The sequence below is a fragment of the Arachis hypogaea genome, chromosome 7 (assembly GCF_003086295.3).
Source record: "Arachis hypogaea cultivar Tifrunner chromosome 7, arahy.Tifrunner.gnm2.J5K5, whole genome shotgun sequence".
NCBI classification, from domain to species: Eukaryota; Viridiplantae; Streptophyta; class Magnoliopsida; order Fabales; family Fabaceae; genus Arachis; species Arachis hypogaea.
The window spans coordinates 24,970,073-25,042,161 of record NC_092042.1 but is presented as its reverse complement, the minus strand read 5'-3'; the positions used below and the strand labels follow the sequence as shown (position 1 = coordinate 25,042,161).

General features: G+C 35.7%; 3 protein-coding genes across 4 annotated transcripts; 1 reads left to right on the top strand and 2 right to left on the bottom strand.

Moving 5' to 3' along the window:
• Nucleotides 1–27,641: 27,641 nt before the first annotated feature.
• Nucleotides 27,642–31,771, bottom strand: LOC112702835 (probable ribonuclease P/MRP protein subunit POP5). The gene is made up of 4 exons (XM_025754026.3): nucleotides 31,343–31,771; nucleotides 28,811–29,001; nucleotides 28,559–28,696; nucleotides 27,642–28,032 (listed from the first exon to the last, which is right to left on the bottom strand). Exons 2-4 carry the CDS (start codon nucleotides 28,986–28,988, stop codon nucleotides 27,884–27,886), a joined length of 465 nt encoding a protein of 154 aa, XP_025609811.1. The 5' UTR covers nucleotides 28,989–29,001; nucleotides 31,343–31,771; the 3' UTR covers nucleotides 27,642–27,883.
• Nucleotides 31,772–43,218: 11,447 nt separating this feature from the next.
• LOC112702834 (pentatricopeptide repeat-containing protein At1g02150) lies at nucleotides 43,219–46,121 on the bottom strand. The gene is made up of 2 exons (XM_025754025.3): nucleotides 45,638–46,121; nucleotides 43,219–44,983 (listed from the first exon to the last, which is right to left on the bottom strand). The coding sequence occupies exons 1-2, from the start codon at nucleotides 46,016–46,018 to the stop codon at nucleotides 43,715–43,717; spliced, it is 1,650 nt and encodes a 549-aa protein (XP_025609810.1). The 5' UTR covers nucleotides 46,019–46,121; the 3' UTR covers nucleotides 43,219–43,714.
• Nucleotides 46,122–52,120: 5,999 nt separating this feature from the next.
• LOC112702833 (probable phosphopantothenoylcysteine decarboxylase) lies at nucleotides 52,121–54,228 on the top strand. 2 transcript variants are annotated; one of them, XM_025754023.3, is made up of 3 exons: nucleotides 52,121–52,276; nucleotides 52,759–53,202; nucleotides 53,692–54,228. In XM_025754023.3, exons 2-3 carry the CDS (start codon nucleotides 52,855–52,857, stop codon nucleotides 53,980–53,982), a joined length of 639 nt encoding a protein of 212 aa, XP_025609808.1. In that variant the 5' UTR covers nucleotides 52,121–52,276; nucleotides 52,759–52,854; the 3' UTR covers nucleotides 53,983–54,228. The 2 variants fall into 2 exon arrangements, with proteins under 2 accessions (XP_025609808.1, XP_025609809.1); XM_025754024.3 differs by having other exon boundaries at nucleotides 52,132–52,276; nucleotides 52,835–53,202.
• Nucleotides 54,229–72,089: the final 17,861 nt, after the last annotated feature.

Below are 72,089 nucleotides of genomic sequence, written 5' to 3'. Positions count from 1 at the left end.
CGGACTTTTTGGGCACTACTTGGACCGGGCTTACCCATTCGCTATCCGAGATAGGATAGATAATGTTCGCTTCAAGTAGCTTAGTGACTTCTTTCTTTACTACCTCAAGAATGGTTGGATTAAGTCTCCTTTGAGGTTGTCGGACCGGTCTTGCTCCTTCTTCAAGGAATATGCGGTGCTCGCATACTTTGGGGCTTATTCCCACTAGATCCGCCAAACTCCACCCGATTGCCCTTTTGTTTTTTCTCAATACATTTAGCAATTTCTCTTCTTGTTGAGGGGTTAGCTCTTGTGCAATTATCACGGGTAGCTCTTGGGCTTCATCAAGGTATGAATACCTTAAGTGAGGTGGTAGTGGCTTCAATTCCATCTTTTTGTCATTCTTTGAAGTTTGAGTTTCTGGATGATTTGTATGATGTGTGGTCTTTAGTTCGCTTGACTTTTCATTTGCTTCTTCAACCCTATACTTCTCATCTAACCTTGCTAGATGCACTTCGGCCACTATGTTATCGAGTGGGTCACACCGAAATAAAGAGTGGTTCTCCGGTGGATGCTTCATTGCTTCCTCTAGGCTAAAGCTTACAATTCTCCCATCTATTTCAAATGAGTAGTTCCCCGAGTAGGCATCAAGTTTAAATCTAGAAGTTCTCAAGAATGGCCTTCCAAGTAGGATAGACGATGCTCTCTCGGTTTCGCTTGATGGCATTTCAAGGACATAGAAGTCAATCGGGAATACCAACCCTTTTATATTCACCAATACATCTTCCGCAACACCCGCTACGGTTATTATGCTTTTATCCGCTAGGACAAATCTTGTCGTCGACCTTTTTAGTGGTGGCAACTTCAATACCCGGTAGACGGAGAGTGGCATGATGCTAACACATGCTCCGAGGTCACACATACAATCTCTAAATTGAACTCCATTGACTGTGCAAGTGACCATACAAGGGCCCGGATCATCATACTTCTCGGGCAGTGTTCCCATTAACGCAGAAATAGAGCTTCTCAATGGATGGTTTCCAATTCAAGAATTCTATCCTTATGTATGCATAAGTCTTTGAGGAATTTGGCATATCTAGGAACTTGATGGATAGCATCAAAGAGGGGGACGGTTACCTCAACTTTCTTGAACATTTCTACCATTTTGGGGTCGAGTTCTATGTGCTTTTTAGCTTTCTTCGCAAGTGTTGGAAATGGAAGTGGTTGAGCAACTTCTTCTTCCAAGGTTCTTTTGGCCTTGGTTGTCTCCCTTGTTGGTTGGGTTTCATCCTCAACTATGGCTTGTGGCGTCTCCTCTTCCACTACCTCTTCTATATCTATTCTCTCCTCTTCTTGGGCGGTTGTGATAGGACTTGAGTCTTTTGCTTCTTTCTCTTTTAGTTGCGTACCGGATCTAAGGGTGATGGCATTGATGCCCCCCTTTGGATTTGGTTGAGGTTGAGAGGGAATGACACTTTGGATTGGGGGTTGAGGAGTGGGAGTTGATGGTGTATCCATGCGTGCAAGAAGAGCTTGTAGTGTAGAGGTGACGCCGGTGAGACCGGAAGCAAGTGTGTTTTGTAGTTCCTTTTGGCCTTGGATAATGGTTCGGAGTGTTTCGTCTTGGTTGGAGGGGGTGGTTGCATATGTGAGTTGAGGAGCTTGTGATTGGTTGGGTGGTGGTCTTTGATGTGGTGGTTGATATGTTTGGTAGTTTCTTTGTGGGTTTTGTTGGTTGTATGATTGATTTTGTGAGTTGTATGGTCGGTTTTGTGAGAAGTTTTGTGAGTTGTTACCCCATCTTTGACCTCCTCCATTGTTGTTGTTGTCCCTATTCCCTTGTTGATGGTTGTCTCTCCAATTTTGATTATTGTGTCCACTTCCTTGGTTATGGCCTCCTCCTCATTGATAAGAGTACCCTTGGTTAGGATTACCGCCTTGGTAGTACCCTTGATTGGGGCGATCATAGAAATTATGGGTAGCCGCCAAGGTATTATCTTCTTGAAGGCTTGGGCACTCATCCGTGTAGTGAGAGTAGCAAGAGCAAATGCCACATACTCTTTGAGGGACCAATTGTTGGTTGTGTTGTTGAGGTGGTGGAGGGTGTTGTTGTTGGTATGATTGAGGTTGTGGTTGTTGTTGGTTCAATTGGAGTTGCCTCAAGATGGATGTCATCTCATTCAAGGATTGAGTTAGAGCGGTGGTTTCACTACTAGTTGATACCTCATTCACGGTCCTTGGACGGTTGACTCTTCACCTCATATGTTGATTGGATTCGGCTAAGTCAATAATAAGTTGCCATGCCTCCTCCGCGGTTTTATATTTGGACAAAGAACCATTGCTAGAAGTGTCCAAGAGGGTTCTATCTTGCTCTCGCATCCCTTGACATATGTATCCAAGCAATACTTGAGTGTCGATCATGTGATTAGGGCATGCATCTAGTAGTTTGCGAAACCGTTCCCAATACTCATAGAGTGGTTCCGTCTCACCTTGCTTGGGTGCTAAAATGGGGCCCAGAAATCACCCCCAACGTTTTCTGCGTTTTCTGCACGTGGCGCATTTCACGCGTACGCGTCAGTCACGTGCACACGTCGCTGGTCTTCTTCGCAAGTCACGCGGACGCGTCGGTCACACGCACGCGTCGCTGTGAAATTCTTCAAATCACGCGTACGCGTCAGTCACGCGCACGCGTCACCATGGAAAGCCCAAATCACGCGTACGCGTCAGTCACGTGCACGCGTCACTCTTCGCTGCCATCTTCCTTGATTCTTGTGCTGCAGAAACTCCATCAAATCCAGCCAAATGCTACCTAAAATAAATAAAATTGCAAAAGACTCAAAGTAGCATCCATATTGGCTAAAAGATAATAAATTTGTTATTAAATTCAATAAATTAGATGCAAATTCACTAGAAAAAGATAGGAAAGATGCTCACGCATCAAGAACCACCTCCAATGAATGTCTGTAAAGTGAACTGTGATGCAAGTATTTTTTAAAATGAGCAATTAGCTGGTTTTGGATGTATTATTAGAGCAGCATGGGAATTTGGATAAAAGGTTGTGCTGCCAATATACCTCTTTCTAGTGTTCTCTGTTGTGAGCTTCGTGCTATTTGGAGAGGGCTTGTTATGGCTTGGGATTGCGAGTGCAAAGAGGTCATATGTGAAACTGATAATCTTGATGTGTTTCTTCTTGTTTCGCGAGGCTCACCCAGCATTATTAGGAATGACTCTGATCTGCTTGACAAAATCAAAGAGATGCTCCAGCGCAATTGGACAGCTACTTTAGTGCTCATCCAGGGCACAACAAACAGAACGGCTGATTTAATGGCTAAGACTTTAAACAAGCAGGAGTACCTAGAGTGGTTACTGCCCCCTAATAGTTTAGACATTATTATTAGAGATGAGTACTACTCTTTCTTTTAGGTCCTTTTTCTTTGTGTTATGTTCAGTCACAAAAAAAAACTAATTTTAAAAGTACAAAGATTTGAGTGTATGATATTAAATTGGTTAATCAAAATAATATTTTTTTCATAAGCACATATTTAATATATAGGTATAATTCTTTAAAATCACTAATCATTCCCTTTGCATATATCTCTGGTCTAAATTATTAGTTTTTTAATCCGCTTGAATAATTGTAAGAAATTTAAGTCCTCTCTTATACATGCAGCAATTTACTGATTAGCAAAAATATCTTAAATGAAGTTCTGATCCATAATGTCATCGGCCTACCAAGTGCCCTTGCTAGTAAGAATTATGATGCATATCTTCTGTTTGATAATTTGTTGTATTTTTTATTATGATTTTATTGAGTGCATACATTTTTGCTCCCTTTCAATGAATTACGCTTTGGATCAATTCATCTTAACGGTTTTTGTTCCTGTTAGTTACCTCAATCTGATATGTAGGTAGCATTGAGAATAAGAAGAAAGCAATTGATACTACGTGTTTGGGGTATTTAAAAATTTTCTTGACATAAATTGAATATAATATAATGATTAATGAATGAGTCTAATTTAGAGATGTTTTAGACACCTCCATTCAATAAACGGCTCAATTTTATCGTTATGGAAGTCTTGAATGTGATATGTCTGGATATGGAATCAAGGCGTGCTAGACCAAATTGTGGAACAACTTTTTGTGAGTGGCAGGGGTTAGAATTCAGATCCTGCGAATTTTGTATTCCAAAAAGTTGCTCAACAAATCGGACCTTTTTTATATGAGTGCGAAAATGAATTTGCACGATCCGAGTTGTATTTTAATTTTATTTGAATCAGCGTACCTAATCGGGGGATCCGATTTATGGATAAATATATATATAAAAGTGTGTAACTCGTAGAAGAGATCAAATCCCGTCTTCTTATTCATCTTGTTTGGGTTTTTCTTCTAATTTTTTCTATTTGTGTTTCTCTCTTTCTTGGTATGTAGCCCAAAAATCTGGTAGTAAAGTTTCTATTCTTGTTTAGGTGAGTGAGAGAAATGGATGATAAAGTTCTTTTAAAAGTATTTTATTTTGGTCAGATTTTGTTACAAACATCTGAAGGAGTAAAATTTATTTGTGAAAATCTGTTAGATGTTATTATTCCCTTCACAATCTCATTTGAAGAGCTTAAATGTGTGATCTGTGAGAAGATAGATTCTGAGATGTCAAGAAAAATATCATGTATTTTATACAGATATCCCATACCATCATTACGAGATTCTTCATCCTTGTCGGACTCCTCTATTTCATCCTCCTCGTCCTCGTCTTCGTCGTCTGGTTCATCTACTAGATACCCATCAGTCTCTTGTTCAAGTGACTTAGCATTTTCTTCAATGAGACCCATTCAAACACGGTTAGGGTTTTGATTATTAAGAATCCCGCGACCACCGTCACTCCTACTAGAGTTAATAGATATGAACCCTCCAAAAGCACCCGACGAAGTGCGGCACGAATGCCTCACATCCAAGGAATACCTACCCGCCATGAACTCAGGCTGTTGGCCATATTGTGATTGTTCTGCATCTGCAATCATGAAACCAAGTAACTGGCTAAAAGAAGCTCCTTCTCCTGAGTCAAACTGTCGCATACCCCAATACTACTGATGTATTGGGTATGACGGGGTAAACTGTGTTTGAAGTACATATTGGCTTGAGGACAAAGAATGTTCTTGTGGAAGTGGATTTGGAAGTGGAGGTGGAGGTGGAGGTGACTGTGGCTCCTGCTCTTGATTGTCATCAGCCATATCCTGATTACCCTCATCATTCTCTTGAACCACAAGATTGGACAAGTTCAAACGGTCTCTAAATTTTGTCTGGTACCAATACTTGTAAGTATCCAAGGGATGCTGTGAAGGCATGGAAAGCTCAGTAAGAACGTGATTATACCTGTTTGTCTACTGCATCACCCAAAATGAATAAGTCGTGGCCGTGGCCTAGTTAAGATTCTTAGGACCAGCTAGGACTTCTCCGTGTGCTTTGTCTAGATTCCGTTCCTGATAAGGAACTCCCTGAACAAAACTGAACTGTCGCCTATACCTATCGGTTGCATGCCACTCAATGCATTCAAAACTCATCAATGGTACCGTAGCGCTCCACACAACCAAGTGCATGTAGATGTCTACAGAAATTATGTCCGGATCCACACGATCGATAGCATAAGCAACCCACACAAATTGGAAAAAATAAAGTAAACTCTTGATTACAATCCACTTCACAATCACAATAACAAGAACAATAACAATAACAATAAGATTAGCACTAACACTAAACCTGAAACAAATACTTCTTTAATGAAAGCACACCTGGCCTTTCTGAAGATCATACAAGGCCTTCCTAAAGTGAGCAAGCGTAAGATATCTATCGCGTCAGTCTCCACACTCCCAGTTATGCCACCTAATATGACTTATTTCATTAACACAATTGGATTCTAAATATGAAGATACGGGATAAATGTAAGGTAATATTACATGTTTGCAAGTGGAAAACTGCGGGGTTCTATAGGAAGCGGTGCTAGATATGGCAGGCGGATCCAAGCCCAACCGAGCAGAAGTGTTAGTGGACCATCAATTTCCTTATAGTCATAACAAGATGCCCTACATAACGCCCTGTATAGGTGTGCTAGGTATGTCGATCCCCAACTGTACTGACCAATACTGCCAAAATCACGAACCAGAGGTAGGAATTTCTAATGCACAGATGTGCCAGACTTGTCCCCAAACAAGATCGTTTCGATCAATAACATAATTTGACACTTCACGTACCTCTGTATACTATTTTCATCAGTCAACTGTAAATTTTCTTTTAGATCCCGCAACCAGGTCAGTTTTATGCAGCTTCCTCTACAATTCGACTTACTGGGTGCAACTCCAAATTGGTGTAAACACTCCGCCTTCAATGCTTCAAAACTACTCATTGTCATCCCTATGGCTAGAAGACCGTCCGTCAAAAGACCAAGAATTATTGCCACATCTTCAAGCGTCACAGCACATTCACCAATCAAAAGGTGAAAGGTATGTGTGTCTGGGTGCCACCTTTCGATTAGAGCATTCACCAGTACTTTCTGACATTGGACTACTGATGAGCGGATAATTTATATGCTTTTTGGCATTGTTTTTAGTATGTTTTAGTTAGTTTTTAGTATATTTTTATTAGTTTTTAGTTAAAATTTACTTTTTTGGATTTTACTATGAGTTTGTGTGTTTTTCTGTGATTTCAGGTATTTTCCGGCTGAAATTAAGGGACTTGAGCAACAATCTGATTCAGAAATTAAAAAGGACTGCAGATGCTGTTGGATTCTGACCTCCCTGCACTCGAAGTAGATTTTCTAGAGCTATAGAAGCCCAATTGGCGCGCTCTTAACGGCGTTGGAAAGTAGACATCCTGGGCTTTCCAGCAATATATAATAGTCCATACTTTGCCTGATATTTGAATGCCCAAACCGGCGTTCCAAATCAGCTCAAAACTGCCCGGCGTTAAACGCCGGAACTGGCACAAGAATGGGAGTTAAACGCCCAAACTGGCACAAAAGCTGGCGTTTAACTCCAAGAGAAGTCTCTACACGAAAATGCTTCAATGCTCAGCCCAAGCACACACCAAGTGGGCCCGGAAGTGGATTTTTATGTCATTTACTCATCTCTGTAAACCCTAGGCTACTAGTTCTCTATAAATAAGACCTTTTGCTATTGTATTTTCATCTTGGTAGCTATCTTTATTCTTATGCTATCTTAGATCATTGGGAGGCTGGCCATTCGGCCATGCCTAGACCTTGTTCTTATGTATTTTCAACGGTGGAGTTTCTACACACCATAGATTAAGGTGTGGAGCTCTGCTGTACCTCGAGTATCAATGCAATTACTATTGTTCTTCTATTCAATTCAGCTTGTTCTTGTTCTAAGATATCACTTGTTCTTCAACTTGATGAATGTGATGATCCGTGACACTCATCATCATTCTCACCTATGAACGTGTGCCTGACAACCACCTCCGTTCTACCTTAGATTGAGTGGATATCTCTTGGATCCCTTAACTGGAATCTTCGTGGTATAAGCTAGAATTGATGGCGGCATTCAAGAGAATCCGGAAGGTCTAAACCTTGTCTGTGGTATTCTGAGTAGGATTCAATGATTGAATGACTGTGACGAGCTTCAAAGTCGCGATTGTGGGGCGTTAGTGACAGACGCAGAAGAATCACTGGATTCTATTCCGACATGATCGAGAACTGACAGCTGAATAGCCGTGCCGTGACAGGGTGCGTTGAACATTTTCACTGAGAGGATGGGAGGGAGCCACTGACAACGGTGAAACCCTACATACAGCTTGCCATGGAAAGGAGTAAGAAGGATTGGATGAAGACAGTAGGAAAGCAGAGAGACGGAAGGGACAAAGCATCTTCATACGCTTATCTGAAATTCCCACCAATGAATTACATAAGTATCTCTATCTTTATCTTTATGTTTTATTCATCATTCATAACCATTTGAGTTTGCCTGACTAAGATTTACAAGGTGACCATAGCTTGCTTCATACCAACAATCTCCGTGGAATCGACCCTTACTCGCGTAAGGTTTATTACTTGGACGACCCAGTGCACTTGCTGGTTAGTTGTGCGAAGTTGTGATAAAGAGTTGAGATTACAATTGTGCGTACCATGTTGATGGCGCCATTGATGATCACAATTTCGTGCACCAACTACCCCAATCTGAGATACATAATAAAAACCAGTTAATCGTAAATGCTCCTCCACCCTATCATTGTACCGATCCGGAGGGATTGGATGATCAGATGTCAACATCCTTAAACACTACAAAAAAATAACAAATTATTAGTCAACTCATTAACAATTACTATTTTACTACTAAAAGATAATAATTTTCTAATTAGAGCAACTAAAATATTAAACTCGTGCTAAACTTTTTCTTAATTACAAAATTTAGTAATTACCATGTGATGCGTGAGCATCTTTCCTATCTTTTTCTAGTGAATTTGCATCTAATTTGTTGAGTTTAATAAAGAATTAATTATCTTTTAGCCAATATGGATGCTACTTTGATTCTTTTGCAATTTTGTTTATTTTAGGTAGCATTCAGCTGGATTTGATGGAGTTTCTACAGCACAAGAATCAAAGGAGCTGGCAGCGAGGAGCGACGAGTACGCGTGACTGACGCGTACGCGTGACATGCGCCACGTGGAGAGAACGCATAAAATGTTGGGGGTAATTTCTGGGCCACATTTTACCACCCAAGTTAGGCGCGGATCCAGTGAAGCCAAGTGGTCCCCACGTTATAAGACGCGAAGTTGTTAATTAATTCGAATTTAAATTCAAATCTTATTTTTAGGAAAAGATATTATTTTTAATTTTAGATAATTAGATTTTAAATTTATTAGGATTAGTTATAAATAGAAATTTAGATGCCATCAGATTGGAAGGCGGTACATTTTACCAGAATCCTTATTTTCTTCTCTGAACCATGAGTGACTAAACTTCCATTGTTAAGGTTAGGAGCTCTGTCTACTTGTATGGATTAATTTGTTTGATCTTTCTAATTTAATCCATGTTTTGATTTATATTTCAATAATTGTTTTCGTTCTTTATTTTATGAATTTGGGTGGAACGGAAGTATGACCCATGTTCTAATTGAGTTCTTGTAAAACTTGAAAAAGCTCTTTACTTGAACAATATCTTGAAAACATATTATCCTAAATTTCTAATTGTTTGTATTTAACGGGATACGTGACATATAATCCCCTTATTTTTGGATAATTAGGATTTTTGTGGCATATAAACTGGAATTTGAACTTCACCTTCTAATTGGAATTAATTGACCAAGAAATTGGCAGTTGATGAATTTTAGAAGAGACTAGGAAGGTCTAACGAATTAGGGTCTATTCACATATAGTTTGCCATGAAATAAAGCTTGCATGATTAAATTAGTTAGCAAGAAAAGTTAATCCAAAAAATTGATAACTCTGAAACCTTAATTGTTTTCTCCATATTTTATTCCCAACTCATTGCTGTTTGTTTTCTGAAATTCTTAATTTACTGTTTAATGCTCTTTGAATACCAAAATACTCTTTTCTGTTTGTCTAACTAAGCCAGCCACTTAAGCATTGTTGCTTAGTCCATCAATCCTTGTGGAATCGACCCTAACTCACGTAAGGTATTACTTGGTACGACCCGGTGCACTTGCCGGATAATTTGTGGGTTGTAAAATACCGCACCAAGTTTTTGGCGCCGTTGCCGGAGATTAACTGTGATTAATAACTATTAGTTGTTTGATTGCTTAGATTAGGTGTTTTATTTTTAATTTTATTAAAATCTATTTTTTTTAATTCGAAAAAATATATATTTTTTATTTTGATTTATTTTATTTAAAATTTTTTTCTCTTAATTTTTGAAATTAAGTTTGGTGTCCCCGTAGTAATTTTTCTCTAAAAAAAATTATGTTCTGTCTTCTTTGCTTTCCTGTTTACCATATGGTGCATTTAATTCTTTTTGGTATTTTGTGCTAAGAAAAAATAATGGAGAAAGATCACATGGGTTACTACTCACACCCGAGTAGTGATTCATATCATGGTGGATGGAGAAACTATCCAAATTTTGGTTGGCAAAGTCAAAACCAAAGAAACTTCAATGCTCTATATTTCAACTATCAAGAGCCACCACCTCCATATTCATATCAAGAACCATCACCTCTATATTCATACCAAGAACCACCACCTCTCTATCCATATCAAGAACCATCATCTTTCTACCCATATCAAGAGCCACAATCTCCTTATTCATCTCAACCACCATCAGATATTGAGCTTCTCATGAAAGAATTCCTACATGATATAAAGACGAGTGTCAAAAATGTAGAGAAATATGTGCAGTCAATGATCAAGAACCAGGAAGAGGAACAAGCAACTTCCTTCCCAAGAGATACAATACAAGATCCTATGGAAGAAAGTGAGGAAACCAATCAAAGGAGTTTATACTTCAGTGAATTAGAGAACTTTCAACACTCACATATGGAAGAAGAGGAAGATGCACAACCTCCCATGCCCGTGGTAAACAATGAAGAAGAGATTGAATTAGAAGAAAGCTACCAAGAGGAAGAGGTTGAAATTGAGGAAGCTTGCAAAGAGGTAGAAGAATTCAACGAAAAACACAAGGGAGTGGAGCTTGCAAGACCTCTTCCAAAGCCATCACCATCCAATACAACATTCAAGTGGGTAAATTTTTTATCCTTAACCTTTATTTTCCCACTTGAATATGGGCTACTTGAGACAGATGGTTAACTTAGAGCTCTTTGTGGCATTAAGAGTAAGAAGAAGATGGTTAATGGCAAGAGTTGTCAAGCAAGGTTCAATATGGTTGCATTCTCCAAATTAAAGTCCAAGGATTGGTGTAGAGCTCAATTGAATGGATCTAGAAGGTTGTTTGGATGTCGCTGTGAGAATTCATATTACTTGCCACCCAATGAAAACAATGTTGATCCACAAGAAGACGGGTGTAAAAGCAAGGTTTGGGACCCTGGAATTCATTCCTACAATCAACACTCTTTGGGTCTTGTCACTTGCTTCAACTTGTTCGAAGGCGTTATGCGCCTAGCTTGGAATCTCATTGGCCATTGGAATTACAAACATTGGTGGAGATTCCTAGATCAGTACAAGCACAAGCCACCATGACAAGGAACTCACCACATGTCCAGCTTAAGGACTTTAACTAAAAGTGCTTGGTGGGAGACAACCCACCGTGGTATGATCATTCCTTTTCATTCTTAGTTTTTTTGTAGTAGTAGTAGCTTTCTTACTTATTTGATTTTTATTGAGTTCTTACTAATTTTCTGATCACGCAGCTATTTTAGAACAGGAACCGGATATAAAAAAAAAAGAGAAGAACATGACGCGCAAGCGTCGCTGATGCGTATGCGTCATATGCATGTGCGTGAAAAATAAAATTTAACAGAGAGTTGCGCAGGAGTGGCGCCAGAATGATGCCTTTCGCACAAACAAGCCCACGCATACGCGTACCCCACGCGTGCGCGTCATTGGTGATTTTGGCACTCCACGTGTGCGCGTCATCGACATGTACGCGTGACCTTAAAAATTGACGTAAATAAGTGTTTTGACAGAGACTTGTGCTGGTTTGGGACTGGAAGTGTGCAAGACGCACAAAATTGACCACGCGTACGTGTCCCTGACGCGCGCACAAATGGCCATCCACGCATGCGCGTGCATGACGCGAATGCGTCGTATGCTAATCTGGGTTCCCAAGCCACGCGAACATAGAGTTGTGCGTGCGCGCGGCTGGCTTCGCGCGAATCGCACAAAACCTAGGGCACGCGGACGCGTTCCTAACGTTTACGCGTCATTAAGGAAATTTTGCGTACCACACGTACGCGTGCTGCACGCGTACGCATCGCCTGCGCCGCACAGCTACACCAGTTCACCGCCCAGTTTTAATTTTCTTTCCCCCCTCTCCCAATCCTAATTCTCTCTTATTCTTTTATCCTTTCCTTTTTTTTCATCATAATATTTGTTTCTTTCTATTTCAGTTCTTCTTTGCTTGAGGACAAGCAAACCTTTAAGTTTGGTGTTGACGCTTCGCTTAAGGGTTTTCTGTTTATTCCTATGGCACCAAAAGGGAGGCAAATCATCTTCACGAAGGAGCACAACCTGAAGAATAAAGCGACCGCTAGGATAACTAAGGTGGTTGAGTTCCTTTCATATTTTTTATTCCTCCCCTCTTTTTCTATGTTATGTTCTGGTTTTCTGCTATTTTGCTTTGTCTGTTGCATGATCCTTCATTAGTAAGAATCCTAGGTCTGGTTTAGTTTTCTCTTAAATGCTTTAATTTTGAAAAGATGTCTCATGTATTACCCACTGAGCTTGAATTCAAATAAAAAAAATACATGAGTGATATATTGCATGAGAAAGTGGGTCTATATTGAAGAATAATCTTATTTACTTAAATGTGGTGGTATTTTCTGTAATGCTGAACGCATGACATGAACAGTGCATATTTTTTATAGTGAAGTTTATGAATGTTAAAATTGTTGGCTCTTGAAAGAATCATGAAAAAAGAGAAATGTTATTGATAATCTAAAAAATCATAAAATTGATTTTTGAAGTAAGAAAAAGCAGTGAAAAACACAAAGTTTGCGAAAAAAAAGAAGAAAAAAAAAAGAAAAAGCAAGCAGAAAAAGCCAATAACCCTTTAAACTAAAAGGCAAAGGGTAAAAAAGATCCAAGACTTTGAGCATTAATGGATAGGAGGGCCCAAAAGAAATAAAACCCTGGCCTAAGCAACTAAATCAAGCTGTCCTTAACCATGTACTTGTGGCATAAAGGTGTCAAGTGAAAAGCTAGAGACTGAGCGGTTAAAGTCATGATCCAAAGCAAAAAGAGTGTGCTTAAGAACTCTGGGCACCTCTAACTGGGGACTCTAGCAAAGCCGAGTCACAATCTGAAAAGGTTCACCCAGTTATGTGTCTGTGGTATTTATGTATCCGGTGGTAATACTGGAAAACAAAATGCTTAGGGTCACGACCAAGACTCATAAAGTAGCTGTGTTCAAAAATCAACATACTAAACTAGAAGAATCAATAACACTATCTGAATTCTGAGTTCCTATGGATTCCAATCATTCTGAACATCAAAGGATAAAGTCAAATGCCAAAACTATTCAAGATTGCAGTTGTAAACCCCACTATAAGAAGAGACATGAGCTTAATCGAATTCTCATTCTCATGCAAATTCACATCCTAAGCTTATATTAGTTTTGGTTGCTTGAGGACAAGCAACAATTCAAGTTTAGTGTTGTGATGCGTGAACATCTTTCCTATCTTTTTCTAGTGAATTTGCATCTAATTTGTTGAGTTTAATAAAGAATTAATTATCTTTTAGTCAATATGGATGCTACTTTGAGTCTTTTGCAATTTTGTTTATTTTAGGTAGCATTCAGCTGGATTTGATGGAGTTTCTGCAGCACAAGAATCAAAGGAGATGGCAGCGAGGAGCGACGCATACGCATGACTGACGCGTATGCGTGATTTTGAGCTTTCCATGGTGACGCGTGCGTGTGACTGACGCGTACGCATGATTTGGAGGTATTCACAGCGACGCGTGCGCATGACCGACGCGTCCGCGTGACTTACGAAGAAGACCAGCAACGTATACGCTGACATCCGCCACGTGGAGAGAACGCAGAAAACGCTGGGGGTGATTTCTGGGCCCCATTTTAGCACCCAAGTTAGGCGTGGATCCAGTGAAGCCAAGTGGTCCCCACGTTACAAGACGCGGAATTATTAATTAATTCAAATTTAAATTCAAATCTTATTTTTAGGAAAAGATATTATTTTTAATTTTAGATAATTAGATTTTAAATTTATTAGTATTAGTTATAAATAGAAATTTAGATGCCATCAGATTGGAAGGCGATACATTTTACCAGAATCCTTATTTTCTTCTCTGAACCATGAGTGATTAATCCTCCATTGTTAAGGTTAGGAGCTCTGTCTACTTGTATGGATTAATTCATTTGATCTTTCTAATTTTAATCCATGTTTTGATTTATATTTCAATAATTATTTTCGTTCTTTATTTTATGAATTTGGGTGGAACGGAAGTATGACCCATGTTCTAATTGAGTTCTTGTAAAACTTGGAAAAGCTCTTTACTTGAACAATATCTTGAAAACATATTATCCTAAATTTCTAATTATTTGTATTTGACGGGATACGTGACATATAATTCCCTTATTTTTAGATAATTAGGATTTGTGTGGCATATAAACTGGAATTTGAACTTCACCTTCTAATTGAAATTAATTGACCAATGAATTGGCAGTTGATGAATTTTAGAAGAGACTAGGAAGGTCTAAGGAATTAGGGTCTAGTCACATATAGTTTGCCATGAAATAAATCTTGCATGATTAAATTAGTTAGCATGAAAAGTTAATCCGGAAAATAGATAACTCTAAAACCTTAACTGTTTTCTCCATATTTTATTCCCAACTCATTGCTGCTTGTTTTCTGAAATTCTTAATTTACTGTTTAATGCTCTTTGAATATCAAAACACTCTTTTCTGTTTGTCTAACTAAGCCAATCACTTAACCATTGTTGCTTAGTCCATCAATTCTCGTGGGATCAACCCTTACTCACGTAAGATATTACTTGGTACGACCCGATACACTTGCCGAATAGTTTGTGGGTTGTAAAATACCGCACCACCATGTACTAACCCACCAATTTATTAAGTCTCATTATTAAAAAATATGCACAACTATGTCAACAACACATATTAATTGAAACCACACAACTATCATAAATTATCTTACTAAATCTAACTAAAACAAATAATTCTAACTTCTAAATTTAATCAATAATCCTAAAAATTATTCATAACTAACTATTAACAATAACAACTAATACATAATTCCAATTCTTATTAAACTAATAATGTGCTTCTTTAATATCTAGATTAGTTGTTTATTTATTCACGGTTACAAAAAAATGTTATAATATCTAAAATTATAATTTCTAAAATTAATTATAAAAGTTAATTAAATAATTATAATTTTTAAAATTGTTACAAAAAATTTTAACCATACATTATTTTTTACTTAGCTATTATATTAGTCTAACTCAATTATTATCATTCACTCAAATATTTTTTAAATGTCATTATTATCATTCACTCAAATATTTTCTAACTACATTTAAACAGATATTCTAACTATTATTTTTACATATATTCTTAAATTCAATTTCTAACAACAATAATTATAATTAACTTCCTAACAATAATAATTATAATTATAAAATATTAAAAAATTAAAAAAAACTTACATAATCAGATAAAAATAATAATAATCATTCTATTTACATTCCTAAATTCAATTTCTAACCACAATACTAATAATTAACTTTCTAACAATAACAATTATAATTATAAAATATTAAAAAAATTACATAATCAGGTAAAAATAATAAACATTCCTAAATTCAATTTCTAACAATAATAATAATTAACTTCCTAACAATAACAATTATAATTATAAAATATTAAAAAAATTTCAAAAAAAACTTACATAATCAGGTAAAAATAATAATAATTCCTAAATTCAATTTCTAACAACAACAATAATAATTAACTTCCTAACAATAATAATTATAATTATAAAATATTAAAAAATTTCAAAAAAAACTTACATAATTTAGATGACTGAGATAATGTATAATATAAAGTTTAGGACGATTAACATCTCTAGATTTTTTTTTCTTTGGCATTTTGATTTTTTCTTCCACCATGCAAAGCAAGAACCAGTGGAAAAAGGAAGAAGAAGAAGGAGTGGCTGCTCTTTGGTGTCAAGGTGAAAGTGATATCAGATGGTGGGTGTGGGTTTAGCATGGGGTTATGTTGGGAATAAGGGCACCGTTGCTGGAAGAGATCTGCGCACGACACGTGGCTGAAGAGCCACAACACGGACCGTCCATTTTCGCGCCTACAACTCGGACCGTCCGACAAGTATTGAGGAACTCGCATGGTCCGATTTGTGGTCATCTGACACCAAACACAAGTCAAGCACCTCTGTTTTCCATAACCACGTTCAACCCCAACGTTGTCTCCATAACCACGTTCAATAAACTATCAAATATTTTGTCTACTTTTTAAATTTTATCTTTTCTTATCTTTGTTCTAAAAAATTCTTATTCACAGATAAAAAATGAATATTTATAAATATTTAAAATATTTGACAATTTCATCCAAAAAAAAAAAGCAAAACAGGCAAAATTAAATTGTACTCATAAAAGACTAATCGATTGACAAAACTACACGAATCTTAAAAAATTATCTAAATTTTTTTAAATTATCCTTCTAACTAAACTGAACCTAATCTAACTCCATTCTGAACTTCCACACCTCTAATTTTCAACCGTCCACCAATGCTATCCAAATCCACCTACAACCACCATTTACTTATACAGACACAAGTATTTCATTTCTGGCTGCAAGCACAAATCAAGAGGGAAAGGTATAGTTAGGTTTATAACTGTAATATCATCTCCTCAACTGTTTCACTTGATTGTGAAATCGGTGTCATCTAATCAATTTTGTATATATACAGCTCATAGAGAGCATCATTCCAGTTCTCGACAAGCCTAAACCAAAACCAATACACTGCAAATTCAATTCACTCCTATGAAATCTGATTCATATCCATTGGAGTTGAACAACTGGTTCAATTGTGACAACGACGTCGTATTTGCAGCGCTATCCATGTGGAACAAAGTAAAGTAAAATCGGGTGGAGTTAGGTGGTGGTCTGGTGGTAATGAGTTGAAAATTGAGAATTGAATAGGACTAAAAATTGGGATTAAGATTAGAAGGATAATTTAAAAAATTTAATTTTATCAATCGAAATTCATTTTTATGAATATATAAATTTTTTTTAATTTATCAATATTTTGAATATTTATGAATACATATAATAATTTATTCAAAAGAAATAAAGAAAAAGAAAAAATTTAGCACATGCTGGTTTCCATTTCCTTCAAACAAAACAGATATCAAGTGAGTTGGTATTAAAAGTTTGTCTATAAATAGTAAATACTAAATAGATTGACTAATAATTTTATTCTTTTATAAAAGTTTGGCAATGTGTTTTTTTTTTAATTAAAAGAATTCAGTATTTCTAAAAGAATTAAAAGAACATTATTTATGTAAGATATGATTTTTTGTTGGTACATTATATGCAGTTCGCAGCTGTACTAGTTCTCCCATCTAGTATGTTGTGTTAGTCGCCCAACGTATTAGAGAAACTGCTCTTCAACCATGCAGTTCGTTCAGACAATGGTATGTTCTACAATCCAATTTGATATAATTTAATACAATTTAAATTATATTAGTATATTTTTATTTTTTAATTAATTTAAATTTAAAAAATTAAAAATTTTAAAATGATAAAATTTAAAAAAAATTAAATAAATATAAATTAAATTAATAAATTTTTTTGGTGACTAAATTAATAATTTAATTTGGTAAAAGCAAATGTACTTGTATCCTTATTCTCGTGCGATTAATTATATTTATTCAACGGGCCTGCTACACATACAAGCTTACAAGTTTATAAGTTGGCCCAGCCCAAATACAACTCACGCGCATGAAGAGGGATTGAATGGAGCGTCACATTCACGCGCTCGCCACTCAAACGGTTACGTACGCTACGAGTAATGGCAGACTCTTCCACTCCTTCCACTTCTCAAAGCGATTCGAAAACAAAGCAACCCTTCCATTTTCGAGCGAAAATCGAAGTTCAAAATATACAAGTCGTCGCTAACCTTCGAAACCTCCATCAACACACCATCAAACTCTCCATCAAGAATCTGAAGAGAAAACAAAGCAACAATACTCAAGGTAAGTTCATTAAGATTCCTGTATATTTTCCAGATTACGAACTAGGTTTTACTTTTCTTCTACGTCGTTGCTCTAGGGTTTACTGTTATTCTTACTTCTTTGTTACACTGTTCTTCTACGTTGTTGTTCTAAGTTCTCCTGTTATTCTTGTTGTTCTAGATCTTCTGGTAACTGATTTTTGGGGGTATATTCCGTATATTGAGGGTGTATACTGCTTGACCTTGTAATGTTGCTTGATATTGAAGCATGTTTGAGTGATATCTGACTGATATATATGGATGTATCTGAATCATATCTATGGATGTATCTCACTGTTATCAATGGGTGTATCTTACTGTTATTAATGGGTGTATCTGACTCATATATATGGGTGTATCTTACTGTTAACAATGGGTGTATCTTACTGTTATTAATGGGTGTATCTTACTGATATCTTTCGGTGTATTTTTCGCTTCAGAGAAAATGGCAGCAAGAAACCAAACAAAAGACCTTAAGTGTGCTATACATCTCCTAAGTGATAAATTCAGAAACATGAGTGAGGAGAAGAAGGCGATTGTGAGGGATCTCGAATTCGGTGGGTTGATGCACATCCCACCACTAAGGGTGCATCACCAACTGTTAAGGGAGCTGGCAAACAACTTCAAACTTGGGGAGAACAGACTGGAAACAGGATATGGTTCTTTCAAAATAACACCAAGAAAGATAGGTCATGCGCTTGGCATCAATGCAACAGGTAACTAGCTCAAAATTATAGGTGTATATTAAGTTGATGCTTGGGTGTATTTAAGTTGATACTTGGGTGTATTTGAACTGACTTTGATACTTTGTTGTTTTCCTTTTTGTAGGAGATCTATTTCCTGAGAAAGTTGAATATAAGAAACTTTCTGAGGATGACAAAATAATTTTTAGAAGATTCCAGGGTAAGACCCTCAAAAGTCTTACCGATGAGATGATGGAAATCGGCGTTGGTAACGAAGAGGAACGCCTGATGTTCAAGAGGATATTCATCCTCTATATACAGATGGCGTTTCTTTTGCCAACGACGATAAACAAAATCTCGCCTATCCACCTGCCTCCAATTTTTCAGATGGACAGCATCACGGAGCGAAACTGGAGGGGGCATGTTTTGACCTTCATCGTCAAGGGCATCACAGACTACAAGGAGAAAAAGAAGAAGGCAATTGATGGCTGCCTCTTTGCCCTGATGATAATTTACTTTCATCTTTCAAAAAACAAAGGAAAGAAGAGGGCTGAAAGACCACCAAAACCATGGATTGCCAACTGGAGTAAGGAGCAGTTGGTGGAAAGAATAACTGCAGAAAGAGAGAAAATTTTGGTAAGTAAACATAATATGTTGGATGTATTTTATTTACCTGAATGCTACTAACTAAAATATCTAATATTTCAGGGGATTGTGAAGATGGCGGAGACAAGAGAAAAAATGAAAAAAAATGAAAAAAAAAAGAAAAAAAACAAGAAATCAAAAAAACAAAAAAAAGGAAGGTGAGTTCAACATCGTCTTCGGAGACAGAAACAACTACTGACAGTGACAGTTCTACCTCTGAGTCTGAGACTCAAGAAGACTCAGAGGATTCAGGAAGAAAACACCCCAGCAAAAAGGGGAAAAAGTAAGTACCATACTTGGGTGTAATTTCTTTTTCGAGTTGGGTGTATTTTGTTGATCACGTTGGGTGTATGTAGTTTATTAAGCTGGGTGTGTTTCGTTTGCTGCGTTGGGTGTATATTGTATATTCAGTTGGGTGTATCTTGTGCATTCATTTGGGTGTATTTTAGTATGTTCTAAATAATGATTTTTTGCCTTCCAGAATGGAGTCCAGAAAAAGAAAGAAGAGTCAAGAGGAGTCAGATTCTGATTCAGAATCTGAATCTGAATCAAGTGATGAGTAATGTCCTGAAATTATTACTCCTTTCTTTTGGCTTCATTATAAAGATTTCGTGTATTAACTGAAGTGTCTATTATTAACTTATAGGAGCGAAGAATCATCACCGGTGGAGAAGGAAAAGAAAAAGAAAAAGACAAAAACAACACCAAAAAAGTAAGCACTTCTTTGGATAATATTCTGTGATAAAATTAATTTTTTATTTCTGATTGTTACTCTTTTTTTTCCACCCAGAACACAACCAAAAAAGAAAAAAGTTGTTGTGGAGGATTCACCTCCTGAAGAAGATCAATACTTTGATGGGTACAGTACCTCGTAAGCTATATTACCGTCTATCATCGTAATTATTTTTGTTAACATCTTCTTTTATGAATGTAGTGAGAGATATGAAATATCAGATTTTAGTGTGTTTTCTTTACTAATAATTGTTTCTTGTTTCGCAGGGAGAACCAAGCTGACCTGCGATCGACAGAAGGTCGCTATGTCTCCTCTGAAACGTAGGAAACTTTATTTAATAAAATCTTGTTATCATGATTTGGGTGTATTTTGTGGAACCATTTGGGTGTATTTTGTTGATCAAGTTGGGTGTATGTTGTTTATTAAGTTGGGATATTTCGTTTGTTGGGTGTATATTTTCCATTCGGTTGGTTGTATCTTGTGCATTCATTTGGGTGTATTTTATACCTGTATCTTATTTTGTCTGAATAACATGAAATCTGTTTAGAATACCGGCTGTGAACTTGGGAAGTGATGATCCTTCCTCTCAAGGACGCACAGAATAGAGTAGTGTAAACCAGTCGTCAGAGAGCATGTAATTTCTCTTTCAAATAACCGTTACTTTTGTTCTTCTATTACCTTCTACTTCTAATTCTGTATATATTTTTTTTAGAAAAAAAACTCTTTATTATTTTATTCAAGAAAAAAAAGGCAGAAAAAAAAAGCAAAAACTGCAAGTATGTAAGTTCTCAAAAAACAAAGCCTGTCTTCTTTTTGAATTGTTCGGGTGTATTTTTTGACTTTCTTTGGGTGAGGTTGAGTCTGGCTGATTCGAATATGATGGTTGTGAGGGAACAGACACCGTCGGATGTGCTTGTAATGTGAGCTTTTCAAGAATATTTCAACCTTATAACCTTATTATTTTCAAAGGCGTTGTTAACCTTTCATTTTTCTCCTTGTTTAGAGTCCCGATTTAAGTTTTTGTGCCGGCGTCCCAAACAACCACTGTGCCGGAACTTCAAGAAACACCTGAGTCAGATTTTGAACCAACTCCTCTACCTCAGATAGAAGGAACTACAGAAACGTAAGAAATAGTATTGGGTGTATATTGTGTTAAAGTTCGGGTGTATAGTTGGTAACAGTTTGGGTGTATATTGTTCCTGATTTATTTTTTTTACGTCATGATTAATTTTGTGTAACTGTGCAGCACTCCTAAACCCCCCCCCAACAACTTCAAGAAACCACACCCACGCTTCCCCTAGCTCCAACTAAAATGTAAGTTCATCAGACTAAAATCAATCTTTGTTTATCATCCGTATATTCTTATTCTTATAATACGTTATACATGATGACGCAGTCATCCAGCCGCAGAAGACGTTGCTGCCCTTATGATGATGGCACTGACAGCATCCTATGTTCCTAAAACAGATCCAGTGCCATCATTCAGCCTTGGCTTAACTGATTCAAGCCAGGAGGGAGCGTCAACGCAGGAGACAGAAAGGGCGAAATCTCCAGAAGCTGCAAATTTGCTAGAACAATTAGACAATTTGGTCCAAAAAATAGCAAGCAGTGCGGCGAAGGGAAAAAACAAAAGTCTACAAATTCAAAGGGAGACTGGGGGAGAAAGTTCTGGGAAGTTTGAAACTCCTGAGATGAATAAATCAGATTACGGATGATATGAAACAAAAGTGCTACATCTGGGGGACGCGACTGAAGACAGACGCAGATGGAAATACTAACGAGTATGAGCACATGTGCACTCTGATTGCCCAAGATGAATACATTTTGATTAGAATGCACCTTGCATCCCTCCAGGCAAAAAGTTATATAGAATCTGAGGTAATATTAGAATAACAGTAATGTTTTTACACCAAAGTCAACTGCAATGTTTATTAATGTAAAATTGATTTCGGCATATATTTCTAGATTGTATCTGCCATCTGCCTCATCTTCAACCAGAAAAATGAAAAAAGGTTTCAAGAACAAATATACTGTCCCCCCCACCCCCCCGATATTGTGGTAAGTGTTACTTCTACGAACTTTGGGTGTATTTTCTGTATTGATTTGGGTGTATTTTTTACGTTCGATTGGGTGTAATTTGTGTAGTCATTTGGGTGTATTTAAAGTATTCACTTGGGTGTATTTTCAGTATTTCATTTCTTGTTTCGCAATTGTTGCAGAACATGGCCCTTTCGGATCACCCAAACGGGGAATTCACATCACCGAAAACAAATAAAGAATTCAGGGTGGAAGACTACCCGAGTTTTATTCCCTTCATAGATGCAAAAAAATTAACTTCGCATCCATATGTAAGTTTTCATTTGCTAAATTTGTTAGTACGCTTCTTTACTTATATGCCAAATAAAATAACACACTGTTGAAATGTGGCAATCCTTCAGATTTTTGCATCTGTTTGCTACTCGGGCCATTGGTGGTTATGGCTGATAGATACAACGAAGCGGAGATGTCATATACTTGACCCGCTACATAAAAAAGCTCCAAGCTAAGAGAGAAAGCAGCTTAATAAATTCACTGTAAGTTGCCTCTGTCTTCATTACTTTAATAGATAGGTCTATTTCGTTAGTTGTGTTGGGTGTATATTGTCCATTCAGTTGGGTGTATCTTGTGCATTCATTCGGGTGTATTACTGATTTGTTTTGGTATTTAAGGGATATGTATTTTCAAAATTGATAACATATGCCGGCGGGGAACCTCTGAAGAAAGGCGAGAAGGAGAAGGAAATTAAAGCATCATATGTTAAAATATCAGGCCAAAAATCAAGGTATAAATTTGTGACTCTGAACATTAAACTTTCGTAAATGAGATTTGTAATTTATTTTCTTCGTTTTTAGCTATGACTGCGCTATCTACGTTATGAAGTGGCTTGAGTTAATTGAGCCGGAAAACATTAAAAAGGGGAAGTATGAATGGGATAATTGGCCACAGGTAACTGTCTTTAGAACTATATAACTCTGTATTACTTTACTGAATTAATATTGCTGTTTAAACAGAATATACTTTTTAATTGTAGGAGGAGGTGGACCACTATAGAGTGGAGTATGCTTCGCGGATACTATTGAGTGAGATGAATAAAGAAAGAGATCAGGCAATTAGAGAGAGTAATGCTATAAGGCTGTCGAAGCCATCCTCTGTATTATTGAGTCCGTTTTGTCAGATAAATTCTGCTGATATAGAAACTGCGTAATCCAACTGCTGGGTAGTTTGTAAATTGAACAAATGCTGTAAATATTTGCCATTTATCAACAACTTCTATTCCATGTATATTTTTTTCCATAGTTAAACTATCTGTGCTGTTAAACTGTCTGTGCTGTATTCAAAAGTTGTATTACAGGTGGTAAAATATGAAGGAAAAAATCAAGGCATATATAAACGCAAATTATAAACTGTTACACCCAACACAAGTCTAATAATACACCCAAGATTGCCTAAAATATACACCCAAACTGTCTGTGATGTATTCAAAATGTATGAATTACAAGTACTAAAATATGAAGAAAAACATCAAATCAAATATACACCCATAACCTGAGAATTTTTACAGCTTTTGTTCTATATGTATCTATATATGTATCTATATGTAAATTGTGAATTAACAAAAATACACCCAAAAGAACAGTGCTTTTACACCCATATTCTATAAAACTATACACCCAAAGAGTTATCCCCTGCTGTTGGTACCCTGAACTGATTATTCATAACGTGTCCTTGATATTGGCTGGAATTTGAATGCACTGCTGATGCAGCATCAAACAGGTTTATCTGAATATAGCACTCACACATTAACTAAACTATTAACGAGAAAAATAAACTCAATCGCCACAAATTTAAAGAACATTACTTTTACCTCGCTTAAAACTTTCGTTTTCTTCTTCTTTGTGGCATTTGCAATCTGTTTGTCCAACTTTGAACCTAGCCTATTTTTTGGACGTCCTCTTGTTCGAATCATTGGCGGGCTTTGAAGCTCGTTAACGGATTCCAAGTTGGCGTCTTCGTGGGATAAAGAAGATGTCCCCTTCCTTTTGGCTTTTAATGATTCCATCTCGGCCATGACGTTATCGTACGCACGGTGCAGAATTGCAGTCAGCTCCTCCGATTCGGATGCAAATTCACAAATATTTTGCGAACGAAAAACCAATTGGTCGAACCTCTTGCTTCTTGGCTCCATCAGTGGCTCGTTGTGGCTGCTCTTGATGTGTATGTGTCGCCTCTTTACCTTCTTGCTCCATCGTTCTAGTATATATCTAGGTGACACTTGGCTTACTTGTTCAAAGCTTAACACGCTTAGTACGTGACGGCACAGTATCCCTCTCGACTCGAATAATAAGCATTGGCATTTTACCTCGGCTGCAACTGAGTCGTAAGTAACCACGAACTTATTGAATATTGAGCTGGAAACTTGTTTTCCAATTTCGTATACTGAATAGCCTAGAGCGGAATTCTTTAATCTGGTGATGCAATTCGCCTTTCCTCTGAATTGCGCTTGGACTTCCCTAAACTTTGCATGAGTGTACGCATCTTGAAACTGAGCTTCAATGGAGGATTTGGTTGCACACGGTATGACCATATGAAAATCTGCAGCATCTGATTCTCTCTCTGCTTGCTCCCTGCTTCCGAGGCAATTATCGTATTGTTTGACGAACTGAATAAGCGAGCTGTTCCGGGTGATAAACTTGTTAAAAAATGAATGCATGCTCTCGCTCCTTTGTGTGCTTCTCATCCCTGCCCAAAAATGGTGATCCAGATAGATAGGAACCCGTATATGACGGTCTTCATACAGATCTGCAGAATACGCCCAAACACAGACTGTGAATACACCCGATAAAACATGCAATTTACACCTCTGCTGCAGATTTTAAACAAACATTACCTGAAAGCCACTTGTTGTCCGCAAGACCAAAATTCAGCAGAAAATCATTCCAATTCCTATCGAATGAGTCTTTGCTATGAGAGTTCCAAACAACTTGGCTCATTTCTTGTTCAATATCGGCATGTCCCTTGTACCCATTTAATTTGCTTGGAATCTTCTTCATGATGTGCCAAATACACCAACGGTGAATTGTTGTTGGCATACAGGCCTCTAAAGCCCTTTTCATTGATGCGCACTGATCGGTGAGAAACCCTTTCGGAGCGTTTCCTCCCATGCAATGAAGCCAGCATTGAAATAACCATTTGAATGATTCAATTTCTTCGTTCTTCATCAAAGAGCATCCGAGAAGTGTTGACTGACCGTGGTGATTCACCCTGACAAAAGAACCATAGACCAAATTATACCTGAAACAAATTACCATATTGCAGAATGCAAACTCATTACGTACACCCCAACAAATGCTTCGTATACACCCAAAGAAACAGCCAATATACACCTCTGCTGCGGATTCATAAAAATACATTAATTTAGCATCATAAACAGGGGTAGTTTGTTACCTGTTTGTATTGTAGGTGGTGTCAAATGAAATGACGTCTCCGAAATACTCAAAGACAGCTCTACTTCTTGCATCGGCCCACAAAGCCAGCTTAATCGATTGATACTCCTCGAGTTCAAGCTCAAAAAAGAAATTCTGATTCTTCTCTTTCATTCTTAACAAATATTTCCCGAATTCCTTTGCATCTTCTTATTCGGAAACATTCCGCACTTCCCTGGTAATGTAATTCCTCACGTCCTTTTCGATAAAATTTAACTCGCGGTGACCCCCGGCAGCCGCAAAAAATGATTGGTAGGTTTTGCTTGGTCTGATACCGGCCTCCTCGTTATTCTCTATTGTACGACGAATGGACATGCTTAGTTCCCTGTGCTGTTTGAGCATCTCTGCTTTACTTGGACAGCAGGGGTGTGAATGATCCAGCACAACCTTTGAAATGATCCAAGCACCGATATCTTTCAATGTGTGTATATAAATTCTTGCAGGACAGTTTAGACCGGCTGTCGGATTCGTCTTCTCGGTCGGAGATATTTTAGATTTCCATTTTTCCTCTCTGCTACATGTAATCAGTTGATTCTTAATCTCGTTTCCCTTCCTATTTGTGCACCGAACTCTTGTAGAGAAACCTGCAGCCTTGGCGTAGTTCCTGTAAAATTTTCCAGCATCTTCAAGGGTGGTAAAGGTCATTTCAACCTTCGGAACAAGCTCGTCATCAAAAACCGAGAGAGGCTGCACAATACACCATATCAAAAACTGTGAATACACCCATATATATGATTCAAATATACCCAATCATGTCTAATATGATACACCCGAACCGCAACAACTCAACTAAAATGACAATAAAAGCCATAAACTGTAAATACACAGGCTGCAGAATACACCATGTCAAAAACTAAAAACACACCCAATCATGTCTGATATAATACACCTGAACAACAATAACTCAATTAAAATAACAAAAAACTAGTAAAGTGTAAATACACCCACACTTCTAGCAAAAATACACCCAAAAAAGACCTGATCTACACCCGAGCGTCTGCTATAAATTCCAGATAATTAATCACAACTAATACATTGAATCGACAGATTCATGTTAACGTGTTAGTTTCACAGTCAATGTTCAGCAATTTTTCAACTACACAATGCTATACAAATTACTGCAAGAAAATTCATACTAATCCTATGTAAATCAAACCTCAGGAACTTCATTAGATTCAAATTCATAATCCACCTCGCCTGGATTCAGCTGACAATCCGAGGTTGAATGATCCATTATCTTCAAAACAAGTTCAAACTTTGATTTCAGAAAACAACAAATCAAAATAGAAAACGAAGCTCGAGTTGCACAGAGAAAGTAACGTAAACGAAGAACATACCAGTGAGAAAAGGAGAGGAAAAGAACGATGGAGAAGGAGGGAAGACGCGCGAGAAGAAGAACAACCAAATATCAAAATAACGAAAACGAAGAAGGAAACAAATCTTTTAAATTTGGTAGTTAGATATACGCGGGATCTTATATAGCGCGTGTATACAACGTATGTGGAGCAGCGCGTTTTTTTGTTTTATTGCTTAATGAACTTGTAAAGCATACAAGCCCTGATGGCTTGTATGTAGAGCTTTTCTGTTTATTCAATTGTAAAAAAATTAACCATTAAACACCACTAATTTTAAATTTAAATAAACATTCATATTAATTTTAAAACTTTTAATTTAAAACTAAAAATTTCAAACAGTTAATTTTTTTCAAAACTGAATAAACATAACTAAATATACGTACATTTATTTTATCAAATTAAATCATTAATTTATATTTTAAATTATTTGAATAAAATCAAATTAATTAAAAAAATAAAAATATACCAATATATTCCAAATTATATCAAATTGTGCGACAAAACTAGTCACCAAAAAAAAATTGTGCGACAAAACGCAATTCGCCTAATCACTCGACAAACTGCATGGTTCGAGAGTAATTCACCCAATTGCTGTGTAAACTGGCACAGTTTGCCTATTCATTGGGCAAACTGCATGCAGTTTCCCAAAAATAAAAAATCATATTTTGGTAAATAATGTTCTTTTATTTCTTTTTGGAAATAATTAACTTTTTAAATTTATAAAAGAAAAAAATCCTGTGAACGATTTGGAGGCATCAAAACATAAAAACAAGTTATCCTCTGGACTACTACTACTACGATTATTTACAAAGGATTTGAAAATGTAAGACAAAACAAAATTGCAGTGTTTAATCATTTTCTCAACCTCTCCTCTCAAGGCTGAAGTAAGTAATTAGATATCACATAATACACTCTTAACTCTTAAGGAAAATTGACAGTTCTGCATAGATTTGAGATATTAGAACTTTCATCTAGAAGTTTAGACCAATATTGTGATTGAACACAAAAACACAAACAATCACAAGGAACAATAAGGAATACTATTGTGGTCAAAATATTCAGTGCCCTAAAACTTTGATGCTTTGATCCGATCAAGAAAGCTTGACATACGTTTAGGTTCATCAGGTTTGAGTTGATCACCAACCGTTAGTTTGTATTGCTCAAACTTTGATTCCTCACATTTCAAGGCCAGAGATTGGCATGACCTTTTACTTCCTGCATAGGGAGGCCACATTTTATTGGTATTATGTCAGAATCGTTGTCAAGAATCGGTTCCTCCATAAGTGGATGAAAATATAGAATTCATGCATATAGCAATTTGCATTATCTAATCAAACAAATAAAAACAATAAATAAAATTAAAAAAAATAGTTTAATCACTGCAAAGTGTAAACTGTATTACTGTAAACAAACTGTTTGGCGAACCAAACTGTGGCTGCAGCAAGTTAGTTTTATTCAGTTCCTCATGATAGTTAAGCAAGAAAAAAAAGAAGACTAGAAAACATACAAAAAACAGGTCTCCTTGTCCTTTCAAATTGTAATGTGTTTCATCTTAATTTTTATCTGTAACCATTAACTAGGATTTTAGGAAGCAGCTAAACCAATCTTACTTTAAAAAAAAAAGGAAAAAGAAGAGAATATATACATGCATACATATACACACAACAAAAAACTAGAATGTCAATCATACAGGTTTTTCCACCGTTTCTGGGGTTGAAAACCATGTAGTGTTTGCCCTTACCAGTTATATCCAGCAAGTTAAATATGACAGGCACATGTGCAATATTTTTAACCATTGTAATGGCAGACCATACTTTTTCATAGTCCTCCGTTGCAGCTCTAATTATACACAAATTAGTGATTGGATTTACATACTTGACTGCACCCAAAAATAAGAAAGATGTCATATTATATATTATTTAAAAGAACACCAAATTAACCAGAAATTCATAAACGGAATATATATAATATAATATAAGAGCATGTTACTTACTATCAAATGATGCCATTGCTGTAGCCAAACCACACACCCCAAAATTTACAAGGATGCTGTCTTTTATAGCTTTTGTGACATTAAACTGTGTAATTATCAGAGGGGTGCCCCCTAAATATTCTCTATTAGGGTTTAGAAAAACCTCCATCACCATAAATCGGTTCTTGAATCCCACCATGATCCCTTTTTCCCTGTTAAGTTTCAATAATAAACTCAAAAAGGTAACAATAAAGCCACTCCAACAGAACAAAATAATATAGAACAATAAATCAAGATTCAAAGGCCCAAAACACAAATCAGTTGGAATTAGCAGTTGAGATTGGTAGTGGACGTAGATATATGGAAAGAAGGAACATGTCGTGAGTAGAAAAGTTCATCTTGTCGGTGTACAACTGTACATTTTACATTGGCATCCAATTAAGTGCTACCTCGCACATAAAAGTGGTTTCTTTTTAGTTAATGGTTGTGTAAGTTATGAGATGTCAGCAAAAAAGAGTTTCATATAAAAGATTCATAGAAACAAGACTCGTTTTAATATAACAAATTAAACAAGACTAAGAGAAAACTAAGGTTTTGAAAACCAGACTAGTGATTGAAACATTCAGGCTACTGGGTCAGAGGTTCAACCAGTTTAACCAAGGTTCAACCACAGAAATCGGATTATAATAAAATAATATATTAAATCATAAATAAGCTCACAGCCTCACAATAACACGAACATACTCTCTTTGTAAATTCAAAAATCAAAAGTACATAAAAATTCAAAATTCAAAAATCATCTTCTAAAGTCTCATAATCTCATGTAACAATTCTAAAGTCTCCAATACAACCAATGCCAATATCCACAGGTACTTCTTCATTAATCTCAGTATTCATACCAGAAAAAATTAATCCAAGACAATCATAAATTCATAATAGGACAATGCCAATCTGCGGGGTCCTCGAACCCAAAATCCAACAAGTCCCAGAAGCTGATATCTTTAACATAACAAAATTAGTCACACTCAAAGGCAAAACTCCCCTCAAAAAACACTTTAAACACAGCCCAAAAGCACACTACTCTTTTTTTTTAAACTAACATCACTGATACCCAACGAAGACTGGTAAAACAAACCCCAAAATCAATGCACCAAAAGTCGAAAACCCATCTAAGCATTGCATCCAGTAGCATCCTTTAAACTATTATAAGTATGAATCTCTACATAACGATTATAACAGCAGCTAGCCAGCAACCATACCGAATCAATAATATCATAACATAACAGAAGCAGCAACAATAAATCAATAAGTGATTAACACTTAAAACAAAAACAGAGCGAAGCAAGGAAAGAAATTAAAACATAAGAACCAGGGGATGGCAAATGAGCAGTGGCCCGCAGAGGGGGTGACCAAAGGGGAACAGAGGCGACGTTCAAGGGGACACAAAGGGGGACGGAACGACGGCAGAAGCGCGACAGAATGAAACAAGTAATGGTCAGATTATGTGACTGCGTCAATGTGGGGAGAACGGGAGTTTTAGGTTTATCAGAAGCAACCAGTAATTGACCCAATCATACAACCGGGTCACCAAGTCACTGGTTCAACCAGTGGGTCATTGATTCACCCGGTTAACCCGATCATAATTAAATAAAAATGTAAAATTATAAAAGTAAAATTAAAATCAAAAGTTAAAACTTAAAATGTATTTCTTCACAAACATATTAATAACAACCGAGTATCAGTTTTTAGACATAACTAATGATACAAAAAGAGATAATAAACTGGTCACCAATACAAAATACTCTCTCAATTTAAATGAACAAGAGAGAGAGCAAAAAATAACAATCAGTAAATCAAATTCAAGGAATGATCTCAAAGTCGGCATCTATATCTTCAGAGGACAAATCTGAAGCTTGACCAACATTTACTTCATTTTGATTTGCATCTATATCTACATTTGTGTATTTTTCACAAATCAATACCAAGAATAATTCATAATAGCAACTGAGTTGTGATGAACACATTTTCAAAATTCTAGCAAAAAAAAAAAGAAAACGAGAGCATGGGAACAATAACTTAACTAAACAATTTTATTCTGAGTTGCAGAGAGCATGAACCTCCTTTTCGACAACAAAAGATTTAGCTCAAAAGATGATTTACAGCGACAAAAAATTTAGCTAAGTGATTATTTCAGCATGACAACAACAGATTCAAGCTTCAGGGATGATAATTCAACTATTTTCAGCAACAAAAAAAATTAGTTCAGTGATATTTTCAGCAACAAATTCAACTTTTAGCAACAAAATCAAGGTGCAGTGATGAATTACAGCACCACAAAATTTAGCTAGGTGATTTTTTCAACAAGACAGCAACAGATTCAAGGTTATAATCAGTAAATAATTCAACTCAGTGATGATTTTCAGCAACAAACAAAAATTAGCTCAGTGATATTTTCAGTAACAAATTCAACTCTTAGCAATAAAATCAAAGTTCAGAGATGAATTACAGCAACAAAATTGAGCAAGAAAGAACAGGGGAATTTGTTGAACTCACCAAATCGGGGACCAGCTGCTGACGTCGAGGAGGAAGCTGACGGTGAGGATCGAAGCAAGAAGACGACAACGACGACCAGCCCCGGGACGTGCTGCTTCTGCCGCCGGCTACGACGAGCGCAGGGAAGGTGCGCGACTGATTGCGAGACAGTGACGAGACAAAGAGCGCCGGCGAGCGCAGGGAAGGCGCGCGCTGACTGCGAGACGGTGCAAGACAGAGACCGGAGACGAGAGAGCTTGAGTGCGAGAGCGATAGCGAGAGAGATGAGAGAGCTTAAGCTTAGTGAGAGAGTGACGAGACTGAGACACTGAAGGGTGGCCTGGTGGGCACGAGAGAAGAGGAAGGAGACGTTTAGGGTTTTGGCTCTCCTTCACTAGAAAGCCACGTCGTCTTCAATTTTTTTTCAAAGAAAAGTATACAAAAGAGAATATTAAAGAATGTGAATGATAGATATTTTAAATATTTGATTTAGTAAGAATGTAGATAATTATGTTTATTATTTTTAATTAAATAATTATTTTTTTATTCAATTTATTTATGTATAATTAATATTTGTTGGATATTTAATTTATTAGACGTGCAAATGATTTATTCTAATATTAAGATTTAGGAGATAATTTAAAATAGAATTTTTTTTTATTTTATTAAGTCAATTATAGAATATATTATTCCTATTATTTACAAAAGTCATTCTCTATCTAATAAAATTATTTTTAAAAAATTAAGGATGACTCGATCCGATTATAGAAACCAACCGGGTCATTGGTTTTGCTTAGACCCAGAAGGACTGAACCAGTTTTTTGCAGATATGATAGTTCCGGTGGTTTGATAGGTGATTTGGTCCAGTCAAGTGACCTGGTGATCGGATTTTAGTCAAACTATCAAGTCGAGTCGAATAACTATACTTTAGACCAATTACCAAAAAAACACTTACTTTAGATCTTTATTTTCTTCAAGGCCCTCATGAAAAAGTTGTTTTTTAATAAATAAAATAAGTTTATTATTTATTAATATGTGTTTTTTAAAAAATTCATATTTTTTATTTTAAATTTTGATATATTTTAAATGATCACATTTTAAAAATTAAAATTTAGATGCGATATAATTTGTTTCAAGAAAAAATAACAATTTAAAAATGTTAAATTATAAAATTCTTAAAATATAAAATTTAGAGCCGATAAAATTTAAAATTTAAATGAGATCTAAAAACAATATAATATAAATTATTAAACAGAAAAGCTCTACATACAAGCGATTAGAGCTTGTAAGCATTACAAGTCAATTAACCACTAACCCCCCAAAACGCGCTTTTAGTGTTACGTCCCTTACACGCGCTATATAACAAATCCCGCGTATATATAACTACCAAATTTAAAAGATTTGTTTCCTTCTTCGTTCTCCTTCTTTCCAAATTTTCTCGTTCTTCTTCTCGCGCGTCTTTCCCTGCTTTTCGATCGTTCTTTTCCCCTCCTTTTTCATTGGTTTGTTCTTCGTCATTGACATTAGTTCTTCTCTCTATAACTCCAGCTTCGTTTTCTTTTCGATTTTCTGGTTTCTGAAATCAAAGTTTGAACTCGTTTTAAAGATAATGGATGATTCAACCTCAAATTGTCAGCTAAATCAAGGCGAAGTGGATTATGAATTTGAATCTAACGAAGTTCCTGAGGTTTGATTTACATATGATTACTCTGAATTTTCTTGCAGTTATTTGTATAGCATTGTGTAGCTGAATAATTCGTGAACATTGACTGTGAAATTAACGCGTGAACATAAATCTGTGGATTGAATCTAATGTATTAGTTTTGATTAATTATCTGCAATTTATAGCAGACGCTCGGGTGTAGATCAGAATTTTTTGGGTGTATTTTTTGGGGAAGTGTGGGTGTATTTACAGTTTATGACTTTTTTGTTATTTTAGTTGAGTTGTTGTCGTTCGGGTGTATTATATCAGACATGATTGGGTGTATTTTTAGTTTTTGACATGGTGTATTCTGTAGCCTCTCTCTGTTGTTGATGAGCAGTTTGTTCCCAAGGTTGGAATGACTTTTACCACCCTTGAAGATGCTGAAAAATTTTACAAGAACTACGCCAAGGTTGCAGGGTTTTCTACAAGAGTTCAGAGCACAAATAAGAAGGAAAACGAGATTAAGAATCAATTGATTACATGTAGCAGAGAAGGAAAATAGAAATCTAAAATATCTCCAACCGAGAAGACGAATCCGACAGCTGGTTTAAATTGTCCTGCAAGAATTTATATACACACATTGAAGGATGTTGGTGCTTGGATCATTTCAAAGGTTGTGCTGGATCATTCACACCCTTGCTGTCCAAGTAAAGCAGAGATGCTCAAACAGTACAGGAAATTAAGCATGTCCATTCGTCGTACAATAGAGAATAACGAGGAGGCTGGTATTAGACCAAGCAAAACTTACCAATCATTTGTTGCGGCTGCCGGGGGTCACCGCGAGATAAATTTTATTGAAAAAGATGTGAAGAATTACATTACGAGAGAAGTGCGGAATGTTTCTGAACAATAAGATGCAAAAGAATTCAGGAAATATTTGTTAAAAATGAAAGAGAAGAATCAGAATTTCTTTTTTGAGCTTGAACTCGAGGAGGATCAATCGATTAAGCTGGCTTTTTGGACCAATGCAAGAAGTAGAGCTGCCTTTGAGTATTTCGAAGATGTTATTTCATTTGACACCACTACAATACAAACAGGTAACAAACTGTCCCTGTTTATGATGCTAAATTAATATATTTTTATGAATCCGCGGCAGAGGTGTATATTGGGTGTTTTTGGGTGTATACAAAGCATTTATTGGGTGTACCTAATGATTTTCCATTCTGCACTATTGTAATTTGTTTTAGGTATAATTTGGTTTGTGGTTCTTTTGTCGGGGTGAATCACCACGGTCAGTCAACATTTCTTGGATGCTCTTTGATGAAAAACGAAGAAATTGAATCATTCAAATAGTTATTTCAATGTTGACTTCGTTGCATGGGAGGAAATGCTCCGAAAGGGTTTCTCACCGATCAATGCGCATCAATGAAAAGGGCTTTAGAGGCCTGTATGCCAACAACAATTCACCGTTGGTGTATTTGGCACATCATGAAGAAGATTCCAAGCAAATTAAACGGGTACAAGAGACATGCAGAAATTGAACAAGAAATAAGCGAAGTTGTTTGGAACTCTCATAGTAAAGACTCATTTGATAGGAATTGGAATAATTTTCTGCTGAATTTTGGTCTTGTGGACAACAAGTGGCTTTCAGGTAATGTTTGTTTAAAATCTACAGCAGAGGTGTAAATTTAATTTTTTTCGAGTGTATTTATAGTCTTTGTTTGGGTGTATTCTGCAGATCTCTATGAAGACCGTCATATATGGGTTCCAATCTATCTGGATCAGCACTTCTGGGCAGGGATGAGAATCACACAAAGGAGCGAGAGCATGCATTCATTTTTTAATAAGTTTATTACCCGGAACAACTCGCTTATTTAATTTGTCAAACAATACGATAATTGCTTCGGAAGCAGGGAGCAAGCAGAGAGAGAATCAGATGCTGCATATTTTCATACGGACATACCGTGTGCAACCAAATCCTCCATTGAAGCTCAGTTTCAAGATGTGTACACTCATCAAAAGTTTAGGGAAGTCCAAACACAATTCAGAGGAAAGGCGAATTGCATCACTAGATTAACGAATTTCGCTCTAGGCTATTCAGTATACGAAGTTGGAGAACAAATTTCCAGCTCAATATTCAACAAGTTTGTGGTTACTTATGACTCAGTAGCAGTCGAGGTAAAATGCCAATGCTTATTATTCGAGTCAAGAGGGATATTGTGCCGTCACGCACTAAGCGTGTTAAGCTTTGAACGAGTAAGCCAATTGTCACCTAGATATATACTAGAACGATGGAGCAAGAAGGTAAAGAGGTGACACACACACACATTAAGAGCAGCCACGCGAGCCACTGTTGGAGCTAAGAAGCAAGAGGTTTGACCAATTAGTTTTTTGTTTGCAAAATATTTGTGAATTTGCATCAGAATCGGAGAAGCAGACTGCAATTCTGCACCGTGCGTACGATAACGTCATGGTTGAGATGGAATCATTGAAAGCCAAAAAGAAGGGCACATCTTCTTTATCTCACGAAGATGCCAACTTGGAATCCGTTAACGAGCTTCAAAGCCCTCCAAGGATTCGAACAAGAGGACGTCCAAAAAATAGGCTAGGTTCAAAGTTGGTCAAACAGATTGCAAATGCCACAAAGAAGAAGAAAACGAAAGGTTTAAACGAAGTAAAATTGATGTTCTTTAAATATATGGTGATTGAGTTTATTTAATAGTTTAGCTAATATGTGAGTTTGTTATATTCAGTTAAACCTCTTTGATGCTGCATCAGTGATGCATTCAAATTCCAACCAATATCAAGGACGTGTTATGAATTATCAGTTAAGGGTACCAGTAGCAACGGATAACTTTTTGGGTGTATAGTTACAGAATATGGGTGTAAAAGTACTGTTCTTTTTGGTGTATTTCTGAATTTTCTTGTGTTTCATATTTTATATATATACATATATATACTTCAGAATCTTGTTTTTATGTTATAAAATACTGTTTGTTTTTTTTACAACGGTTTAAGGGTTTTAGGTATTATCGTTTAGGGTTTTAGGGTTTACGGTTTAGGTTTTAGGGTTTACAGGTTAAGGGTTAGGGTTTAGGGATAAAGCATTAGTGGATAGAAGTCTGGTGTATATTTAACTTTCTTTGGGTGTAAAATGAGATCTTATGGGTGTAAAAGTCAATGATTTGGGTGTATAGTAGTTTGGTTGGTTTAGGGTTTAAGGTTTAGGGTTTGAGGGTTTAGGGTTTAGGGTTTTAGGGTTTAGGGTTTAGGATTTAGGGTTTAGTGTTTTAGGGTTTTAGGGTTTAGGGTTTAGGGTTTAGGGTTTAGGGGTTAGGTCTTTAGGGTTTAGGGTTTAAGGTTTTAAGGGTAAAGCATCAGGGTATAGTAGTTTGGGTGTATATTCAACTCCCTTGGGTGTATATTCAACTTTCTTTGGGTGTAAAATTTTATGTTTTGGGTTTATATCTCGTTATATGTTTTTCTTCATACTTTATCACCTGTAATACAGAGCTTTTGAATACAGCACAGACAGTTTAACTATGGAAAATAATTTCACTGAATAGAAGTTGTTTATAAATGCAAATTTTTACAGTAGTTTGTTCTATTTACAAGACTACCTAACAATTACATTAATCAGTCTCAATATCATTAGAATCTATCTGGCAATATGGACTCAATAACAATGAGGATGGCTTGGACAGTCTTATTGCATTACTTCTTCTAATGGCTTCAACTTTGTCTTGATTCATTTCATGGAATAGAATCCAGGAAGCATATTCTACTCTAAAGTGGTCCACCTCGTTCTACAGTTAAAAGGAATATTGTGTTTAATCAACCATATTAATTGAGTAAAGTAATACAGAGTTATTTAGTTTTAAACACATTTACCTGAGTCCAATTGTCCCATTCATACTTCTGCCTTTTAATGTTTGCGGGCTCAAATATCTCAAGCCACTTCATTACGTAGATAGCACAGTCATAGCTGAAAACAAAGAAAATAAATTACAAATTACATATAGGAAAGTTTAATTTTCAGAGTGAAAGATTTATACCTTGTCTTTTGGCCCCAGATGTTAAGGTATGGTGGTTTAATTTCCTTGTCCTTGTCCCTTGTCTTCAGAAGTGCCCCTAGCATATACTTTAATTCATGAAATTACATATCCCTTAAAATACAAAACAAATCAGTAATACATGAATAATTTCAAAAAAAAAAAAGGGATACACCCAAAGGAGCACAAAGTTACACCTTATATTGAACAGAAATACACCCAACTATTAAAATATAGAACATAGAAACAACTTACAATGAATGTATTCAGGGCAATTCTCTCATCGGACGGAGATTTCGTGTGATATGGGTCGACTATATAAAATTTGCGCTTTCTTGTATCAGCCAACCATAACCACCAATGTTGTGAATGGCAAACAGGTGCAAAAATCTGAAAAATGTTCATATTGAACACTATTTTAGTTTATTTGGCATATAAGTAAAAAATGGTAATAAGAATATTTAGAAATGAAAACTTACATAACGATACGATGCTAATTTTTTAAGGTCCAAAAAGGGTATAAACATTGGGTAGTCTTCCACCCTGAATGGCTTATTGTTATTAGGCTGTAAGAATACCCCTTTTGGATGATTTCCTAGGGCCATGTTCTGCAAAAATTGTGAACCACCAAATGAATACAGAAAATACACCCAAACGAATCTAGAAAATACACCCAAATAAATAAACAACTTACACCCAATTGAACACAGAAAATACATCCAAACGAACACATAAAATACACCCAATATAAGACAGAAAATACACCCGAAGGAATGCAAAAAATACAACCAAAATTCGTTGAAGCAACTCTTACCATAATATCAGGGGGAAGACAGTATATTTCTTCTTGAAACCTCTTAATCTTTTGCTGGTTTAGGATGAAGCACATGGCAGAGACAATCTAGAAAAAGATGCCGAAATCAATTTTACATCAATCAGCATTGCAGTTAATTTTGGTGATAAAAACATTAATGTTATTGTAATATTACCTCAGCTTCTATATGCGTTTCAGGTGCGAGTGATGCAAGGTGGAGTTTTGACAAAATGTATCTATCTTGGGCTTGGAGTGTGCAGATGGTGTCAAAATCATTAGTTAGTCCATTTGCGTATGTCTTCACTCGTATGGCCCAGAGGTAGCATTTATCTTTCATGTCAGAAGTAACTTCATTCGTCCTCACAGGAGTTTCAAACTTCTCGAAACTCTCTGCGCCACTCTCCTTTGGAATCTACAGACTTTTTTCTTTTGTTGTCACCCCACCACTTGCAATTTTTTGTACTAGATCCCCTAATTGTTCTAGTAGTTTTGGGGTTTCTGGAGTTTTTGCCCTCGCTCCGTCTTGCGTTGACGTTCCCTCTTACGTTGCTGCTTCTTCTTGGCTTGAATCAGTCAAGTCAAGGCTGAATGATGGCAACGAATCTGCTTGAGGAACATACGATGCTGTCCATGCCATCATCATCAGCGCAGCAGCATCTTCTGGGGCTGGATAACTGCGTGATCATGTATAACGTATTATAAGAATAAGAATATACGAATGATAACAAAATATTGATTTTACTCTGATGAACTTACATTTTAGAAGGAGCTGGGGGAAGCATGGGTGTGCCTTCTTCAAGTTGTTGGGGGGTTCATGAGTGCTGCACGGTTACATAAAATTAATCATGATGTAAAAAAACTAATCATGGATCAATCGTGAAAATATACACCCCAACAGGGGCAATATACACCAAACTATAACCAAATATACACCCAACACTATTTCTTACCTTTTTGTAGTTCTTTCAATTTGTAGTAGAGGGGTTGGTTCATTTTCTGTCAAGGGTGTTTGTTCAATTTTGGGCATAGTGGTTGTTTGGGACAGTGGTAGACAAACTTGAATCGGATCTCTAGACAAGAAGAAAAATAAAAGGTTAACAAAGCCTTTGAAAATAAAAAGGTTATAAGGTTGAAATATTTTTGAAAAATTCACATTGCAAGCCCTTCGGACAGTGTCTCTTCCCTCACAACCATCATATTCTCTTCAGCCGGCTCACTGGCTGACTCTTTAACCGGACTCAACCTAAAAAACACCCTAAGAAAGTCAAAAATACACCCGAACAATTCAAAAGAAAGACAGGCTTTTTTTTTTAGAATTTACATACTTGCAGTTTTTGCTTTTTTTTCCTGCCTTTTTTTCTCGAATAAAACAATAAAGGACTGTTTTATATATATATATATATATATATATATATATATATATATATATATATATATATATATATATATATATATATATATAATTAGAAGTAGAAGGTAATAAAAGAATAAAAGCAACGGTTATTTCAAAGAGAAATTACATGCTCTCTGCGGGTTTGTTTACGCTACTTTGGTCTGTCTGTCCTTGAGAGAAAGGATCATCACTTCCCAAGTTTACGTCCAGTATTCTAAACATAATAGAATACATGTTATTAATAAAAAATACCATACTGTTAAATCATGATAACAAGATTTTATCAAATAAAGCTTCTTACGTTTCATATGAGACATAGTGACCTTCCGTCGATCACAAGTCAGCTTCTTTCTCCTTGCGAAACAAGAAACAATTATTAGCAAAGAAAACACCTTAAAATCTGAAATATACACCCCAACAAGACATACCCCTCTGCAGCAGATTTTTCATTGTTTTTTCTTAAGAATTCATCTAAATCTTCAATTCCAATTTCAGATCTGACAGTACATGCATAAAAGAACATGTTAACAAATATAATTTTGATGATAGACGGTAATATAGCTTACAAAGTACTGTACCCATGATAGGATTGAGCTTGCTCAGGAGATGAATCCTCAACAACGACCTTTTTCTTTTTGGATTGTGTCCTGGGGAAAAAACAAGTATGAATCAGAAATACAAAATTAATTTGGTCACAAAATACTCTCCAAATAAGTGCTTACTTTTCTGGTGTTCTCTGAGTTTTTTCTTTGTTTTTTGTTTCTCCACTGGTGATGATTTTTCGCTTCTATAAGTTAATAAGAGAACTCTGTTAATACATGAAATCTTGATAATAAACCCAAAGGAAAGGAGTAATAATTTAAGAACATTACTCATCAGTTGATTCAGATTCTGAATCAGAATCCTCCTGAATCTTCTTTCTTTTTTAGGACTCCATTTTGGAAGGCAAACAATCATTATTTAAAAACATTCTAAAAGGGATAAAATACACCCAAATAAATACACAAGATACACCCAAATGAATGCACAAAATACACCCAACTTAATAAACAAAATACACCCAAATAGAGACACAAAATACACCCAAATGGATAAACAAAATATACCCAAATGGATAAATAAAATACACCCAAGTATGTTACTTACTTGTTGGCTTTTTGGGTGGGTTGTTTTCTTATTGAATCCTCTGAGTCTTCTTCAGTCTCAGACTCAGAGGTAGAATGGTCACTTTCAGTTGTTTCAGTCTCAGATGATGATGTTGAACTTGCCTTCCTTTTTCTGTTTTTTTTTTGTTTCTTCTTTTTTTTTTCTTTATTTCTTTCATTTTTTCCTTTGTTTCAGCCATCTTTACAATCCCCTGAAACATTAGAAATTTTAGTTTGCAACATTCAGGTAAATAAAATACACCCAAGATATTTTGTTCACTTACCATATGTTCCTCCATTTCTGCCCTCATTCTTTCAACCAACTGCTCCTTAGTCCAGTTGGCAATCCAGGGTTCTGGAGGTCTTTCTGCCCTTTTCTTGTCTTTATTTTTTGATAGATGAAAGTAAATTATCATCAGGGCAAAGAGGCAACCATCAATTGCCTTTTTCTTTTTCAGCTTGTAATCTGTTATGCCCTTGATGATAAAACTCAAAACATGTCCTCCCCAGTTTCGCTCTGTTATTGTGTCCATCTCGAAAATTGGGGCCAGGTGCACAGGTGAAATTTTGTTTATTGTCGTTGGTAACAGGAACGCCATCTGTATATAGAGGATGAAAATTCTCTTGAACATGAGGCGATCCTGTTCATTATCAACGGCAATAGCCATCATCTCATCTGTCATATTTTTGAGGGTCTTACCTTGGAATCTTCTAAAAATTTGTTTGTTATCTTCAGAAAGATCCTTATAATTGACTTTCTGAGAGAATAGATCTCCTACAAAAAAAAAAAAAAACAACATAGTATGAAAATCAGTTCAAATACACCCAAGCATCAATTGAAATACAACCGAATATGACTCATATACACCTATAATTTTTAGCGAGTTACCTGACGCGTTGATGCCAAGCGCAGCCCCTATTATTTTTTGTCTTACTTTAAAAGAACCGTAGCCGGTTTCCAGTCTGTTTTCCCCTAATTTAAAGGAGTTAGCCAACTCCCTTAATATTTGGTGATGCACCCTTAGCGGCGGGATGTGTATCAGGCCACCAAATCCCAAATCCCTAACAATTGTTTCCTTTTTCTCGCTCATGTTTCTGAATTTCTCATTTAACAAATGTGTTGCATACTTAAGGTCTTTGGTTTGCTATAAACAAAGCAAAATTATAGTCGGATATATTTCTATTATATAAAACTGATTTCATCTAAGACATATATTTGTTCTTACATTTTTTTCAGCTTGATTTCTGCCTGCCATTTTTTCTGAAATGAAAAATACACCCATAGATATCAGTAAGATACACCCATAGATATGAGTCAGATACACCCATAGATATAAGTCAGATATCACTCAAATATGCATTAATATACAAGGTCAAACAACATTACAAGGTCAAGCAATATACACTCATAGACAAGCAAACATTAGAACAGTTGCAACTATTGACTATATTACAGTATATCAGTTCAGAAATATACACCCAACAAATTACTCCATATACACCTACCAAATTACTCCATATACACCTACCAAATTAGTTACCAGAAGAACTAGAACAACAAGAACAGTAACACCTAGAACAACTAAGAAGAACATTATAACCTAGAACTAAGAATAACAGTAAAACCTAGAACAAGTAGAACATTAAAAACTGTAAAATGAGACCTAGAACAAGAAGAATAGTAAAACCTAGAAGAACGTAGAATAACAGTAAAACCTAGTTCTTCGATTTCGAAATATGAAAAATATACAAGATGAGTAAAAATAGTAACGTAACGTACCTTGAGTAATATAACTTCGTTTTTTCTGGAGATTGTTGATGGAGAGTTCTATGTTGTGTTGATGGAGAGTTCTAATTTTCGTGACGAGTCCTATCTCTGCAGTTTGGAATGTTGCTCGAAAATGGACGGTTTGTGTTTTCTTCGAAAGGTTTTGAGAAGTGGAAGAGTGCGCCATTAAGGAGCGCTATTCGCGAAGAGCAACCGTTGAGTGGGGCGCGTGTAATTTACGCTCCATTCAAAGTGAGTGAGTGCACGTGTGAATGAAGTGTGGGTTGGGAACTTGTAAAACTTGTAGGGCCTTTTTGCTTGTATGTGTAGCAGGCCCGTTTACAAAAATGGTTTCTAAGAGCCCGTTTGGGAAGTAGCAGAAGCTACTTTTTCTGACTTTTGAATTATGAAAAGTTACTGTATGCGTGTTTGACACTATTTTAAAAAGAACTTTTAACTTCCCGAAAAGTTAAATAAAAGCTTTTTGAATAAGTAGAAATATATGACTTCTCCTCCTCGAGAAGTCATTCTATCATTTCCGTAAAAAAAAATCACCTCAAAAAAAAAAATATATACTTTCATTCCTGGCCCCCCATCATCATTTTCATCCAAGGTTCGATCTGCTAAAAGCATTGGCCTTCTACCATCATTTTTACGTAATGATTTATTTGCTGAAAATATTGACCCTCCACCACCATTTTAAAACAATGTTCCATTTGAACCACCTATTACATCTATTCCTTTCAGTTTTTTTTATCATTTTATCACTTGATTTTTATTATTAAATTTGTATTTAACATTGTGTGCGGTATAAAATTTTAGTTTTAATTTCATTTTTTTTCCATGAGATTTTATTTTTATATAGCTGCTATTATTATTGTGCCATTATAAAGAATTAATTGCCTAAACAATTGTAATTTTAGTGATTAGGTTATAGAAAATCAACATTCAATATTAAAAAGTATTTGTTATCATTGTTATTTTAATATCCATTTTTTGTGAAATCAAAAATTATATTTTTTGAGTTATTTATCCAAATGCTATAACTTTAAAATAAGTACTTTTATAACTAAAAATCCAAACACAAAATAACTTATTTATAAACTACTATTAATAAAAGTCCTTATCCAAAAGAGCTTATTTAAATTATTTACCCAAACTAAGCCTAAATATGCATAAAACACCATAGATAAGAATTTCTCTCCAAACACTAATTGAGAAGGTGGTGGAGGGTCATATATTATTAGTTTGTTTACAGTGGCCTTGATAGAAACGGATACCAGTTTAATAAAGCCTCTTTCCTTCTGAATAACTTGAAATTGAAAAGCCAACATAAATTCCATGCTCTGTACTTTTTTTTTTTGGGACTTGGTGAGAACCGGGCAACCCGGCCACACCGAAGAGGATCCAAACCGAATACCCACCCAACCCAATACCGCCTCATCATTATCACTCCTCATCATTATCATGGTTAGTCACGTAAACTATGCATCCTGAACAAGATCATCGTCAATGACTAACTACACTTCTAGCAATGCATTTTCTGCATTTTTCAAATGGAAAAAGACATTGTGTATCACAAGGTACTCTCCAATTGGTTGAACATTTGAGAGTCATCAACTGCATTTTCACCATCATCGTTATCATCAGTTATATCCGCGGTATCAACTTCGGTCGACAATTCGCCATTGTTGATGGTACCATCGGATTCTGACAAGCCAATGAGTGACACAAAAACTTCATTCTTGATAAATCTAGACTGTCTCAACAACCCAGTTAACACTTCAGCACTTGTAGTATCATCTTTGTCCTGACAAAGTTTAAAGAATGCAGAAAAGTTTGTCGCCCTTGGTCTCCATTTGTTTGAAACATCGGCCGCAAAAGCTTCTTTAAAGCAAGACAGAGCATCCGCGATCCTCTCATCAGCGATATGCCCAGAACAAATAATCTCCCAAGTTTTTGAATTCGGAATTCCACCACCTTCAGTCATTTGTCTAAAGAAACCCAGAGCTTTGTCAGTATTGCCTTTCTTGACATAACAGCCTATCAGAAGGTTTGTTATTCTCGGATCATAAGTCGAACTTGTTGAAAGCCATTCCTCATAAATTTTTTCTGCACCCTCAATATCATCCAGTTTAACCAGAGAAGCAATAATAGCATGGTATCCCAAGTTTGGTATAGTGGCAAACATTGATTTATAAGTACTCCACACACGATAAACGTCATCTTTCTTTCCAACACTTCCATATAAGCTCAGAAGATAATGAAATGGTACTCTATCCCGGCCTTTGATTCTACTCTCAACCTTTCTTAAGCAGCCTACTGCTTTTTCAAACATATTCATATTTATATACATTGTAGCCATTGTGCTAAATGTAGTCCAATTAGGAACAATCTTCGGGTCCTTCACCATCTGGTCAAACACCTCCTCCATCTTTTCTATTGATCCTCGAGAACCACATGAAGATAGACAGATATTATATGAATAGATATCGAGCCGTATGTTTTTCTCTCTCATTTCTGAAGCCAACATATCAACTTTATCATAAACCTTAAGGTTCACATACAAAGTCATCATTACATTAAATGGTAGCGAATGTACTGCATAACCTTTACTCCTCATTTTGTCAAATAATGCCTCTGCCTTTTCCTTCATTCTATATCGCACGTATACATTCAAAAGCGCTCCATAGGTCCTTCTATCTGTTAACTTATCAGCCAGACTCAGAAAATACTCTTCTGCACTAGAAACTCCATGAACCTTGGAAATCAGATCTAACTGAATTGCTGCATCACTTGAAGATACACTAAACCTCTCTGGTTTGTTGTTCATCCAACCATAAACCTGTAACATTACACAAATTGCTTTCATAAATAGCTAATATTAAAACATTATGAGGCAGAGACAGATTTGTAATCACAAAATTTCAAAGGAAGCATTCCATTTAATAGAAAAGAGGGGAAAATTGCATTGTAAGTATTGCAAAATCTATCATTTACAATACAAAAGGATAATATAGGAATGCTTGTACAAATACTTATAGCTAGGGAGACAAAATATAGAAAACATTGTTGGTTTAGCATATTTCCACAACAAAGCACAAGATAATCAAATTCCTCCTATTAGCTTCAGTTAACATTGCGAATTCTATCGTCATATTTGTATACTCAAAGAGCCTTACTCTCTACATCCCATAACCTAATACGCGAAGTCAGGCATTCGTTATACAAAAATGCTACGAGCACACCAAAAACCAGCCACCAAATTAGCCGCTATATATTTTTTAACTCATTTTTAATGAGTATTTTGTATTTTAATATGTATTCTATACCAATGGCTGATTTTTCTTGTGCATCTGGCATGGTTGTTCATTGTAACATAATCAAAACATCTAAAGCATCATTCAATTCCTAAATAAGAAGCATGTCATTATCCATTCAGAAAAGAGGTACCAAATAAATAAATCAATCATTGGATAATATACCTTATTATTCTTACCTCAAGGGCTCTTTTATATCTTTTATACTTTCTCAGCTCTTTGATAACCCTACACAGCTCCCATTTAGTAAAGCTCTTTCCTTCATCTTCCCACTGTTCTAACACAGCGGCGGAACCGAGTTCAGGGTTCTGCATCAACGATATTCTCTTGTATATATCATTCCACCTGACGATGGGTCTGCGCTCGTAGTCCACGGTGCCATAACTATGGATCTTTGAGATGGAGCACGTGACAGAGAGCCCCTGAAAGCACCTGACACCCCTACAACCAATGGAGATAGTGGAAATTTTAGAGGGAAGAGCAGCGGAATAAGAGACGGCATATGAAAGGGAAAGGGAGGGGGAAAGGGCTTTATGCAAAGAGGATTGAAGCAGCAGCATCTTGACTCTCGAGGCAGAAGTGGCTAACAGGACAACGAGCTCGATGAAGTTTCAAGGTGATAAAGTAAAGTAATACCCAAATGGATGTCCAAATAAGGCTAGAACCTAGAAGTGAGCCGAGCTACCAAAATTAAGTTTATCTCACCACTCGGCTCGTTAAGTCTATTTAGTTCATAAATTAGTTTGAATTCGGGGATAGAAATATAATCTATAATTTTATATTAATAAATTATAATTTATATATATTAAAAATATTAAAAAAATTTATATATTATTTATTTATTAATTATAAATTTTTATTTATGTCTTATATTTATAAAAATAATTATAAAAATTTAAATAATTAAAAATATTAATATATATATATATAAAATGATATATTATATATATATATATATATATATATTAAACTATTAATACGTATATTCTATATAAATTTAATCTAAACTTTTAATATTATATATAATCGAGTTAATTTACGAATTAATGAGTTGAATTTATTTAAATTTAAATTCGACTCATCTAATTTATGAGCTCAATTTCAAACTCAAGCTCGACTCATCTGTTTATAAGTTCAGCTTATCAAGTTATTAATGAGTTGAGCTCGAGCAGACTTGACTCAATTTCAGTCGACTTGACTCAATTTCAGTCCTATGTCTAAAAAATTCGTCTCTCATTTAATTAAGAGGCCAAAGTAAAATAAGAAATTCGTCATCTCTCTCTTCGAGTTTTCTCTCTATCCAAGGCTCCGAGCTTGCTCTGTCTCTCTCACTGCGACATCTCTCTGCTTGGCTGTGGAGTATTCGCCGCGCCGTCACCTTCCTTCCTCCCTCGCCGCCGTAAGCACTACTGCCTCAATTTATTTTTGGTTATTTTGTTAATTTTATTTATTCTAATTTTTGAGTTGTTGGCCGTTGATTTTTCTGATTCTGTATTGTTTGATGAACATTGTTAATGCTAGATTTTTTTCTGATTCTGAGTTTTTTATATTAATTCTGAGTTGCTAATTTTGGTTGTTGATTTTGTCTGATTCTAAATTGTTGATGATGATATGGTAAAATTATTTTCATCATTTCTCAATCTTTCAGTAGCACAAATTACATTTTTTTGTATATTTTTTGTTTAAATTTATACACTTCTTTAAACTTTGAAATATGTTTAAAAGAGTGTTTTAAATTTTTTTGCATTGAAAATTCCAAGCAAGTCCCTTTGTATTGGGTTGGTCGAAATTCTCAATGTAAGTGAATAATAATAATAATAACTTTTGATTTATATCATTTGTGATTATGAATATTTAGTTTATTTGTTGTTATTCTTTATTTTTGTACTGATTTTTTCAATTGATGTGGTTTAAAAATTTGTAGGAAAATGAGAAGGAGAACATTACAAGCAATAGTATTGAACAATATGATATTGCTATAGTAGAACATTATAATTCTTATTGTTAATTTTTTTGGTTCTACTGTTATTTTTTTTGTTTTTATAGTTTTTATGAAATTGGAATAATTGTTTGTGGTTGAACATTATTTTTTTGTCATTTAAGTGTATTTTGATTTTTATTAGTTATAAAAATTAATGTTTGAAGTTGTTTGTGATTTTTTAATTATAAATTATGGATAATTTATTATGTGAAATTATAAAATTTTAAATTTTATTAGTTTAAAAATTATTGAATTTAAATATATAAAATTATATATTAAATTTTTAATAATTTTATTTTATATTTAGTTATACTGGTTGAACCTCGGTTGAATTTCGGTTAAATTTTGGTTTAACTATTAAATTAGTTACTTTATCGATTTAGTGATCGGTTCGGTTCTCGCAACCTATTGAACTAAAGTTCTCAACGTAAGGTTGTGATTATGTTTTAGGTGATGACTTTGGTGCCTAAATTTTGATATCTAATTTACAAAAAGAGTTAAAAGCTAATATTTAATTTAAATAATATGAAAATAAATAATTTTAAAATATTAAAAACTTATCTTAAAAAAATGTTAGACAAATTCAATATCAAAATAGTCAGCACTAGAGAATTATCTTATATTTTATTATTTTTAAGGTGAGGAGAGAACTTCAATCCTCTACGTAATAAGAAATTTATAAACTATATTATTTTTAATGAAAAATTAATATTTTTTTATACTTTTTTCTTAATTTCATTTATGATATAATTAGTATCAATATTATGGTTATAGAAATTGGACCGAATCGATCGGTCGAATCGGTTTAACCAAGAATCGACATAAAAATGGTCCGATCCAATCCGCTACTTATAACTGTTGGAATACCACTTGAAAAATTACCGAACTGGTTAAAAATCGGCCTGTTAAATTGGACTTGTAACCGGCTGGTTCAGATTAAGCGACGCCATTTTGTTGATTTGAAAAAAAAAAAACAGAAGCAGATCAATTGGTGAACCAATCCCCCCTTCTTCCCCAATCATTCGTGACTACCTGAAGAACTCTGAAGCAAAGGAAAAACCCTAGCCCTTCATCACCGCCGCCGTTCCTAAGTCCTCAGCGCCGCCGCCGTCCCCAGGTCCTCATCGCCGCCGCTTCTTCCTCTTCCCGTGTCTGGAACTCAGTAGCTCGGCACGTCGTCTTCATCTTTGCTGGCTTCTCGTCTTCATCTTCGCTGAATGTTCGGTCTTCTTCTTGGTTTGAAGTTCTGAAATTGTTATTCTTCGGACTTCTTCCATTTTTTTCCCATTTTTCTTGAAATATTTTGTAAATTGTAATTGCCTGTTGCTGATGGATCGGTCTTGTATTTGCTAGTTGCTGATGTTTGCAAGATTTTTTTTAAATTTATTGATGGCTCGATGGCTCTGTTACTCTTTTACTCTGTTTTAGTATTTTCTAATTGCTCGATGGCTCTGATAGTGTTTTACTAATTGCTGATGGCTCCTAATTTTTTTGTTCAAATTTACCAATGACTTTGTTTTGTAGTTGCTGATTTGGCTGATTTTGCTGGGTGAAGGTTTAGTGTTTTTCCTCAAATTAATTTTGGTTCATGTGATTTAATTGGTGTTTAGGGTACAAAGTAAAAAGCTATTTTTAATTGGATTTGTAAGGTAATTTTTGGTTGATTTTTTATTTAATTTGGTAATGGTGTTTATGATTAGGTTTATCTAGTTTTTATTCTTTTTAAATTTGGTAATAGTGTGATTATTTGTTGCTGTTTTGTAATGTTTGTTTGTTGCTGAATGATGATTGTTCTTTTTTGGCTCTGTTTAGTAATGTTTATTGAAATTTTGTACGTTTTCAATGCATATTTGTATGTGTTATTAGTCAAAGTCATTCACAATTCCTCTGTGCTTGCAGCCTCTTAGCATCTTATGCCACTCATTTCGGGACATAGACAAATTTATGACTGAATTTTCTCGTGGTGATGGTCAAGACCATGCAAATTTATTTGAAGTAATTAAACATTACTTGCCTAATCCAGTATGTATGTACTCTATTTCCTAGAGTAAAAATTTTGTGAATTCATGAATATTATAATGTTTCTTGGAGACAAATCCACAGGGAGAGCATGGTATAATTTCATGTTACCAAAATTCACCTCACTACACTATATAATCATGTATTCAAGCTCATATTTATTTCTAGTTAGTTTGTAGTTTTGTACTATAAGTGATTTGTACATGTCATCGTAAAAGAAAAAATAACATTGATTACAATTATTTGTTGAAAATGTGCAAACTTAAGTCATGAAAGTTGTTTGTATAATGTGAGATCTCAGTGAATAAATAACTTTACATTGTATTCAATGATTATTTGAAGTGTTGTCTTCTTATTTTTTTTATGCTATTAATTTATCTTTATATGTTGCTTGACGTATTCTAAAATCTATCAAAAGGCATTGTTGTATCATATCTTACCTATTTGTCAAGTATATTAGTTTATTTTGTAATAGTAATGAATTTATGTGATGAATTCTTATTATTTATAATATTAAGAAGATGGATTCACCATTAGTATTACAAGATTTGTTCAATTTGTTTGATCTTTTTTAATTCTTTGCATTAGGAAAGAGATGAAAGAGATGTTGTTGTCTCAATGATTAGGGGTGGCAAGCGGAGAAGCCTGTCCCGCTAGAAACCTGCTCTTTGGCGGGCTGGCCCGCCCCGCTCCGCTTAGTGAGGCGGTCTTAGAATCCCATCCCGCCTCGCCTAATTACGGGCTGGTGGGCTAAGTCTGCCAAAGCTCCTCTTTTTTTTTACTATTAACTATTAAATAATATATAGAATTTCACAATCATATTAATAAATTTATAATTTCTAAAGGCATAAAAAATATATATTTTTTATATTCATAAACATTAAAATATTTGTAATTATAAATATCTAATAAATATAATTATAAACCAAGTTTTTATCTAAAACATAAGTATAAATATTCTCTTCAAAGTAAAATAAACATAATTTAAAACATAATTATAAATATTGTCTTCAAAGTAACATAAACATAATCCAAACCATTCAATTTTTATCTCCATATTCTTGTAAGTTAGGTTGGGAAAAGTTAGGTTTTAGCTAAAAAATTGTAAAAATACCCCCTCACTAAAAAAATATTAAGTCTGGCGGGGAAGCCTGCCCTGCCCGCCAAAGCCCGCGGTTTAAGCGGTGCGAGTTAGACGGACTTTTACTATTTGGTAGTCTCAATTTTTCAATCCGATCCGCCTTTTTTGACGGGTTACGTGGGTCGGTTCGGCGGGTTTAGGCTAATTTACCACCCCTATCAATGACAGTATTGTCATGAGACAAAAAGTGGGTTGAGTTATATTTTAGGATGTTTATTTATAATTTATTTATTATTTTATTCTAAAATAATTTTTTCGATTGAACCATAATTAGATCAATTAAATTAATAAACTAATAAACTAATAATTAAAACGGTTCGATAACCGTTCCGATTCTCAGAACCTTCCTCAATATAAAGAAGAAAAAACATGTACTATAGACTATAGAGGATTTAAAAATTTCTTTCACAAACATGCTTTTTAGCTTAAGCGGATGGCATGTGTTTAAATTCAAAAAAGAAATGAATACAATGATAGAGTTATAGATGAAAAACTCCTCCATAAAAAATTACAAAACTATAAATTATAAATTATCATAAAAGAACTATAACAATGCCTTTATGATTTTTATCTCAAACTACAAATTACTCATTTTTAATATTTTTTTAACTCTTTTTGATATACATAAGTTAATTAAGATATTCTTTTGATAAAAAATTGATCAAGTTAAATTTGTGTTAATATTCTATAGTTAATAGAAAAAATCTAAGGAGCTAGCAATTTTATTAAAATTTGTCCAGCACTTAAACATAAAAAAGAAAGTGAGCAATCCTACACCATTAGATGTAATTTCACACCGTTAAAACTATTAGAGTGAATATTTCACCCGAGTCCCCGACCCCTGACAATTATCTCAAAAGGACAACGAGATTTCCAAGAAAAAAAAAACACCCAACCCTACTCTTGATATTTTTTTAGGACTGATTAAGCCCTGTGTAAAAAAATAACATTGACTTTTTTTTGGCGCAGGGACTAATCCGTTCTATAAAAGTAAAACTCAGAGTCAGATTTGTATTTTTTTTGTCAAGAACCTCGTTATTTTTTGAGATAATTGTCAAGAGTTGTTTTAGAATTTTTTCAAATAATAATAATTAATTGATAGTTATAAATTACAATACTTGTTGACCTCTTAGCACTACTCTAGTTAATATATATTGTTTACTTCTTGGCCAAATCGTAAGTTGTTTTTTTTTTTTTTATCAAAAGTAAAATATTTTAAAAACGTATTCAAAACCAAAGTAAAATTTATTGTGTATCATTCAGCTGAATGTCCATGTGGACCTGAGTCAATAGCAAAACCGAAACAGAGGTTGAGTCGTTATGACGGAAATGGATCCTTCCCAGTTTTTTTAACATTTGACAAAATACAGTGTAATTTTTTACTTTTGATTTTAATAGTAGGACCAGAAATAAATAAAAAAAAAAGAATGATGAATAGTTAGATTAAACACTACACACCATCCAGTTTTTTATTCACCAGAGAGGATCCACTCCTTCGTTATGACTTATAAGAGGCTCAGTGTTTTCGACTTTAACTATGTTTGTTCTATGTGCATATGTTGTCTCAAATTGTCTCTTCTCAACAGCACAAAACACGCGCATGAGGCAAGAGCTCGAGGTTTCGGTCTGAGGTTCAAGCTGAGTACTTAGGATTTTGTGTCTGACAAGATTTCACAGGTTGGTGCCACTTCCTGTTCCTCGTTTTCCTTTTAGGGTCTGATACCCATGCATTCTGTTACTCTTTTAAAAATTGTTAATTTTAATTTGTCTGGACAACCCATTAAATTTTAGAGAGTAAAAATTGGATCTTTTGTTGGGTTTACGCGTTTCCTGAAAATAGAAATCATGGGTTTTTTTTTTATTCCCACTACGTGTTTGACAATATGTTCAAGTTAACCCCCTTTCCGGTTTCTATACAATGTTGTCTCAAATCTGGTTTGAATTCGTGTACTGCTTCTTTCTTTTTCCTTATTCTCAATGAAAATTGTTATCACGGGTTCACTGATTTGTTGCATTTATATGGATTGGAGATATATGATTATATGTTAACAATTCAGGGCCATAGTCACATATATGCTATATGAATTAAATGTATTATTGTGGCGTTTTTGAACAACAAAGGAAATTTCTCCTTTTTTGCATTGATGTGGCATGAACAGAAGTTTTCTAGTTTACAATCTGGAGGTTTTTAATGAGTAAAGATGAAAAATCTTGTTTATATCATGGATATTCAAGATCGTTGTTGAAATCTCTGGATGATGGCGCGCTCAGAAGCTGTAAGTTCAGTAGGAGATAATATGTCGGTAGATAATGGATCAAGGAAGCCTCGGATTCTACTCGCCGCTAGTGGGAGTGTGGCTGCTGTCAAATTTGCAAATCTTTGTCATTGTTTTTCTGAGTGGGCAGAAGTAAGAGCAGTTGCAACGAGTGCGTCACTGCATTTTATTGACAGAGAAGCAATTCCTAAGGATATAATTTTATATATCGACGAGAATGAATGGTCAAGTTGGACGAAACTAGGAGATAGTGTGCTTCACATTGAGCTTCGCAAATGGGCTGATATCATGGTCATCGCTCCATTATCAGCAAACACTCTTGGCAAGGTAATTAGATTTATACATGTTGGTACATTTTCTCCCTAAACCCAAAATATATTTTATCGTATGTGGAATTTAAAGCTAGTTTCTCTTTGACTTTAAATTACATTTCTAGCAAGTTTACACAATATTATCTGTGTTCCGATGCATCACATGGGCCTCGTTTGGTAACTGTCTCAGCATAGAGGCACTGGGACAGTGTAGATGGAGAAAATCTGTACACATTGTCTCTATATTAGATGGATAGAAAAGACAGAGAAACCATGTCCTGGGACAGAAACATTTCACCTATCTTTGTGTCGATCTCTTTGCAAACAAGTTAGTGGCTTTCAAAGTCTTCATATTCTGTCCCGGGATAGTCTCCGACTGTAACCATGATCTTTTGTTCTACTATGCATCTTATTAGTTTACAAATATATTTCTATTTCAGCATAAGCAATCGGCAATCATTGCTTTATTATTTTTCTTATTTTGCGATCATATGTGCTGTTCTAGATTGCCGGAGGGTTGTGTGACAATCTACTGACATGTATTGTTCGAGCATGGGACTACAGTAAGCCATTCTTTGTTGCAACAGCCATGAACACTTTCATGTGGAACAATCCTTTCACGGAACGACATCTCATTGCCATTGACGAGCTCGGTATATCTCTCATCCCCCCGGTTACAAAGAGGTTAGCTTGTGGTGATTATGGCAATGGTGCAATGGCTGAACCAGCTACCATTTACTCTACTGTGAGGCTCTTTTACGAGTCAAAGGCTCAGCAAGGTAACGGTGACGTGTAGGAATGTATACAAGTGTGAATGACCTTTATAGTACTTGCCTTGGCCCCTTGATCCTGTTTTATTTGCATTCTTTTTTAGAATTATGTTTCTCTTACATTCAGGTCTAATCTGATCATAGTAGATGGTGTGTATTAATATTGCTATAGCAGTCTCCTAATTTCTAGAGGGATGCTTTTGTATCTCTTCAGTAACAGTTCTAGGTGTGTATGCTCTTCTAGCTTTATTAATAATGAAATTTTAGCAAAATATAGGGTTTGGATCTATGGAAGGGGAGCCTTGGAGTAACGGTTGAATTGTCTCTGTGTAAGTTTAAGATCACGGATTCAAGCCTAGAATTAACTACCAATGCAATTATCAGGTTAAGCTATTTACATTACACCCTTTAGTGCGGTCCTTTCTCGGACTTTGCATTAACAGGACATTTGTACACCGGACTGCCCTCTAAGGATTTGGACCTATTCAGGTTCAGTGTTGCATCTGAAAGGTTGATAAGAAAATTAACGGTTTATGATTATATCGATAGTTTTGCATATAATTTTAGCTTATTAGATCTGAAACTATCAATTATCTCGTCAACGGGTCAGATGTTGCATCCAAAGTAAATCAAACTATAAAATGGTGGTAGGATTATAGGAACATAGTGGGGAAGAGGTAGTTTGATGTGCAAGTTAAGATATCACTTGCAAAGTGCTGAGAAGATGAAAGGACAGAGCCACTAAGAGTATTGTTATTGAGACTTGAGATCAGATAGCACGTGCACATTAAAATTTCTTATTTCCCTAAATATGATTTCTGAATTTTAATTCTCCAAATACGATTTTTTTTTTTTATTTAGAGCAAGTTTGTTGTACCCGGCGAACTCTATAACCCGGATACTCCACTCAAGTTTTTTAAATCCTACATTTTTAATCAATTTTAATCTATTGTCATTGTTTCCAAATAATATATAGGTCTTCAAACAGTATATATGAGTACACAAAAATACATCGAAAATAATTTTTAATTATAAATTAAAAAATTAAGTCATATTTAACAATGACAACCATTATCATCGTCGTCAGAAATACACAGGTACACCGGAATAAGTCATATTTAACAAGGATTTTTTTAATTATAAATTAAAAAATAACTATTTCCTCAAAATAAAATACGACTTATAATTAAAAAAATCTTTGTTAAATATGGCTTATTCCGGTGTATCTGTGTATTTCTGGAGACGATGATAATGGTTGCCATTGTCCAATATGGCTTATTTTTTTAATTTATAATTAAAAAATATTTGAAAAAGTCATGCTTGTTGTTTGTGTATTTTTGTATATTTCTATATACTGATTGAATATCTAAATACTACTTAGAGACAATGACAATGGATTAAAATAAATTAAAAAATAAATCATAGAGTTTGCCTCTATAATTTTTATAGAGTTTTGCTAGGTGCGATGAACTTTTAAAAAATAAATCATATTTAGAAAATTAAAGTTAAAAAATTGTGCTGGGAAATAATTTTTTTTATTTTATTTCTGAAAAAAAGGCATTAAGGTGAAAACTAAAACCGTCACAATGATTTTGATCAATATGGAACTAGGGATGATGGATTTCAAGATTTTAAAGGGACTGTCGAGTCCATAATGGTAGACGCTGGGAAGGCAAATATGGAGGATCTTTTTCCACTTCTTCAATTTCTTGATCCACAAGGCATCCGAAAAGAGGGGAGATGACGTTATTCAGAAGCTGTTGAAAGTTTTTAGTGATATTTTCGATGAAAGAATGCTACTAAAAACTTTATCAAATAAAAATTTTGAAGTATATGATGATGTATTGGATTCTTTTATTAATATCATCAAAGAAAATAATTTGACAGAATTAAGTTGTCATCATTTACTACATTTATTTGTGGTGAGTAGAGTACTTTTATACAAAATTCTTTTTCTTTTAAAATGTTTGGAGTGTTTTGAAAAGTTATTTTTAGAGAAAAGAATTATAATTCTATTAAAGAAAGAATTCAATCCTATTTTTAATTCAAATCTATAATTTAGAATGATACATAATTTTAATAAAATTGAATTTTTTTTATTTTACTAATTTGTCCTTAACTACAAAAAAGATTGAATACTTTTGTAAGGATATTTAAAAATTTTTCAATTTTTAAAATTATAACCATGAGAATGGAATTGAAAATTAGACCAAATTGGTCTAATTTATAAATAGAATAAATATGAGAATTATTCTAATTGAAATTGAAATTATTAACTTTTGTTTGTTTTAAAATGGAAAAGAATTCAATTTTTGAATGAATTCTTATTCTTAGTTTTTCAGACAAATTTTAATTAAGTTATTGAATGAAAATTTAGGACAATTATTAACTAAAAAAAATAAAGAGAAAATTATATATTTATATACATCTATGAATGCACATAATATATAATTTGTTGTATTGATGTACCAGGATTTATTTGTTGTTGGGATAGAATGGGCAATGACAGAATTGGTGCACAACCCTAAAAAGATGGCTAGAGTCAAAGAGGAGCTCCTACAAGTCCTTTGGCAAAGATGGCAAGCCACGTGAATCAAATATCTCTGAATTTCATTACCTAAATGCAATTGTGAAGGAAACATTTCGGTTGCACCCACCAGTTCCCTTTTTACAACACAAATCAAAGTCTATGGTAGAAATATGTGGCTTCAAAGTTCCCAAGGACACACAAGTTCTAATTAACTTATGGGCCATTGGACGAAATTCTAGCACTTGGAGTGACCCAAATTCCTTTGTACCAGAAAGGTTCTTAGAGCCCAAAATGGATGATAAGAGTTTTGATTTTGGGCTCATTCCATTTGGGGCTGGAAGAAGCATGTGTCCAGCACTTCCACTTGCTCATAGAACAGTGCATTTCATCTAGGCCTCTCTTCTACAATATTTTGATTGGAAGATTGTTAATGGAACGAAGCCTCAAGACTTAGATATGAGTCAGAGGTATGAACTTACTATACGTAAGACTCAACCACTCAATCTCATTCCAATCCATGCAATTAACATAAAAAAAGGTAAGACTTTGGTTGAATAGTTAAATATGTTGTTTTTTAATATGTTAGATTATCAAATAAATAAATAAATAAATAAATAAAAATAATATGTTGTATTTAGATTTAAATTTTAGATGACCAAGTAATAGATAAAATTTTTAATTGTGTGTGAATATGTGATGTTAATATCTAAGATTGGGGTTGTTGAATTCGTTCGATAAATCTATCTATCTATCTATTAATCTATTTATCTATCTATTAATATATAATAGGAGAGTAGTAATAGGTTTATTGTTCGACAAGTGTTCAGCTCCAATACTCGACAATTGGTATGTCTGTGTTCATGACAAGTGGCATACTAGAAAAATTAATAATAATCAATAAACAATATATTATATGATGAAACAAAAACATAAAAGAAATAAAAAGTTGAAAGTTGTGTGTTCAATACAAACAGCAGAAACTAGGTGGGAGATTTGAAATTAAAATCAAATTTGGATTCTTCTCAGATCTCACTCAACTCACTCATTCTATCTTCTTTGAATATCAAATCAATCTCATATTTCACTGGCAGGCGCGTTCTTTCCCAAAATTTGAACTTGAGCATTTGAAATTAGGGTAAGAGTGAACAAATTTAAAATTAGAGTTTTAAAAATCAAACCTTTCCTTGATTTCTTTCAATCTCTCTTTCTCTTCTTTCTTTCTCGCGCGCTCTCTCTGGTTGATTTTCTCTTATCATCTTCTTCGTCCATAACGAGGACGTGGTAGAAGTATTGGACAAGTCACAGGTGAGAGAGTTGAAAATCAAGAAGAGGAGAGGAAGATCTTAGAGACGAGGAGGCGGAGGAGGAGAAGCAAGGTTCAGGAGTAGAGACGAACAGAGCTTTCACGGTAATTTCAGAGGCGGCAGAGTGGAAAAAAAGCAGCACATCAAGGATACGATGTTCATCGCACTCCCTTCAAGCAACTTCCTTTTTGTTGCTGCGCGTAACTACTCTCCCTCTAATTCTCCCTAAGCTTTCTCCTTTTACGTTATTTATCTCTTCACCTTATACTTTTTAAACAATTCAGGCTTACATTTACTCCGCTTGAATATCCGGTGTGCACAATTGATGGGAGTATTTTCGATGTTAATGTCAGTTACTGTAAGCCATCACAAGGTTTTTTTTTAATCGAAAGTTAATGGGATGTTATATGATAAATTGGGTTTGCAAATTGGGTGCAAGAACATAATCTCGTATAATAAATATGGGTAACACTCCATCACTGGAGCTCCCCTCAAGCAGGAAGATATCATTCCACTAACTTTCAACAAGAATTCTAAAGGTTTTTGTCTTTGGAAGGTTTTTGTCGTCGCACACTCTTTCTCACTTTTACTGCATTGAATTGCTATTCCTGTTGCTTTTTCTACGTTGAGATGCATTTGGTTGAGAACGATGATTTTAATTGCATGTTTCTTTGTATATCGTTTTGTTCATTTTTTTTAGGAAACAATATTCATGATTGACGAATCGAGCTGTATTTTTTTCTTCTCCTATTCTTTTCTGCCATTAAATATTTTTTTTCATTGAAATGCAGCGTCTTGAGTAAAATATTAACAAAGTTTATACTGTATGAGAAGGCCAAAAAACTAGCGTTAATAAATTTTCTCACATTGTCGATGATTTTGTTTGATTTCCTTCTCTTTTATTTGGTGATATAAGCTTCAGGTTTCCATCAAGCTCTCCTTTTCTGTAAGAGTGTAGTGGTAGAATGGTGTGCCGCACATGAAGAGGAGAAGATTAGGAGATTTCGATGTCGGCAATAGTGGAATGATGCGACAAAAGAGGGGAGCACACAGACAAGCTTTTGTGGTTTGAAGTCACGCCTTGAAAGCATCAGAATGAGTTTCCATCAGTTCCTCCTGTAAACTCAGCTTACTCTATCCAGTTAGATGCAGTTGTAAATGAATCATATCAAAGCTCCCCAAAGTACCCTAGCAGATAGAGGTATTATTCTATCATTTCATTTTTGGATTTTGATTGCCGGCAATGCACATGATACTTTGATCGATCCGACTCCATGATTCAGTACTCAGCAATTCTGCGAAAGCTTTAATTCTTTACTCCCTATATTATTGCATCTTTGCATTTGAATCTGTGCCCAACCCGAAATTTTACACTACCGTCTAAGTTATAATCGTCTATACTCGTGTTGAAAAATAAATTTTTCTCTTACATCGCGTCTAGACTGGGTACAGATAACACGACCGAAATTGGGTGTGGGACAGGCAGAAGATATCGACGTGATACCTCGACCGGGATCTGTAAGACCCATAATTTTCAAAAAAATGTTATTATGAGTTAATTTCAATTAATTTATTTATTAAAGACTTTATTTTTAGAAATTATTTTATTAAAAGTAATTAAATCAAGTTTTGACAATTAAATTAGAAATTTTACTTAATTTTATAATTATTGAATAATTTTCTATATTTAAATTATACAGCTTAACAATTGCAAAAGAATAAGAATTTTATACAATTTAATTAAATAATAGAGATTCTAAAATTTAATACTTTAATTTTATAAAAAAAGAAAATAAATTATATTATCTTTAGTTCTAAATTAAAATATTCGATTAAAAGTCAATTAGTAAATTAATAATCAAATAATATTTTTAAAATAATGTTAATAGATTAAATTAGGTTTTTAATTAATACTCTATATCCCTAATTTTATTAAAATTACCTAAACTACCCTAATCCTAACTTTCTACCCCACCGTCTTTCCCTTCCCAAAACCCTAATAACACTTACTAGCTTCAGAAAAAAAAAGGGAAAAAAAGAAAGAAAAGAAGGAAGGAAAAAAAGCTTCAGACAAAACGGAAAAAGAAAGAAAAAGAATGAACAAAAGAAAGAGGGAAGGGAGATCCGAGAGAGGGGAGCGCCGGTGGAGGAGGTCGCGCCATCATTGCGGACCGCCGCTGCCACTGCGTCCTGCTGCTTGCGCCGCTACCGCCGCCGTCCAGGAAGCTGCCGCTATTGTTCGCCGTTTCCGTTGAGATCGCGAAGAGAGATGGCTCGCGAGTGAGGGGAGGTCGTGGGTTTGGAACTGCCGCGCCTTCATCGCCGCTGCTCGCCTTTCCTGATGCCGTCGTCCAATGCGATGCTAGCCACGGTCGTTGCATCTCCCAGCTGTGTCTGCCGCCGCCGTGTAGTCGAGAGGGAAGCCGTTGGGTCGCACAGAGTGGGAGAGAGAGAAAGCACGGGAGCAGAGGAGAGAAAGAAGAGACCCGCGCCAGCCACCGCCGCTTCTGCAGCTCGAAACCCTGCTGCCGGTGCCAGAGTGCGCATTGCCGGTAAGGGTTTTAAGTTTGGTTTCTGTTCTTTTGGATTCCGGCAACCTTTATCGTCATTGCATGTCTATTTCAGTCGTCCGCCACCGCTGCTTGTTGTTCTGAACTGCTGCACCGTCGTTGCTGCTGTTCTAGTCACTGGGTGTGGCGTGGGTGTTGTCGGGACCACCATCGGAGCTGCCACTACTCGGTTTAGTCGCTCTTTCTTTGTTGCGGTGAGTGTTTTTATTTCGAAAAGCCTTTCAGTTAGTATTCTGTTATTTTACGCTGAGGTGTTGTGGCATTGTCTGTCATAGGGTTGTATTTCGATGCTTGCATGTCATGTTCGGAGTTCGCGGCTGCTTTATTTCACTAGTTCAGTAAGTATGGGTAGGATGCAAGACCCATAATTTTTGAAAAATATTATTATGAGTTAATTTCAATTTATTTATTCATTAAAAACTTTATTTTTAGAAATTATTTTATTAAAAGTAATTAAATCAAGTTTTGACAATTAAATTAGAAATTTTACTTAATTTTATAATTATTGAATAATTTTCTATATTTAAATTATACAACTTCACAGTCGTAAAAGAATAAGAATTTTATACAATTTAGTTAAATAATAGAGATTCTAGAATTTAATACTTTAATTTTATAAACAAAGAAAAAATTATATTATCTTTAATTCTAAATTAAAATATTCGATTAAAAGTCAATTAGTAAATTAATAATCAAATAGCATTTTCAAAATGAATTTAATAGATTAAATTAGGTTTTTAATTAATACTCTATATCCCTAATTTTATTAAAATTACCTAAACTACCCTAATCCTAACTTTCTACCCCCACCGTCTTTGCCTTCCCCAAACCCTAATAACACTTAGCAGCTTTAGACAAAAAGGAAAAAAAAAGAAAGAAAAGAATGAAGGAAAGAAAGCTTTAGACAGAAAGGAAAAAGAAAGAAAAAGAATGAAAGTAAGAAAGAGGGAAACAGGGAAGGAAGATCCGAGAGAGGGGAGCGCCGGTGGGGGAGGTCGCGCCATCATCGCGGACCGTCGCTGCCGCTGCATCCTACTGCTTGCACCGCCGTCGCCGTCCAAGAAGCTGCTGCTTCTGTTCGTAGTCACCGTTGAGATCGTCAACAGACATGGTTCGCGAGTGAGGGGAGGTCGCAGGCTTGGAACCGCCGCGCCTTCGTCACCGTTGCTCACCTTTCCTGATGCCACCATCCAACATGAAGCCAGCCGCGATCGTCGTATCTCCCAACCGTGTCTGCCGCCGCCATGTCATCGAGAGGGAAGCCGTCAGGTTGCACAGAGAGAGAGAGAGAGAGAGAGAGAGAGAGAGAGAGAGAGAGAGAGAGAGAGAGAGAGAGAGAGAGAGAGAGAGAGCACGGGAGCAGAGAAGAGAAAGGAGAGACCTGCGTCAGCCACCGCCGCTTTTGTAGCTTGAATCCCCGCTACCGCCGCTGGAGTGCGCACTGCCGGTAAGGGTTTTAAGTTTGGTTTCTGTTCTTTTAGATTCCGGGAACCTTTATTGTCACTTCATGTTTATTTCAGTCGTCCGCCGCCGCTGCTTGGTGTTCTAAACTGCTGCACCGTCGTTGCCTCCATACTGGTCACCGGGTGTGGCATGGGTGTTGCCGGGACCACCACCGGAGCTGCCGCTACTCGGTTTAGTCACACTTCCTTTGTTACGGTAAGAGTTTTCATTTCAAAAAGCCTTTCAGTCAGTATTATGTTATTTTACGCTGAGTTGTTGTGGCATTATAATGAGCGGATATTTTATACGCTTTTTGGGGGTAATTTCATGTAGATTTTAGTATGTTTTAGTTAGATTTTAGGGTAATTTTATCAGTTTTTAGGCAAAATTCATATTTCTGGACTTTACTATGAGTTTGTGTATTTTTCTGTAATTTTAGGTATTTTTTGGCTGAAATTGAGGGAGCTGAGCAAAAATTTGATTCAGGCTGAAAAAGGACTGCTGATGCTGTTGGATTCTGACCTCCCTGCACTCGGGATAGATTTTTTTGAGCTACAGAAGTCCAATTGGCGCACTCTTAATTGGGTTGGAAAGTAGACATCCAGGGCTTTCTAGCAATATATAATAGTCCATACTTTGCATGAATATAGATGACGTAAACTGGCATTCAACGCCAGTTCCATGTTGCAGTTTGGCGTTCAGCGCCAGAAACAGGTTGCAAGTTGGAGTTCAACGCTAGAAACAGGTTACAACCTGGCGTTCAACTCTAGAAACAGCCCAGGCACGTGAGAAGCTTAAGTCTCAGCCCCAACACACACCAAGTGGGCCCCAGAAGTGGATTTCTGCACTATCCATCTTAGTTTAGTCATTTTCTGTAAACCTAGGTTACTAGTTTAGTATTTAAACAACTTTTAGAGACTTATTTTGTATCTCATGACATTTTTAGATCTGAATTTTGTACTCTTTGATGGCATGAGTCTCTAAACTCCATTGTTGGGGGTGAGGAGCTCTGCAGCGTCTCGATGAATTAATGCAATTATTTCTGTTTTCCATTCAAACACGCTTGTTCCTATCTAAGATGTTCATTCGTGCTTCACTATGAAGAAGGTGATGATCCGTGACACTCATCACCTTCCTCAATCCATGAACGTGTGCCTGACAACCACCTCCGTTCTACATTAGATTGAATGAGTATCTCTTAGATTCCTTAATCAGAATCTTTGTGGTATAAGCTAGAATCCATTGGCAGCATCCTTGAGAATCCGGAAAGTCTAAACCTTATCTGTGGTATTCCGAGTAGGATTCTGGGATTGGATGACTATGACGAGCTTAAAACTCGCGAGTGTTGGGCGTAGTGCCAGACGCAAAAGGATCAATGGATCTTATTCCGACATGATCGAGAACCGACAGATGATTAGCCGTGCTATGACAGAGCATTTGGACCATTTTCACTGAGAGGATGGGAAGTAGCCATTGACAACGGTGATGCCCTACATACAGCTTGCCATGGAAGGAACCTTGCATTTATGAAAGTGAGAAAGCATTATGTTGCAGGAATTCAGAAAATAAAGCATCTCCAAAACTCCAATATATTCTCCACTACTACGTAACAATTACTCCTTTTATACCCTTTTATTTATCTTTTACAATCAAGGCTAAAGAATCCTATTGGTATCTTGACTAAGATTAATAAGATAACCATAGCTTGCTTCAAGTCAACAATCTCCATGGGATTCGACCCTTACTCACGTAAGGTATTACTTGGACGACCCAGTGCACTTGCTGGTTAGTTGTGCAAAGCTGTGAGAAATAGTCCATTAATATTGGCATACACAATTTCGTGCACCAAGTTTTTAGCGCCGTTGCCGGGGATTGTTTGAGTTTGAACAACTGACGGTGATTCTTGTTACTTAGATTAGGAAAAAATTGTCTTTTTAGTTTAGAGTCACTAGGATTGCATCTTTTATTATTCCTTTTAAAAAAATTTTCAAAAATATTATTTTTCTTTAATTGAATTTTCATTTTTTTATGAGTTTAGTGTCATGTTCTAAGTTTGGTGTCAATTGCATGCTTTTTTTTGTCTCTCAATTTTCGAATTGCATGTTCTTTATTTTTCCTTGATCTTCAAATTGTTCTTGTCAATTTTTCTTGTTTGATCTTTGGTTTTTCCTATTTTGTGTATTTTTCATGTTTTCCTTATGCAATTTAAAAATATTAGTTTTCAAATTTTTTTTATTTTTATTTATTAAAAATACCTCTTTAAAATACGTTACATTTATAGCTTAATTGGCTAGAGCATTGGTTTATGTTCTTGGTAATTGGGTATCTTATTTTTAAAATCTTTTTCAAAAATAATTTTTCTTTGATTGAATGTTGTGCCAAACTTTAAGTTTGGTGTTTTCTTGTTAATTTTCTTTAATTTTCGAAAATTTATTTTGGTTTTCTAAAAATTTTAAGTCTGGTGTTATTTCTTTTGTTCTTGTTGTTCTTGTGATTCTTCAAGGTGTTCTTGAGTCTTTCTTGTGTTTTGATCTTAAAATTTTTAAGTTTGGTGTTCCTTGGTGTTTTTCCCTCCAAAATTTTCGAAAACAAGGAGCATTAGATCTAAAAATTTTAAGTCTTGTGTCTTTTGTGTGTTTCTCTCTTTCATAGTAAAATTCAAAAAATAAAAAAATACCTTCTCCTTTAATTTCTCATAATTTTTGAATTACTTGGGTTGACTTGGTCAAAATTTTTTAAATTATATCTTTTTCAAAAATATCCTAACCACTTTCTCTCTCCTCATTTTTTCGAAAATCTTCACAAAACATTTTCAAATTTTTATTTTTATTTTTATTTTGTTTATTTTATTTTATTTTATTTTATTATTTCGAAAATAATTTTTTTATATATAATAAAATAAATAAAATAAATCCAAATCATCTCCCTTTCTCCATCATGGACATAAGTGGAAATGAACAGTCTAGAAGGACTCTGGGGTCATATGCTAACCCCACTACAGCTTCATATGGGAGTAGTATATGTATACCCTCCATTGGAGTTAGTAGTTTTGAGTTGAACCCTCAGCTTATTATCATGGTGCAGCAAAGTTGCCAGTATTCCGGTCTTCCACAGGAAGAACCTACAGAGTTTCTGGCACAGTTTTTACAAATTGCTGACACAGTACATGATAAGGAAGTAGATCAGGATGTCTACAGATTGTTACTGTTTCCATTTGCTGTAAAAGACCAAGCTAAGAGGTGGTTAAATAACTAACCTAAGGACTGCATAAAGACATGGAAACAGCTGTCAGAAAAATTTCTGAATCACTATTTTCCTCCAAAACAGATGACACAGCTAAGGCTGAGCATCCAAGGCTTCAAACAAGGAGATAATAAATCCCTTTATGATGACTGGGAGAGATACAGAGAGATGCTGAGAAAATGCCCCTCTGAAATATTTTCAGAGTGGGTGTAGTTAGACATCTTCTATTATGGGCTTATAGAGAGAGCTCAGACTTCTCTAGACCACTCAGCTGGTAGACCTATACACATGAGAAAGACAATAGAAGAAGCTCAAGAGCTTATTGATACAGTTGCTAGAAATCAGCATCTGTACCTAAGCAGTGAACCTTCCATCAACGAAGAGGCTAAAACAGTAACTGCTGAACTCAGTCCTGCTGAACAAGCTACTGAATTTAATCAGCAATTAGATTTTCTAACAAAATAGCCGAATTCAAGGAAATATTGCAAGAAACAAGAATGGCTAATATGAATATGGAAGTGCAGTTGAAGCAAACAGAACAGCAGTTATCAAAACAAATAACAAAAGAATGCCAACCAGTTCAATTAAGAAGTGGAAAAACTATTAAATACCCCACTTCAAGGCAGTAGGAAGCCAAGAAATGAACAGACTGCTACCCAAAATCCCTCTGAGGACAGTCAGAGCCCAGAGAGGAATAATTCTGGCGCTCAAATGCCAGATAATGGTGGAAAGCTGGCGTTGAATGCCCAACCCATGCTCAATCCTGGCGTCCAACGCCAGAAACAAGCAAGGAACTAGTGTTGAATGCCCAAAGGAAGCACAGTTCTGGCGTTTAGACGCAAGAAACAGATAAGAAGTTGGCGTCTAACGCCACTCCAGCTTCCACCCCTGGTATTCAAACACCAGTGGGGGATCAGACACATACAAGTGCTGATAGCAACTCCTCTAAAAAGGCTTCTCAACCCACGGCTGTAGGCAATAAACTTGCAGCAACTAAGGTTGATGAATACAAAGCCAAAATGCCTTATCCTCAAAAACTCCGTCAAGCAGAACATGATAAGTAATTTTCTCGCTTTGCAGACTATCTCAAGACTCTTGAAATAAAGATTCCGTTTGCAGAAGCACTTGAGCAAATACCCTCTTATGCTAAGTTCATGAAAGAGCTCTTAAGTCATAAGAAGGATTGGAGGGAAACTGAAAAAGTTTACCTCACTGAAGAATGCAGTGCAGTCATTCTAAAAAGCTTACCTGAGAAGCTTAAAGATCCCGGAAGCTTTATGATACCATGCACATTAGAAGGTACTTGTACCAAGCAAGCTCTATGTGATCTTAGGGCAAGTATCAACCTAATACCTGCATCTACTATCAAAAAGCTTGGGTTGACTGATGAAGTCAAACTAACCCGGATATGTCTCCAACTTGCTGATGGTTCAATTAAACACCCATCAGGCGTGATTGAAGACATGATTGTCAAGGTTGGGCCATTTGTCTTTCCCACTGACTTTGTGGTGTTGGAAATAGAGGAGCACAAGAGTGCAACTCTCATTCTAGGAAGACCGTTCCTAGCAACTGGCCGAACCCTTATTGACGTCCAAAAAGGGGAGGTAACCCTGAGAGTCAATGAGGATGAGTTTAAGTTGAATGTTGTCAAAGCTATGCAGCATCCAGACACCCTAAATGACTGCATGAGCATTGATATTATTAATTCTCTGGTAAAAGAGGTCAATATGACTGAGAGTCTCGAATCAGAGTTAGAAGATATCTTTAAAGATGTTCATCCTAATCTAGAGGAACTAGAGAAAATAATAAAACATTTGAAAATCCCTCAGAGAGAAGAGAAACCTCCCAAACCCGAGCTCAAACCATTACCACCATCCCTGAAATATGTATTTCTGGGAGAAGGTGATACCTTTCCTGTAATCATAAGCTCTACCTTAGAGCCACAAGAAGAGGAAGCACTAATTCAAGTGCTAAGGACACACAAGACAGCTCTTGGATGGTCCATCAGTGATCTTAAGGGCATTAGTCTAGCCAGATGTATGCACAAGATCCTATTGGAGGGTGACGCTAAGCCAGTAGTTCAACCACAGAGGCGGCTGAATCCAGCCATGAAGGAGGTAGTGCAGAAGGAGGTCACTAAATTACTAGAGGCTGGGATTATTTAACCCATTTCTGATAGCCCCTGGGTAAGCCCTGTTCAAGTCGTCCCTAAGAAGGGTGGCATGACAGTAGTTCATAATGAAAAAAAGAACTGGTTCCTACAAGAACAGTTACAGGGTGGCGTATGTGTATTGATTACAGAAGGCTCAATACAGCTACCAAAAAGGATCATTTTTCTTTACCATTCATAGACCAGATGCTAGAAAGACTAGCAGGTCATGAATACTACTGCTTCCTGGATGGATATTCAGGTTATAATCAAATTGCAATAAATCCCCAAGATCAAGAGAAAACAATATTCACATGCCCATCTGGAGTATTTGCATACAGAAGGATGCCATTTGGTCTGTGCAATTGGTGCACGAAATTGCAATCACACTTTTTGCAATCCACACAACTAACCAGCAAGTGCACTGGGTCGTTCAAGTAATACCTTACGTGAGTAAGGGTCGATCCCACGGAGATTATTGGTTTGAAGCAAGCTATATTTATTTTATTATTCTTAGTCAGGATATCAATAAAAATTATTAGTTGAAATTATTAGAAAAATAAAAGAGCATAAAATAAATAATTGTTACTTTAATAATGGAGAATATGTTGGAGTTTTGGAGATGCTTTGTCCTCTGAATTTCTGCAATGTAATATTCAACTCAATTATTTGTAAAGTTCCATCCATGGCAAGTTGTATGTAGGGTGTCACCATTGTCAGTGGCTACCTCCCATCCTCTCAGTGAAAACGGTCCAAATGCTCTGTCACAGCACGGCTAATCAGCTGTTGGTTCTCGATCATGTTGGAATAGGATCTATTGATCCTTTTGCGTTTGTCATCACGCCCAGCAATCGCGAGTTTGAAGCTCGTCACAGCCATTCAATCCTTGAATCCTACTCGGAATACCACAGACAAGGTTTAGACTTTCCGGATCCTCAAGAGTGGCCGCCATCAATTCTAGCTTATACCACGAAGATTCTGATTAAGGAATCTAAGAGAAGCTCATTCAGTCTGATGGAGAACGAAGGTGCTTGTCAGGCACACGTTCATGGATTGAGGAAGGTGATGAGTGTCACGGATCATCACCTCCTTCACAATTAAGTGCGAATGAACATCTTAGATAGGAACACACACACGTTTGAATGGAGAAATAAAAACAATTGCATTAATTCATTGAGACGCTGCAGAGCTCCTCACCCCCAACAATGGAGTTTAGAGACTCATGCCGTCAAAGTGTATAAAATTCAGATCTGAAAATGTCATGAGGTACAAAGTAATCCTCTAAAAGTTGTTTAAATAGTAAACTAGTAGCCTAGGTTTACAGGAATTAAGTGAACTAAGATAATTGGTGCATAAATCCACTTCTGGGACCCACTTGGTGTGTAATGGGGCTGAGACTAAAGCTTCTCACGTGGTTGGGCTGTTTCTGGAGTTGAACGCCAGGTTGTGACGTGTTTTGGGCGTTGAACTCCAACTTGTAACCTGTTTCTGGCGCTGGACGCCAGACAGCAGCATGATACTGGCGTTGAACGCCAGTTTACGTCATCCATCTTCGCGCAAAGTATGGACTATTATATATTTCTGGAAAGCCCTTGATGTCTACTTTCCAACGCCGTTGAGAGAACGCTAATTGGACTCCTGTAGCGCTAGAAAATCCATTTCGAGTGCAGAGAGGTCAGAATCCAACAACATCAGCAGTCCTTTTTCAGCTAAATCAGATTTTTGCTCAGCTCTCTCAATTTCAGCCAGAAAATACCTGAAATCATAGAAAAATACACAAACTCATAGTAAAGTCCAGAAATATGATTTTTGCTTAAAAACTAGTAAAATTCTATTAAAAACTAATTAAAACATACTAAAATCTACATGAAATTGCCCCCAAAAAGCATATAAAATATCCGCTCATCACAACACCAAACTTAAACTGTTGCTTGTCCTCAAGCAACTAGATAAATAAAATAGGATGAAAAGAAATTAAGAAGCAATAATATCTCAGAGTTTTAAGTGAAGCTCAGATTCTTATTAGATGAGCGGGGCTTGTAGCTTTTTGCTTCTGAATAGTGTTGGCATCTCACTTTATCCTTTGAAATTCAGAATGGTTTGCATCCATAGGAACTCAGAATTTAGATAGTATTATTGATTCTCCTAGTTTAGTATGTTGATTCTTGAACATAGCTACTTTATGAGTCTTGGCCGTGGCCCTAAGCACTTTGTTTTCCAGTATTACCACTGGATACATAAATGCCACAGACATATAATTGGGTGAACCTTTTCAGATTGTGACTCAGCTTTGCTAGAGTCCCCAATTAGAGATGTCCAGAGTTCTTAAGCACACTCTTTTGCTTTGGATCATGACTTTAACCACTCAGTCTCAAGCTTTTCACTTGGACCTGCATGCCACAAGCACATGGTTAGGGACAGCTTAATTTAGCCGCTTAGGCCTGGATTTATTTCCTTGGGCCCTCCTATCCATTAATGCTCAAAGTCTTAGATCCTTTTTACCCTTGCCTTTTGGTTTTAAGGGCTATTGGCTTTTTCTGCTTGCTTTTTCTTTCTCTATTTTTTTTCGCAAGAAATTTTTTTCACAGCTTTTTCTTGCTTCAAGAATCAATTTCATGATTTTTCAGATCATCAATAACATTTCTCTTGTTCATCATTCTTTCAGGAGCCAACAATTTTAACATTCATAAAATTCAATATAAAAAATATGCACTGTTCAAGCATTCATTCAGAAGACAAAAAGTATTGCCACCACATATAAATAATTAGAATTTTCCTTATTAAGAACTCGAAAAAATTAAATTGCCTCTTTATTCTAAAAATCTACTATTTTATTCATGTTTGATGATGATGAGAAAAATAAATTATAACTTAATTGAAAATAAAATCAAAATAGATATGCTAATTACTACTACTCCTATATAACTTCTAAGGTAAAATCCTATAATAATACTATCACAGAGTTAAAGCTAGAATTAGAACTTATCAACCTGTATTTTGGGAAGTGGATGTTCCTCTAGTCTGTGGGGTGCCTTCAAGAATTAATTTCTGACGCTTCAGCTCCCTTAAGTTCACATCCTTGCTCTTCTTGTTCCCTTAGGTGCCATGATCTTAATGAGTTTTAGCTCAGGGATCATGGCAAATCACACCAAACTTAGAGGTTTGCTTGTCCTCAAGCAAAAGAAAGGAAAAGAGAGGAATAGAAGGAGAGGCACTTTCGAAATTCAAAAGATATGATGAGTTGAAAAAGATTTGAAAAGAAATAAAAAAAATCAAGAAATATGTTTAGGATTAAAATTTTTGGAATTGAAGGATGAGATTTTCAAACATGTTTTATGCAAGAAATCATGAATTGAAACATAAAAAAATTAGAAAATTTGTGAAGAAAAATGAATTTTACCTCCTCCCCACCATCTTGGCGTTAAACGCCCAAATGCTGCATGTTTTGGGCGTTTAACGCCTAGTTGCTGCTTCTCCTGGGCGTTAAACGCCCAGCTGTTGCTTCTTTCTGGCGTTGAACGCCAGGAAGTCCTTTGTCATTGGGCGTTTTTCTGAACGCCCAGGACGCTGTAATTCTGGCGTTAAACGCCCAGAAGGAGCTTTTTTCTAGCGTTCAACGCCCAGAAGATGATCCTTTCTGGCGTTTGATAAACGAAATTTAGCATGTCGATTTAGAATTCAATGATGAATATGATCGTGAGTATAGTCCAATCGACACTTAAACTTCGCACCAAGCAATCCTACAATCTATAACCGAGAGTATTAGTCTCCCGAGTCGTCCTCCCTTGGAATTGCTAGAGTGTACATCTTATTGATTAGAAAGCCTTGTTATGATTCCTTGAAGGTTTTAGCAAAATAGAAAACAAACAATCAATCCTTAGAAGACTTGGCTAGGGTTGGCATTAGAAATTCTATCCTTATAGTTCTTTCAATGATGATAGCAATTAGGCCTTGCTTCATTTAGTTAACCCCTAGGTATAGAGGAAAGTCAAATGAGAGTAATCAACTTGAGTCACAAGTCCTAGTTTTACCTTATGGAAATCTAGCTTTAGTGTACTCCAAGTCAATTAGCAATCCTTAATTCCAAATCAACAATTGACACCACTATTCAACTTCTCCTAATGGCCCAAACCCTATGCCAAGTGAGAAACTTTTACTCTATAACTAGTGTTGGCATTTCATCAAACATTTGGTGAGCAAGAGTGAAAGCCATGGCAAAATTGAGAAGAAAGTAGAATTAAAAGTATTTCAACACAAGGAACTAACAACAATTAACAAAGAACAACAATGGAAATGAGATTCTAAAGGAATTGATTAAATCCAAAACTACAAAATTGAATCCAAGATCTATGAGAATTGAGCAATTACAAACACTACTTGAGATTGGAGAAGAAGATCTATGACATGAACAAAATGAATTGAGAATTGCAATGGATCTCACCAAAGAGTGAATGAAAATTCAGAAATTGGATGAAGATGAACCCTAGTGAGAGCTTGGAATCTCTCTTCTTCTCCACAAGTGTAACTAACTATCTTCTCAAAATATCTAGAATCTAGAAAATGAGCTAAAAAGTCCTTAGCCCTTGTTCCCTTGGTCTTCTAAAGCTTTTCCCCCCAGGGCATTTTCCCAAAATGGGATTCCCAACTGCCTCCACGCCCAAGTCACGTGGCTCTTAAAAAAATCACATTCGAACATCGGCGCGCATGCGCAATGTACGCGTGCATGCCCACGGGGCTTCTTGTAATGTGCGCGGAGGCGTAATGTATGCGTGCGCGCCCACGAAGATCATGGCCTAGCCGCTACGCAAGCCGACTCGTGGCTTGGCTCTGGTTTCGACTTCTAACTGCTCAATCCACGCGGACGCGTCAAGTGCGCGCACGCGCCCATGCTGAG

Coding starts and splice junctions, on each gene's coding strand:
- LOC112702833 (XM_025754023.3), top strand. CDS start 52,855: ATGATGGCGCGCTCAGAAGCTGTAAGTTCAGTAGGAGATAATATGTCG. Junction 53,203..53,691: donor CAGCAAACACTCTTGGCAAG/GTAATTAGATTT, acceptor GTGCTGTTCTAG/ATTGCCGGAGGGTTGTGTGA.
- LOC112702835 (XM_025754026.3), bottom strand. CDS start 28,988: ATGGTGGGATTCAAGAACCGATTTATGGTGATGGAGGTTTTTCTAAAC. Junction 28,697..28,810: donor AGCAATGGCATCATTTGATA/GTAAGTAACATG, acceptor TTTTGGGTGCAG/TCAAGTATGTAAATCCAATC. Junction 28,033..28,558: donor TAACTTGCTGGATATAACTG/GTAAGGGCAAAC, acceptor CTCCCTATGCAG/GAAGTAAAAGGTCATGCCAA.
- LOC112702834 (XM_025754025.3), bottom strand. CDS start 46,018: ATGCTGCTGCTTCAATCCTCTTTGCATAAAGCCCTTTCCCCCTCCCTT. Junction 44,984..45,637: donor GATATAAAAGAGCCCTTGAG/GTAAGAATAATA, acceptor GTAATGTTACAG/GTTTATGGTTGGATGAACAA.